The following is a 66183-nucleotide window of genomic DNA, read 5'->3' as shown; positions in this document are numbered from 1 at the left end:
TGGTATGCATAGGAGGTTTCGAAGTCCACAATTGTCCTAGGATTCAACGTCCGCACCAGCCTAAACCAACCTGGAAGTTCGTTGTAAGATGTATCCCATTCGCCATGAAGTTGACAATGACATTTTGTTTTGTCAACCAAGCTTTTTATAGGAGACTGAGGTTGTACCCATACTACGATTGTATAACTGAAATCAACACTACAACAGCTATATGAGAGTATGCTTTACCATGGGCATGATGGCTTGGCATATCACTTTAGAGTCCAAGTTAGGATGATATTGGTTGACCCCTCCAGCACACATGTGTGAGGACGTTGTATACTGTTAGTTCCCAATGTTTTTTCCTCTTCATTTTCGATACACGAACATCTAATTGCATCCGTTTTCGCGTCGGGCACAATAGCTACATATTTTTCGGTCGTTGATCGGTTGACTCTGGACTAAACAGAATTACAGATATTGTAATTTTTATAGCCATCATCGCTTCTTCTTTGCTTGAAAACTCCATGCCTAAAGATAACTCACCATATATTGATGAGTAATATCCATAGTCACCGAGATGAGGCATATCCGCAAATTCTGGCCGTACATTGCACATAATCAACTTCATACATGTGTGCAGGAGGGCAGTTTGTGCCATTCCTGGAACTTCATCATCATCGGAGTTGAATTGCGGTGATTCTGGGTGAATGAATAGTCCAGTCTCAGCACATCCGCACCAGGCACGAAGCGGTTCTTTGGTGGAGATGATGGTTCCTCCATGCTCTCCAACATTTAGGTCGAAGAACCTACTACTTGCACGCCTTCCTTGAACTGGAAGGCATATCGACATTGAGATCGAAAAGCTCGCAGTCGATGCCCCCCCTGGAGCTTGAAGTCATCGTGTCAAATGGAAACTGCACAGATGGTTGCGTCGATGACATCTCCATATGGTCAAAGAAATTTGCAGATGAATGCCTTCCACTTGAACTGGACGCGGTGTTGCCATACGGATTGTTCGTGGACCCACCTTGGTACATATGTAAGGAGTTACAGATAATGTCTCCCCATTATGGCATTAAAATCATTACACATTACTGTAGCGGGCTGTCAACTTGATCAACTGTTCAGCCAGCATAGTGGGAGCTTAAAGATTGACCCGACAGCACGCACTTGAACAAAATATGCATACATCTCAATAGCGGCGTCTAAATAATTATTTTGAGCTTCAAACCATCATTGTTCGAAAGTTCGAACGCTGTATAAGTTAATGGCAACAATGATGTTGGAAATCTGTACTGCAATGACGACATTCTTCTATTACTTCCAACATGAATCTTCCTCGAAATCTTCGTTATCAGCCTCAAGAGTTATGTTTCTCTTGAATGATATTTTAACACGCTCATTTGATACGAAAACAACGCCGGTTTTATCTTCTCGAATTTCACCATCATAATAAACAATAGCTGAAAGCCGCGTTATTCTTTGAGTTTAAAAGTGCGGCATATATATCTGCAAAAAAATAACTTAAACAAACCTAATTAAATAAATTATATAAACGAAAATATAACACAAAATTTTTTTTACACATCAACGTAAATAATTTAAATAATATAATTTTATATTATTACCTGGACCGTAAAACTATTTTGACGTATGCTCCCGCTTTTCAATTTTACAAACATAAAAATTAATTGAAAATAATTAGTATAATATTTTTCAAATAATGATAATAAACAATAAGTATAATTAAAAATTATAACAAAATTACCTTATAACGAAAAATCGCACGAACTTCTAAATCAAATATGAGAAGATTGTCAGAATTATTACTCGTTGACGGAATTGTTGTATTAATTTATAAGAGAGGAGAGATGCATGAGATGTGAGGAGAGATGCGATATTTATAAACATATAAGGCGCGGTACCGACACCGCGTTATATGTAATTATTATATAGCGCGGATCAGGGACTGCGTTAAATAATTTTGGTACGGCGTATAGCACGGCCCCTAATCCGCGCTATACCCCTACATGGCGTATAGCGCGGATCAGGGGGCGCGCTATACCCCACGTGTAACTCAGTCAGCGTATAGCGCGGTACAGGGGGCGCGTTATACTCCACGTGGCGCAAATCAGCATATAGCGCGATTCAGGGGGCGCGCTTTACTGCTACGGGTGTTAGATCGAGAAATATAATTTAACCGGTGTTAAATCGATAAATATATCAATCACTGATGATTTTTTTTTAGGAAAATCGCCTCATCTTAACTCCCTGACGTTTGCTATACCTCAACCGACTGCAACATCCAGGAAAAGTTCACTCTCTACCTCGTTTCTCCATCTCAGAGGTGGCACAAAGAAGAGGAAGTAAAAGACCTACATCAAACACAAGAAAAAAAAGGTCATGCTCTGTTTTTGTTTCTTTACGTTTTTCTCGTAAACTAAACTTCATTCTTGCGGCACTTTTTCATCCGTTGACACTGCCTTTATTGTAATGCAAGCCACCACTCAACTGGTCATTGCAGTTATAACATGCGAAGAAAGAACAAAGAAATGGAAGCCAAAAAGGGGGAAGAAAAACAAGAAAAGAGGGGAGTCTCAATGACCTCTTTAAAATCTCATTTTTATGTCATTCAATTGAATAACATCCTTCACGGTTAATCTTGGCTCCACTCCACTCACTCATCTGAATCATTCACCATTATTTTCACAATCTCCAACCAACAATTACCCATAAAGAAAATTAACCAAACAATTACCCCTAAACCCCAACACCCAAAAAAGGAAAAAAAGAAATTACCATCGATTTCATGTTTATACGGGCTGCAAAAATGTTCACTTTCGATGGCGGTAAAGCAACTCATTTATTGCTTTATAGGGTAAACATATTTCATTTCCGATAATTTTATTCGTTTTATTTTTTTTTTAATTTTATGACTGTCGGAGGTCTTCTACGGAAGTTGTTCTCAACCTAACGTTGGGGGCAGCATACTATCCTACCTCCCCTTATCCTATTACATATGAGAATAGAGTTTTATTGTTGTTGTTATTTAATGATTAAAAATGGTTAATTAAATCAGGCCATAACGCCATTCTTAACGACGGGGTCAGCAAAAAAAATGTAATGTGTAAAATTTAGTAAATAAATTAAAAAAATTAAAAATACAATAAAAATAAAAAAAAAATAAGAAAGAGAATAAAATTGAGTGAGTAAACATATACTTATTATTTCTATGAAGGGAGAAATTCGTGGCAGTACTCGACCAATCAATTCAAAAGCGAAAAAAGAAGAAGCAAATGTCACATGCCTACAGATTAAGAATTGTCCACTAGTGAATCTGGAAGATGGTTTAAATAAAAATGAGATGCACAATCTATTCTGCAATTCAAGCCAAAAAGCGATTTTAAGACTCAAATCAGGGAGATAAGATATGTTATAAAATTAGCGAAAACATTATTTATACTAATAACGGTCTAAAGAGAACAAGCTTTATTTTAGGTAGGACACATCTTTTTGTTCTCAAATTCCTTTAAAGAATTGTTCTAATTTTTTTATTTTTATTAAATTGGATTAACTAATGAAAATAATAAATATATTAAATTAATCACATTTATTTGATATTTTTATCAAAATTTTTACTGAGTTTTATTAGTACAACATTTAATAAATTACTCGTTTTACGCTATTGTTTCTAACCATCTCTCAAAGTACTCCAACACCTTGGCACATTATTAGACTTTACACATTCATTTCCATATTAATTGCCCTTCGTCTCGCAATCAAGGAAGTAGATAAAAGAAACACAGATTCTTGTTCTGAAACCAGTCTTTACTTTACTATATCAAATAGGTTTGCCTTGAATTTGATGGATGCTAAGCAAGCTCTGAGGAAGAGCCATATCATGCTATTGAACTTAAATTGGTCTTTCAGTGCTCCGAATCTCATCGGCAAAGATACTCGGGTCCATGATTAATTCAGGAACAAGGGTTCGACCTTGAAGCATGTTTACGACTTCAGACATGGTTGGTCTAAGTGCTGGGGATGAATTAGTGCACAATAAAGCTACTTTTGTCATCTTAATTGCCTCCTCTTCGTTGAATTCGGTCCCCAACCTTGGATCCACCAACTCCATTAAGTTTTTTTGTTGTAAAACAAGTGTATGGAATAGATTAAGGAGATAAAGGAACTTAAATGATCAATATAAGTTCAATGCACCTGTGAATTATAATACGTAGTATTTCTGTGATGACACCACAATATATATTATTTTACATGTATGTAAAAATATAATGCTTGGTAGTTTGTTTTGTTTAAATTCTTCTACCCAACATGCAAACTTTATATATTCGAATATGCTTCAATCTCTTGGTCTCTATCAGACCGAATGAATAAAGGATTACTGACAACAAACATAATACTAAACGAGAATCCTAAAATCAATCAACACAAAATATAAAGGTAACCATTAGATATATATTTAAATTATTATATTATAAGTATCATAAATACAATATCAATAAAAATATATTAAATGTCAAACTACTATTAAATATTTAAATGTATGAAATATAATTAAAAAATTAAATTAATTCAAAAATAAAATATTTAATAAATTTATACAACAAATAATTACATATCTAATTAAAAAAATATGATACAAGGGATTCAAATAAAGAAAACTCAAAACATAAGGGACAATATTACCCAATTTGATGGGAATTAATAAATACCTAATAAAATGGAGAGAATCACATTCCCACCGTTTTTAACAAAATTTTTTTTACTATTGATAATAATCTTTACCATTCTAGGAAAAATCTCTCCAAATCAAACATGAGAATAAGATTCGGAAAAAGATCATTACCCCTCGTAACTTTTTCTTGAACCAAAGAACCCTAAAATTCATGTATTCAAAAACCATTTCCATGGTTGAAGGGCAATTAGCGACTCTTCCCTTCTTTTTCTTACGGAATAAAACATGAAGGGAAATAATACATATAAACGTGGAAATGTGACTTAGAATCTATGTACTCAATTTAAAGTCACATCTCTACTTTATGAATTTTGTCCACTTGAATCTGACAAATAGTACATATAGAGAAAATAACCTCAGTGACCAAAAATCTAAGATAATATACGATTTTGACCAACTTTTTTTGGATTTGCGAAAATGACCAACAAAATCGCAATGCGATCTCTAATTCGCATTGCGATCTCCACTATCGCAAATTCGCGTTGCATTTTCCATTTCGCGTTGCGATTTTCCATTTCGCGTTGCGATAGTCTACAGTCGCGTTGCGATTTTCCATTTCGCGTTGCGATAGTCTACAGTCGCGTTGCGATTTTCCATTTCGCGTTGCGATAGTCTACAGTCGCGTTGCGATTTTCCATTTCGCGTTGCGATAGTCTACAGTCGCGTTGCGATTTTCCATTTCGCGTTGCGATAGTTGAAAATCGCGTTGCGATTTTTCATTTCGCGTTGCGATAGTTGAAAATCGCGTTGCGATAGTATACAGTCGCGTTGCGATCGCGATTTTCCGTTATAGTCTACAGTTGTCGTTGCGATTTTCCGTTTCCGTTCCGTTTCGCGATTTTGTTTCTTAAGAATTTTCTCTAAAAAGATAGTATCCGCGCGGACGTGTCGAAGACACGTATTACCACGACCACGACCACGACCACGACCACGACCACGACCACGACCACGACCCGACCCGACCCGACCCGACCCGACCCGAGACGAGACGGACGGCGGCGACGGCGCGCGAGAGTCCCCTTGTTCTCTATCACTCAACAATGAAGTGGGAAAGCCAAGCTTTAAATACCATTCCCAATAGTGTTTCCAATACTATGTGGGATTTGAGCATTACCAACACTTGTTCCCAATACTATGTGGGATTGAGCCTTAAATAGTGATATTATTTTTTTTAACTATCGCAACGAATTTGGAAAATCGCAACTCGACTGTAGACTATCGCAACGCGAAATGGAAAATCGCAACGCGAAATGGAAAATCGCAACGCGACTGTAGACTATCGCAACGCGAAATGGAAAATCGTAACGCGATTTTCAACTATCGCAACGCGAAATGCAACACGAATTTGCGATGATGGAGATCGCGTTGCGATTTCAACTATCGCAACGCGAAATGGAAAATCGCAACGCGATCTCCAACTATCGCAACGCGAAATGGAAAAACGCAACGCGATTTTCAACTATCGCAATGCGAAATGCAACGTGAATTGCGATAGTGGAGATCGCAATGCGAATTAGAGATCGCATTGCGATTTTGTTGGTCATTTTCGCAAATCCAAAAAAAATTGGTCAAAATCGTATATTATCTAAGATTTTTGGTCACTGAGGTTATTTTCTCTAAAATAAAATACTCATTTCGTTTAAATTAAGAGAAAGGTGACGTGAAATGTTTATTAGGTGTTAACTATAGGTGATTTGATTAAATTGATATTGTTTAATCGAATATTTATTTTTTAACATCGTTTGATATATTTTTTGAAGTGTCACCCTTTCGGCTGAGCTGACGAAAGGCGTATCCCGGGGACGCACTTTACCCAGGTTTTTGTTGAGTTGGATGCCACGTGTGGAAGGCGCATCCCGGAGATGCGCCTTCAAGGGATTCTGATGACTCGGCTGCCACGTGTGGAAGGTGCATCCCCATGAACGCTCCTTCCATTAAATGCCATAAATGCCCCCATCCGTTTTCCCCCAACTATCCTTCTTCTCCCCTATATAAACCCCCTCAACCCTCCCTCATTCTTCACACCAAAATCATATTCTCCTCTCTTATATAACTCAAATTCTCCAACTATTTGAGTTTTAATTTTTTTATTAGTGGTAAGAAATTTATTTTTATGTTAGTTTTTTTAAAAAGTTATTATATTTTATATTAATATAATTATATAAATATTATTTTTTATTAAAATAATATGTATATAATTATTATTTATTTAGAATTATTAATTATTATTTTGTGCTAATTATATTGTTTTGTCTACAGTTATAATGGAAAACGAAATGCTGATGCGATTGGATGTTGAGTATATCTCCAGACATTTTAGTGATATGGTAAATTTTTTTATAATTAATGTTAATATTTAAATTTATTTTTAATTTAAAGTTATTATGAATTTATATTAATTTTAATTTTTTATAATGGATATTATTTAGGATATTGATCGTATTTTAGAGATTTTTATTAAAAATCCACGTATACCGACACCAGAACATATTTTGCCATATTTGGCTTCTGCCGGATTCGGGTATATTGCAACAATTATTAGCGGTTGCAAACTCGAACCTGTCCTAATTTCTGCACTGATTGAGAGGTGGAGGCCCGAGACACACACTTTTCACCTTCCATGTGGAGAGGCTACAATTACATTGGAGGATGTCTCTATGCATCTGGGGCTTCCCGTCGACGGAAATATGATGTGTGGTATGGCGGATGGTGATTGGCAGTCAATGTGCATTGATTATCTTGGAGCTGATCTGCCAGAGTTTAATGGAGGTAGAATAACTTTATCTTTGTTTAAAGCTAATTTTGAGGTTTTAAATGAAAATGCTTCAGAGGATCAAGCAAAGGCATGTGCTCGGGCATATATTCTACGAATAATTGGAGGAATATTGATGCCCGAAAAATCTCGCAACCAGGTGCATTGTATGTGGTTGCTGCATCTGATCGATTTTGATGAAGCTGGAAGATATAGTTGGGGCACTGCAGTTTTGGCATTCTTTTTAGAGAAATGTGTCGGGCGACGAATTATAAGAAAACTGCTATCGGTGGATGTCTCATGCTTCTGCAATCATGGGCGTAGTTCCACATGCCTTTCTTATGCCCGATCGTGAATGAACCATACGTATTCCCTTTATTGTTGAGGTAATTTTCGAACTAAATTTTGATTTAAATATTTTTAATTAAATAGGGTGATATTTAGTTTATATTATATTTCATAGGTGATCGATGAAAAGAAAGAACCATACAAGTATACCTACTGGGTTAGAGGAAATTCGTTTACTTATTGATACGAAAGCTGGGTCTGAGGTATGTTTTTATATCTATTTAAATATTAATATTTTAATTTAAAATGCTAGATATAATTAGAATATTTTATTTATTTGAATTGTATATTTATATTTCAGTTTCAGTGGATACCTTATGCGAGTGATGAAGTGAAGGCTTGCATCCCCCCCACCTTAGTGGGTCATTAGAGGTATGGATGTCAGTTATACCTCTTATATGTTATGCTATTATTGAGTGGCATCCAGTTGATCGCGTGCTCCGTCAGTATGGTTGTACGCAATATATTCCTGGAGCACCTAGGAATTTAGACGATGTGCATAACATAGATAGACGAGGAAAGAAAGAGGTTAATTGGGTGGTGAGACACAGAGATTGAATTGCGCTTTGGGAGAACCGATATGCACTGTTGGCCCCTCGACAATATTACGCTGAAACTGGTCATATGGTTACGGATAACTATATGGACTGGTTTAATGAAAATGGGAAGCCGTTTCTACTTTCGGCGGAAGCACGAGGGGTTAGCATTCCTAGGCATCGAGAAAGACGTCAACCGTCTCAATATCATCGTCCCCCGATGCGTGGACGGAGAGAAGGCGCTACCGGTTCTGCATCAGTCCCATCACAACATCCTTATTCATCGATGCCGTAGGGGTACATGCCCAGCCCTCCACTTCATATGCCAAGCCCACCAGTTCATATGCCATCTCCGCAGGGTTACATTCCGAGCCCGCAGGGTTACATTCCTAGCCCGCCAGGTTACATTCCGAGCCCACAGGGTTACATTCCTAGCTCACCAGGTTACATGCCTAGCCCGTAGGGTTTTATACCATATGGAGGTGCATATAAGACTATGTTTAATGATCCAGCATATGGTTCATATGCATCTTATTTGGCTGGTGGTGCTTCTCCACAGACACCTCAATCTCCATCTGGATCACAGACATCGATGCCAAAGTTTCCACAGTTTTCACAGTTCCCGGGGAGCGGTGGGATTATTACTAGCACTCATCCAGGGTCGTTATTTTATACAGGCATTTCAGCCCCTTCAGCGTCATCTACACCAAATGAAGAAAATATTGATGATGATGATGATAGTGAAGATGAGGAGACTGAAGAACAAGTTCCAAGAAGAAATCCTCCACGAAATATACAACCACCGCCATGTGGAACTCATTAGAGAAGACGACATCGGTGATCCAGTTGTATTTTAATGTTATTTAAATAGTTATATTTCAGAATTTTATCTAATTTGGTTATGTTATTTAAATGTTTCATGATTGTTACATACATATTTTTAATGTTATTTTTATTCACATTTAACATTAAATGTTTGATAAATGTTTTTAAAATACAAATTATATTATTCGAAATTTAAAATAAAAATAAAAAATAATATTATTCGAAATTTAAATTTAAAATAAATTATAGTATTCAAAATTTAACATTAAATTTCAACTTAATATTCCAATTGTATTCGAAATTAAAAGTTATATTCCAATTATAGTTCACAATACTTAAATTGAAATTAAATTTATCCATACATATGATTTTATCATTAACATATATATTAAAACGTATACATTAAAATCAACTTATCACTTCACATTTATTCGTAAAAACATCTCGATGCTCATTCCATACAATTTCAATGTCACAATCAACTTATCACTTCACATTTATTCAATTTATCCATAACATTTTATCTAATTTATTCAAACTTCACATAACGTTTTAATTTAAGTTATGAACTTAAATTAATCTATATGTATAATTTTATTCTTAACTTGCTGAACTTTCAAAAGAAGTTAAAGTTTGGTTATAATTTACCTGATTTCACAATCCATCTAGTGTCCCCGAGGGACATGAGTGACATAATAGAGCAATGATAACATATTCTCTGACAAAATAATGGAAGGCGCGCCCCCGAGAACGCGCCTTCAAGTCCCCTGAGAAATAATAGGTACTGATATGAATAGTGTCCCCGAGGGACATGAGTGACATAATAGGGCAATGATAACATATTCTCTGACAAAATAATGGAAGGCGCCCCCCGGGAACGCGCCTTCAAGTCCCCTGAGAAATAATAGGTACTGATATGAATAGTGTCCCCGAGGGACATGAGTGATATAATAGGGCAATGATAACATATTCTCTGACAAAATAATGGAAGGCGCCCCCCCGGGAATGAGCCTTCATGTGAATAGTACCCCAATTATAGACACTATTATATGCAACGTATAATAAACTTTCAAAACAAACTTCAGTTCACAAGCTTTCAAAATCTCAAATTCCCAAACTCTAAATTCTCAAATTCTCTGAAAATGAGTCGCCTTTCTGTTGTTGTTTTGTATGATAGAGAAATTAAGGAAGCTGAAGACGGGGTTGTTTTTGAGTCAAATCATTATATCCCCTTAACCTTGAAGAGAAACATCACAATTGAAGAGTTAATCACAAAAATTTCGTTAAAGATTCGTGTAGCAGGCCGGAGAAGACTATATTCACTTCAGTACAGATTTCCTACTGAACTTTTCCCGCTCACGTATTGTAACACCCCTAACTCATATTCGACCCGAATACAAGTCCGATATGTCACATTGACTTTCCAAACTTTGATTCTTAAAGAAAAATCTCGGGAATTTAAAACTTTCATTAAAACAAAATACTTTAATGTACATAAAAAAGACCACTTAATACAAAATTGATCAGAGCACTCGTAATTAACCACTTATTACATACCAACACTTTATACACAACAAAATACATACTTTGTCAATTACTTCTGATCTGATTTCTTAGTAATGTTGATGTTCGTGCCACTGCTATTCTGAATCTACTTATTTCTTGGTACCTACGTGTAAATCACTTACACGCTAAGTCATAGACTTAGTGAGGCAATAAATGAATATGCAACAATATCTTCATGAATATGCATTCTTACCATTTCTTTCATGACATTTCAATATGCATATATCTATTACACAATAACATATATAATCATATCATGCATGTACAAGACTTACCTTCTTGTACCACTTTCACTTTACTTTGTATTTCAATTGCCCATGTATATTATTGAGAATAGAGGTATGTGAGTACATAGAGGTTGTGCTCTAATGTTGTCACAACAGCTCGTATCAATTTCTTCATGGGGCACCGAACCTTAGTTCAGTATTCGTTTCGAATGACTGTCATATATGTCCCGTAGGACCACTACATCCCGAAGGACTACGTCCCGAAGGACTATTATACCCTCGACTCTTGGCAAGCCAATTACACCTATAGCTCTCATATCATATACTATGGGCATTATTCTTATATTTCATATATTCATGTACTCATGTCATTTCTCTTGTGATCATGTAGTTCATGTCATTTCTCTTGTGATCATGTAGCTCATGTCATTTCTCTTGTGATCATGTAGCTCATGTCATGTTCTCATATCACATATCATATCATATGTGTATTTGAATCTATTCATATATATACATCATTTATCCAATCACATGAACATATAAATGCCTTATGCATGTATTACAATAATTATCATGTATGCATGTTCACAACTATTATACTATGAAAATCAATATAGGAATTAGACTTATCACAAGTCTTATTCCATTATACTATACATATAGTATGCACTCACCTTAGCTTTGCTTTGATTCGATTCTAATCCTTTGATAGTTCCGGAATAAGCTTACTTTTAGTATCTACATAATCACACATGGATCTATATCAGAATTATAGCTAATATACTCTAATGGTTCACTCTTTAGATTAAGATAAATGCCAATTTCCTCTTTTAGTGAAGGTATGCATCGATGCACTACTTGTGCATCGGTGCATAAAATGCATTCGATGTTTTATTATTAATGGGATGCATCGATGCACTAATTGCATTTGATCTTTTTATTTTAAAAGAGTGCATCGATGCACTACCAGTACATCGATACACCTTCAAACACTTTCTGGGTTTTAACCTTGATGCATCGATGCACTATGAATATGCATCGATGCATTCTGCCCAGAATCCTCTTTTTGAACCCAAAAATTCATTCATTTTGGATTAAATCCTTCATGTTTAATCATCTTTTTCATTATTAACTATAGTACACATCCTTAAACCAATTTATACTCATTTATTTCATCTTAAACCTCCAATTCTATCCTTCATATAAAATTCAAGAATTACATCAATAATTCAACATGTTTGAATTCCACTTTTAACACTTCATGTATCTTAACTAGATTGATGACAAGTCAAATTTAACTTTCAATTCTAGTTATAAACTCTATTCCAAGATTTCATTTAAGAACTTCCAATCTTAAATCTCTCCTAACTCCATCATCCTTTGATGTTAAGATAACTTAAGCTTTCTTTAAGCTTAGTTATCATCTAATAATCAAAACCCAATATTAAATTTAACAAGAAACTCAATAATCAGAAATCTTACCTTTGCTTTGGTTCACACGCACAAGGAAGAAAGAAGAAGAAGAGAACTCTGGAAGCCTTGGGTGTTTTCTCCCCTTTCACCCACGTATATCCTTATATCTATACTTATCATTTCTTTAATTATTTTTCCTTGCAATTACTCTATTGTCCTTCCATTTACTCTATTGTCCTTCCATTCCTTCTTCCTTTCAATTTCATCCTACACAATAATTTACATATAAATCTATATAATATTCATTCATTTTATTTTAACTACCAAATTCTGAGACTTTACAATTTAGTGACTAACCCGGTATTGAGGATGTTACAACTCTCCCCCTTAAGAAAATCCGTCCTCGAATTTTCATTATGCAAAGAGGTAGGGGTACTTAATCCTCATGTCCTCTTCACGTTCCCATGTTGCATCCTCTACTTTGTGATTCCTCAACAAGACTTTAACCAATGGAATAGTATTGTTCCTTAGTTGCTTGACTTTGTGAGATAATATTTGAACATGTTCTTCCTCATAAGTTAAATCTGATCGAACTTCAATTTCTTCAGGAGTCACAATGTGGAATGGATCAGATCGATATTTCCTAAACATTGAGACATGAAAGACATTGTGCATCTTTTCCATTTCAGGTGGCAAAATTAGCTGATATGCTACTGGTCCTACTCTCTTAGTAATATCGTAAGGTCCAATGAATCGAGGACTCAACTTTACTTTCCGTCCAAACCTCAACACTTTCTTCCACGGAGACACTTTCAAGAACACTTTATCTCTGACTTGAAATTCAATCTCTTTCCTTTTTAAATCAGCATATGATTTCTGTCTATCAGATTCAGTTTTCAGATTATTCTGAATTACTTGAACTTTTTCTTCATTATTCTGAATCAACTAAGGACCAATAACTTCTCGATCCTTAAGTTCATACCAATTCAAGGGCGTACGACATCTTCTTCCGTATAGAGCTTCATAGGGAGCCATTTTGATGCTTGACTAATAACTGTTGTTGTATGCAAATTCAGCAAGTGGTAAATACCTTTCTCACGATCCTTTGAATTCAATGAAACAAGCTCTTAGCATATCCTCCAGAATTTGAATAGTTCGCTCGGATTGACCATCGGTTTGAGGATGAAACGTTGTACTGAAATTCAACCGAGTTCCCAGTGCTCCATGTAATGACTTCCAAAACCGTGATGTGAATCTAGGATCTCGATCAGAAACTATTGAAATATGTACACCATACAAACGTATAATCTCTCTAATATACAGTTCCACATACTTATCCATGGAGAAATCAGTTCGTACCGAAATAAAATGGGCTGACTTAGTCAATCTATCTACGATCACCCAGATTGAATCCTTTTTGTTCGGAGTTAAAGGCAACCCCGTGACAAAATCCATCGTTATGTTTTCCCATTTCATTGAGGAATTGAAATTGGTTGTAACAATCATGACGGAACCTGATGCTCAGCTTTGACTTGTTGACAAGTAAAACACTTTGATACAAATTTCGTAATGTCTTTCTTCATTCCCGACCACCAATATCGACTCTTGAGATCCATATACATTTTATTCCCTCCTGGATGCATTGTCAGTAGACTACAATGAGCTTTCGTTAACAAATCATTCTTTAATTCATCATCATCTGGAATTACCAATATTTCTCGATAACACAAATTCTCATCAGACTTAATCTCATAATCCGTACCCTCTCTATTTGTTATCTGTTGGATCTTCTTTAAACACTTTTCATCTTTAGCTTGCAATTCCTTAATTCGATCTAGCCATATTGGCTTGACAGTCAATTTTGCACAAATTGCACCATCTTCTCTTAACAATAATCTAGCATCAAGAGTTCGCAACGCTACAAACGTCTTTCTACTCAAGGCATCAGCTACCACATTTGCCTTTCCGGGATGGAAATCAATCACAACATCATAGTCCTTGAGAAGTTCCACCCATCTTCTTTGTCTTAAATTCAACTCTTTCTGTGTCATCAAGTATTTTAAGCTCTTGTGATTCGTATACAAGTAGCACTTTTCACCATACAAGTAGTGACACCAGATCTTTAAAGCAAACACTATTGCCGCCATCTCTAGGTCGTGTGTTGGATAATTCTTCTCGTGCGGTTTTAGTTGTCTCGAAGCATAGGCCACCACTTTGCCTTCTTGCATTAATACGCATCCCAAACCACTATGAGACGCATCACTATACACTATAAAGTTCTTTCCATACTCAGGTTGAACTAACACTGGAGCTTCTGTACGAATCTTCTTTAACTTTTCAAAACTCTCTTGACATTCTTGAGTCCAAACAAATTTTACTTCCTTTTTCAACAGTTTAGTTAGGGGTAATGCTATGATCGAAAAGTTTTTAACGAACCTTCGATAATAACCAACTAACCCCAGAAAACTTCTAACTTCTGATACATTCTTTGGAACTCCCCACTCCAGAATAGCTTTAATCTTTTGGAGATTCACTCGAACTCCTTCTGCAGAAATTACATGTCCAAGGAATGTCACTTCATTCAACCAAAATTCACACTTAGAAAATTTAGCATAAAGCTTCTTGTCTCGTAAAATCTGTAAAACAATCTATAAGTATGAACTATGCTCTTCTTCTGACTTTGAATATATTAAAATATCATCAATAAACACCACAAAAAACTGATCCAAATAAGGTTGGAATATCATGTTCATTAGATCCATAAAAGTAGCTAGTGCATTCGTAACTCCAAACGGCATCACGATAAACTCATAGTGACCATATCTTATTCTAAACGTCGTTTTTGAAATGTCTTTCTCTTGCATCTTTAATTGATGATAACCCGAACGTAGATCAACTTTAGAGAACACTGAAGCTTCCTTTAATTGATCAAATAAATCGTCAATTCGGGGAAGTGGATACTTGTTCTTAATGGTCACTTTATTGAGCTGTCTGTAATCGATACAAAGACGCATTGATCCATCTTTCTTTTTAACAAATATAACAGGAGCTCCCCAAGGTGATACACTTGGTCTAATAAACCCTTTGTCTAGTAACTCCTGTAATTGAATCTTTAATTCTTGCAACTCTTTTGGAGCCATCCTGTATGGTGCCATTGCAATGGGCGTTGTTCCCGGTATTATCTCAATCTGGAATTCTACCTCTATATCCGGAGGTAAACTGGCAACTCTGCAGGAAATACATCGGGAAATTCTCTGACTATAGGAATTCCTTCAATCCCTTTCTCCTTGGTTCTAATATCCATCACATTAGCAATGAACCCTTGACATCCTTGTAGCAATAACTTCTTCGTCGACATTACTGAAATTATATTTGCCAATGGATTTCATCATTCACTAAATACCACCATATCTACCCTTTTTGGACTTTTCAGCGTTACTCTTTTCAATCTACAATCGACATTAGCGTAATAACGATATAACCAATCCATTCCCAGTATCACTTCAAATTCGTCGAAAGGTAATTTCATCAAATTAGCAGGAAATTGAATTCCCTAAATTTTTATGGGACACCCTCGGCTCACCAAATTTATCCGAGCACTATGCCCTAATGGGTTCGTCACTATCACTTCATTGCTAGTAGTTTCTAACAGAATGTTCAATTATTTCACTAACTTACTAATAATGTATGAAAATGTAGACCTTGTATCAATCAATACAACTACATCTTTGTCAAACAATAAAAAGGTACCTGTGATAATATCTGGGTCATTACAATCCTCATTGGTCTTGAGGTTGTACACTCGAGCAGTGGAGTGTATCTCCTGTTGAGCATAGGATTCCGATTGGCTTCTTCCTCTTCCTCTACCTCTTCCTCTCTGGCCTGCAGAAATAGATCTCTCTGGTTGTGTAGCTTCACTGGTTAACATTGGACAATCTCGAACAAAATGCCTAGCGTCCCCACATCTAAAGCAAACTCTAGAAATCATCTGACATATCCCTGAATGATTCTTTCCACAATATGAGCATTGTATGGCTTGACTCTGATTAGATCTCCCAGCTCCAGATCCCACTGGCTGAGTTTATCTACCTCTTATCTGATTTGATCCTCTAGCGGAGGATACCACTGACTCTGGTCTAACTTGGGGTCGAAAACCAGTATCTCTGCCCCTTTTCGATGGTGCAGAACTCGAAGAGGCACATGTTCTTTTGACTATCTGAGCTCTCGAATTTTCAAACCTCTCGTTCTGAGCTCTTTCCAGAGCCTTGGCACGGTTGAATACCTCTTGAAACGAGGATACATTCAAGACAATTAACGTTTCCTTTAACCGATGACGTAACCCCTCTACAAACCACTCACAAGTATCATTCTCCGTAGGAATTAACTCGGCAGCAAAGCGGCTCAACTTATTGAATTCACACTCGTACTCATATACAGTGTGATTTCATTGCTTCAAATTCATGAACTCTTGCTTCATTTGACGAACAAATTGATCTCCAATGTACTTATGCTTGAATTCTTCTAAAAATAATGACCAAGTTACATAGGCATTAGATATCCTCAATGTAAGATTGGTCCACCAGATCCTTGCATATCCTCTCAACAAGGAAATTACTCCATCCAGCTTCTCAGCATCGGAATAATGAAATCCCGTAAGCATGACCTTCACGTCATTAAGCCAAAGGTCCGCAGTAACAGGACCTTCATCGGCTTCCCCTCTAAACTCTGGAGCTCCTAATCCCTTCAACTCTTTCGCAATATTCATTTTTGGAGTTGAAGTAACAGGAGGTTGGAAACGCGTCAATACCGCGTATAACATTCTAAAGAATACATCTTGATCATTTACAGGCATTCCAGAGGATGTCTGTTCTTCACTCTGCCTGGCCAGGGCAGGTGAATTATTACTTTCAGCGGGTCTATCATCTCCCGCTTCATTCCTAGAACTACCTCGTCCGAACATCTATAAAAATACAACCATATAGTTCTATTAGCAAAACAACATACTTACTATTCCATCAGATCAGAAGTTTCTACTATTTTGTTGGTATGTATACATTATCAGACACTCTAGACTCTGGTTTATGCCAAGAATCGACTAAACCGTAGCTCTGATACCATTAAATGGAACACCCCTAACTCATATTCGACCCAAATACAAGTCCGAGATATCACATTGACTTTTCAAACTTTGATTCTTAAAGAAAAATCTCGGGAATTTAAAACTTTTATTAAAACAAAATACTTTAATATACATAAAAAGACCACTTAATACAAAATTGATCAGAGCACTCGTAATTAACCACTTATTACATACCAACACTTTATACACAACAAAATACATACTTTGTCAATTACTTCTGATCTGATTTTTTAGTAATGTTGCTGTCCGTGCCACTGCTATTCTGAATCTTCTTATTTCTTGGTACATACGTGTAAATCACTTACACGCTAAGTCATAGACTTAGTGAGGCAATAAAAGAATATGCAACAATATCTTCATGAACATGCATTCTTACCATTTCCTTCATGACATTTCAATATGCATGTATCTATTACACAATAACATATATAATAATATTATGCATGTACAAGACTTACCTTCTTATACCACTTTCACTTTACTTTGTATTTCAATTGCCCATGTATATTATTGAGAATAGAGGTATGTGAGTACATAGATGTTGTGCACTAATGCTGTCACCACAGCTCATATCAATTCCCTCATGGGGCACAGAACCTTAGTTCAGTATTCGTCCCGAAGGACTGTCATATATGTCCCGTAGGACCACTAGATCCCAAAGAACTACGCCCCGAAGGACTATTATACCCTCGACTCTTGGCATGCCAATTACACCTATAGCTCTCATATCATATACTATGGGAATTATTCTTATATTTCATATGTTCATGTACTCATGTCATTTATCTTGTGATCATGTAGTTCATGTCATTTCTCTTGTGATCATGTAGCTCATTTCATTTCTCTTGTGTTCATGTAGCTCATGTCATGTTCTCATATCACATATCATATCACATGTGTATTTGAATCTATTCATATATATACATCATTTATCAAATCACATGAACATATATATGTCTTATGCATGTATTACAATAATTATCATGTATGCATGTTCACAACTATTGTACTATGAAAATCAATATAGGAATTAGACTTATCACAAGTCTTATTCCATTATACTATACATATAGTATGCACTCACCTTAGCTTTACTTTGATTCGATTCTAATCATTTGATCGTTCCAGAATAAGCTTACTTTTAGTATCTACATAATCACACATGGATCTATATCAGTATTATAGCTAATATACTCTAATGGTTCACTCTTTAGATTAAGATAAATGCCAATTTCCTCTTTTAATGAAGGTATGCATTCGATGTTTTATTATTAATGGGATGCATCGATGCATGCATTATGCATCGATGCACTAGTTGCATCCGATCTTTTTATTTTAAAAGAGTGCATCGATGCACTACCAGTGCATCGATACACCTTCAAACACTTTCTGGGTTTTAACCTTGATGCATCGATGCACTATGAATATGCATCGATACACTCTGTCCAGAATCCTCTTTTTGAACCCAAAAATTCATTCATTTTGGATTAAATCCTTAATGTTTATTCCTCTTTTTCATTCTTAACTATAGTACACATCCTTAAACCAATTTATACTCATTTATTTCATCTTAAACCTCCAATTCTATCCTTCATATGAAATTCAAAATTACATCAATAATTCAACATGTTTGAATTCCACTTTTAACACTTCGTATATCTTAACTAGATTGATGACAAGTCAAATTTAACTTTCAATTCTAGTTATGAACTCTATTTCAAGATTTCATTTAAGAACTTCCAATCTTAAATCTCTCCTAACTCCATCATCCTTTGATGTTAAGATAACTTAAGCTTTCTTTAAGCTTAGTTATCATATGATAATCAAAACCCAATATTAAATTTAATAAGAAACTCAATAATCAGAAATCTTACCTTTGCTTTGGTTCACACGCAAAAGGAAGAAAGAAGAATAAGAAAACTCTGTAAGCCTTGGGTGTTTTCTCCCCTTCCACCCACGTGTATCCTTATATCTATACTTATCATTTCTTTAATTATTTTTCCTTGCAATTACTCTATTGTCCTTCCATTCATTCTTCCTTTCAATTCCATCCTACACAATAATTTACATATAAATCTTTATACTATTCATTCATTTTATTTTAACTACCAAATTATGAGACTTTACAATTTAGTCACTTACCCGGTATTGAGGATGTTATACATATACATCATTTCAGCTTTCAAACGATGATGATGTTTCTATGATGGTTGATGCTCATATGGGGAGTTCACAATCTCTTATTGAAATGTATGCCACTTTTATTGAGGTTCGTGCTTCTCGTGGTCTCTCATATTCCTCTCACTTTGGCATTGCATATCAAGTTGATTAAGTTGATAGCCCGACACAACTGATCTGTAATGATTTCACATCATTAATTGCTGATCCAACGCCAGATGCCATGCCATCAAGTTCAATAGGAAGGCATTCATCTGTAACTGCTTATGATCTCAACCCACGTGGCTTCACCAATAATCCATATGCCAACATCTCTTCTACTTCAAGGGGCAGACATTCATCTGCCAATGTTTTCGACTTACATATAGAAATGCCAACGAGACGGTAGTCTATTCACATCCCACATGATACAATGGCCTCAAGTTCAAGGAGAAGACAGGCAAGCGGGAACTTATTTGACCTCAACATTGGATTATCGGAGGAACCCTCATCTCTACCAGAAGAACCTCTTTGGGAGCCAGGTGCAGATGGTACTGAAATGGGATTATTTGTTGAACTTGACTCACCACAGTTTAACGTACATTCTGATGATGACGTTCCGATAAATACAACACCAGCCGAACTTCCTGCACATATGTATGAGGCTGATTATGATGCAATGTATGAGCATGAATTTCCAGATCTTCCTGATGTTGGCAACTATGGACTTCAATCATCAGTCAATGACGGTAATTTATATATTGGAATGGAGTTCGCATCGAAGGAGGAAGCAATGATGGCAATAAAGAGTTACAATATTCGTAACTCAGTTCAGTCCCGAGTTGATCGATCTAACACGGAGAAATATGTCTGCTACTGCGTCCAACGTGACAACGGATGTCAATGGATGGTCCGTGTTTCAAATAGGAAGAGGAAGAGGAAGAACAACTTATGGGAACTAACCAGATACAACGGTCCTCATACATGTTGTGCAAGAGGTATAAACCAGGATCATCCCAACTTGGACTCCAACATTATTTGCCAAGCAATCATGCCCATTGTGAAGCAAAGCTCTCATATAGCTGTTGCAGTGTTGATTTCTGCTATACAGTCACAATATGGGTACACTGTCTCATATAAAAAAGCGTGGTTGGCAAAACAGAATGCCATTTGCAAACTTCATGGCTAATGGGATTCCTCTTACAACGAGCTGCCCAGTTGGTTTCATGTTGTGCAAAGACTCAATCCCGGGACAATTGTTGAGTTCGAAACTCAACATCATTACGTGAATGATCGAATGGTTCACGATCGCTGCCAATTTTATCGTGGCTTTTGGACTTACCCTCAGTGTATTAATGCAGTCAAGCACTGTAAACCAGTTGTCCAAATTGATGGTACTTTCTTGTATGGGAAATACAAGCAAGTTTTATTATTGCCTGTGGTCCAAGATGGAAACCGTAATATTCTTCCTGTTGCGTTTGCCCTCGTTCAAGGATAAGACACTGAGTCTTGGGCTTTTTTCCTTAAAAATTTACGTTTACATGTTGTCACCAGGGAACGAGTATGCATTATTTCAGACCGAGGAGCCGGGATAAAAGCAGCAATGGACTCTTTGGGTACAATGTATAGACCTCCACATGTTCAACATCGTTATTGTGTCCGTCATATTGCTGCAAACTATTACGGAAAATAAAAGAATAACGATGAACGTCAATTAGTCGTGTGGATGGGTATGTTACTTTTTCCCAATTTTTCTATCAATTTCTTATTACTTATTTATACTTCATATTAACTATTGCATATTCCTAATGGCTTAGGTTACGAACTCTTACCTCAAAGGTTTGAGTCGATTCTACAAGAGTTGTTTGGCAAAAATAAGAAGGGGTGCGAGTACATTATGGACATCAGCAAAGAAATGTGGACAAATGCATATGACGGGGGGTATCGCTATGGTCATATGACAACAAACTTGGCTGAAGCAATAAATTCAACCTTAAAGGGGGCGCGTCATTTACCAGTCACGGTGTTGGTTAAAATGACTTATTTTCGTTTGGGTCAACTCTTTGCAAAGCTCGGAAGACAAGCTCTTACTTGGATGCAAAACGACCATATTTACCACCCAAGACTAGTAGCTGATTTACAGAAAAAAGTGGTTGCATCAAATGGGATGTTAGTTACAAATTTTTCTCGCACCCGTGAATTGTTTCGTGTAACCGAAATGCCACGTCCGCTGCAAGGGATTGAAGCTAACTCTTTCAGAGTTAATCTACAAGAGAGGTGGTACGATTGTGGTTTCTTTCAAGCACTCAAATATACATGCTCTCATGTCATTGCAGCTTGCTCACATTCGCATTTGGACTACAAAAATTATGTTGATCCCGTATACCAACTTTCACAAGTATTCAAGGTATATGAATTTGAGTTTCCGCCTTTAGGAAACGAAAGAGACTCAAATGAGATTCAAACTTGGCTTACAATTGTACCAGATCCATTGCTATTGAGGGACTCAGGTAGTCCAAAATCTACTAGAATACATTGTGATATGGATATTCGGGAGAAGTCAACAGAACAAAAATGATGTGGGCATTGTAGAAACATCGGGCACAATAAAAAAATGTACAGCTCTGTTATCATCATATAACCGTTAACTCTTATGTAATTAATATTGTATTTAAATGAATGTTTTTGTTTCTAATAATTTAATGTTATTGCATTTTATATAATTTGTCAATGTATGTACACCTAAATAATTTTTTTTAACTTTTAAATACATAAATATTTTCAATATATTTATTTACTATAATAATTAATATTATTAGTTATAATTTTTTTAAAATATTATAATAATTCCACCTTCTAAGTAGAGAAAAATATTAAATTAAACAAATTAAAAGTTATTAAAAAATTTATGTATACGATGACACATTTCATGTTCTGATTGGAGGATTAAATTTATTAAATTAAATTTTCAATAAGACTAAATTCATAAAATATGTAAGTCTTGAAGATTAAATGTGTAATTATACTAATTTATTAACTTATGCATCAATATTTTCGTTAAATATTGATAAGAGATGACTAGATTGATAACATTTAAATAATTAACTGATAAAATTAATAGATCGATAATCAAAATCAAAAATAATAATATAACCATATGTGTAATATTATAATTTCATACATTTTTCCTATAACTACAATAAAATCAAAACTAGTTTTCATATATTGTTCTATCATATTAATGTAGATAATTCACTCCACCTTTAACACACATTAACAAAATACATTTGATAATTCTTACATTATAATCGAAACACTTTACATAATATATTACTAATTTATAATAATAATAAAAATAAAATATTTATTATTAAACAAAATACCAGCGTGGCAACCGAGTCATCAGAATACCGTGAAGGCGCGTCCCCGGGGATGCGCCTTCCACACGTGGCATCCAACTCAGCGAAAACCCGGGTAAAGCGCGTCTCCGGGGATGCGCCTTTCACCAACTCAGCCGAAAGGGTGCCACTTCGAAAAATATATATCAAACGGTGCTAAAAAGGTAAATATTCGATTAAACAGTGTGAATTTGATCAAATCGCCTTAACTATGTAGGCCTCTTTCCTCAAGTTGCTCAAAGCTTTTAGTCATGTCTACTTCAATAGGTCAAATGATCCAAATTTTGACTTAATTTGATCTTAATTTGACTAAAAGTAATTTAATATTTTTAAATAAATGAATATAATAAAAACTCAAACGTGAAAAAATGTTTATGAATATTTATTCATTAAATCAAGTTCAATATATTTATTAATGATTGATAATATTTTTATTTTTTAAAAAGAAAAATCGAGTCTCATTAAAAAAATCCTTCTTAACCCAATTAAAACAGCTCCATCCGGACAGCAGAAGAAAAGAAGAGTGATCCAAATTTTATTCATTCAAACCATCACAACAACAACAATAGTTATGGGGAACGAACAAGACCAAAAACAATGTCATAAACAACCTATAAACCCGGGGATTAAACAAGAAAATGAGAGAACCTGAAAAGGGGAAAGCAATATAAGGACGAGGGCGAGATCATGTGCACCCTTTAGCTACCGAGAAAGTGAACCATTACCAGCAGGCCACCAAAAGGAAAGATTGAATCACGCCACCCAAATATGAAGCGTAGAACGCGTCTAATGAACGAGGAAGAGGAACAATTCAACGTCAACGATCCATAAAATGCCAGACCACTTGGAGAATGCTACAGAAAACTAACCTCAACAAATCGAAGTGATTCAAATAATACAGATAATATTTTTATTAAAATTTATCTTATAATTATTATTTTATTAAAAGTTGTCTTATTAATAAAAATTTTAAAAAATAAAAATGAGATTTAGGGAATTCAAACCCAATATTACTAAGATAATGTAAATGTGCATACCACTAAATTAAATTTAGGGTAGACTTTTAGAGACTTACATTTTGGTTATCCTATTTTTAAAATTTATAATACAGTCACTAAACTTTTGATTCGTTTTCAATGTAGTACCTGATATTATCTCTCATCAGTTTCATCGATGTGACACATTACTGTCATTTTCAACTTAATAATATATCCTTTTTAACCCATTTCAACACCCTAAAAATTTTTCCTCACTCAAAATTGATTAAAAACCCTAAAAATCAAATTTAGGATATTCAGCTTAAAACCAATTAACCCACTTCGCTGACATGTGTCCTCCCACTACTGCCATCCCTTCCCTTTTCCTACCCGAATCTGATCAGTGATCACAAGCCCACACAAAATTACGTAAACACTCTCAAAGCTACGAATACTGATATATGTTTCAGGCGAGAAGTTATTTGTTCAATCTTACAGGTAAATATATATAAAAAAAGAGTCTAATTCGTGTGCTTGTTTCATTCATGATCTATTAGTTTTCTTATCTGTTTCAGTTTGCCTGCAAATTCGATCCTTTTATATTGTATCTTGATGTCAATTATCTCGATCGGTTCTTATCAAGCCGAGCAATGTCGGCAAAGTCTTCTTAGCCTCGTTAGTGCTATTGGTTAACGCCATTTGCTGCAAATGCAATACTAACAAAGATGATTGTCAGCTTTTATGTTAGCTGCAGCAAGCTAAGGCATAAGTTTTACGACTTATTGCTAGCAATTGTTGATCGAACAAAGGGAATAAGAGAAAGAAAATTTGATTTTTAACGTTTTCAATTAATTTTGGGTGAGAAAATTTTTTAGGATGCTGAGATGGGTTAAAAGGATATTTTATTATGCTGAAAATAATAATAACGTGCCACGTTAGATAAAACTAACGGGAGGTAACATCAGAGAGCTTACTAAAAATAAACTAAAAGTTTGGTGATTGCATTACAAGTTTTAAAAGTTGAGTGACTAAAATGTAAGCGTCATAAAAGTACAGGGGCTATTTATGTAATTTATCCTTAAATTTAATATTTAGTTATGATTGATAATATTTCATAATAGGGATAGATTGAATGAGTAGTTAGAGTAGTCATCCCTATGAAATTTTCAAATTATTTTATTTTTTTAGAATTTTTGTTGTGTATTTACTATTGATAATATATTTTTGGCCCTTTAAATTTTATTAAATTCGTTCTCTTCAAAAATTTATAAATTCGTCCCTTAAATAAAATATTGTTTGTCACTATATATAAATTAAAATGTAATTAATAAATTATTAATAATATAATATTATTTTTTATTTCTGTTGTAATGAGGTAATAAAACTAAACTGGGACTAATTTATAATAGTACATTCTTCTTGTATTCATGCAGCTACTATTCCTGGGGGTCGTATGGAGTCATATAAGTCACTTGGAAGTTGGAAGTGACCATTGTGTTCCTTTCTCTTTATTATTTTCAATAAATTATTATTTAATATTTTATTATAGTTTACTAATGATTTTTAATAATAAAATAATATTATTTACTTTTATTTTTTTATTGTCCTCCCAGTTTTTAAGACTTGTCTTGACTTATCCGGATCGACCCACGTCGCACACTTAATTTTGGAGGGTGAGTCTCAGCAGAATTTTTTTGCATACATAAGGACTCAAACTCGAAACTTGCTTAAATTATATCAAGGTACTTACCACTTGAACCAATCTCGTTAGTAATATTAGTTACTTATTGATTAGAGGTGTTCAATCGGTCAAATTGATTAATGGAACGGCCAAAAATCATTAACAAAACGTTTTTTACCTTTAATTGTTGAACAAATCGATTTTTTCAAAAAAAAAAATTAACTACACCAAAAACAATTCAGTCAATTCGGCTGGTTAACCTACCTAAATAACAGAAAATTTAAATTATATATTAAATATTTAATATTTCAGTCAATTAAATTAATTTGGTCCTTTAATTCAGTTAAAATTAAAATTTACACGCTCTTAAAGTTAAGTAATATAAATAATATATTAAATATTTAAAATTTTAAATTAATTTGATTAATTAATTAATTTCAAACTAAATTAACTAATAATCTAATTTAAAAAAATATTAATCATTAACCAACGTAACATAAAATTAAACCGATTAATTAATCGAAAAATTCTGGTTCGACCGGTTTAATCGGTTTTAACCGATGAACACACCTAAAAATAGTCTGTATATTGATTAAATATATTCAAGTCCTATCCGTACTTGACAAAATTTGTCCAATTGTCATAAACGATCTGACAAATAGTTAATGCAAAATGTTGGAAGCCAGTTATGGTATTAATCATGTAGGTGAGTAGGTCCTCAAAGTTCTTAATTTGTTAGGTGAACAAATAATTTATTAAACGGAATTGATTTAATTATTCTTTTATTGATTTCATATAAACGGTTTATCCAATTTTGATATTGTTTAAAAACTTAACTAGACGGATTAAATATTCTTTTTAAACAATAATTGATTTTGATATCGGCTTGTCACTCGAGAAGCAATTAATGCTAGTAAGATCGATCCATGCAGAGAAAAATTCATAAGAAAAAACAAAAAAACATCATAGGTCCCTATATTTTTATAAAAAAACTAATATGACCCTAATATTATTTTTCTCTCAATGTAATCCTCCAACTCACTCAATGTGACCCTTTGACCAATTTTTTTTGTCGTTGACCGTTATAGTATTACGTGTGAATTTGCGATGCTGATGTGGCAGTCCATGAAACTGACTTGGTAATCCACGATGTTAATGTAGCAATCAATCTAGGGGTGTTCAAAACTCAGCACCCGATTTTCTGGGTAGTAAATTTCCCAGCCCGTGACCCAACCCATTAAGTCCGGATACCTGGTAGTCGGGTACCTGTAAAATTCAGGTACCTGTATTTTTGGGTCTCAGGTACCCGGTTCATCTATTTTTTTTATTTTTTATTTAATTTTTAAAAAAACTCACATAGAAAATACATAAAAGTTTATCATGCACAATCCCTACATAAAATTTAGTGATTTGAATTTAGTTTTAAGGATAAATATTTGGATATATATTAAAGTTTATTTCCAAAATAAAAAATTAAAGTTATTAATATCGATAGTGATTTTTTTCAAAACTCATATTGAAAAATTAATAAAAACTTTTTGTAAAATTTAAAACTTAAAAGTACATAATACAAATCTAAGAAAAATTGGGGATTTAAATTTAATTTTAAGGTAAAATATTAAGGAACCTAAAATAAAATATAATTTAAACTATATATATATATATATATATTAATATTACCGGGTTGGGTACCCTACTATAAAAAAAATTCAGTCCAGACTTGGCCCAACTACTTGGGAAAAATCATGGGTCAAATATTTTTTTTAGAAAATTACCCGGTTTTTTAGGTTTGGGTCGGCGGGTCGACGAGCCAGGTTAACCGGGTCGGGTAATTTTAAACACCCCTAAATTCATCTATCATGTTTGAGTTACCAATTTAGTCAATCTATCATGTAATCTCCCACGTTAATCTGCCACACTGGACTGTTATGTCAGCCAGAGTTTCAAATTACGGACCGAAAATGCGATAGCAGCCGTGATATTGCGGTAGCGCCGCCGTCCGAAACCGGTTTTCATGATTTTTGCAGTGGGTAACGAATTCACACCAATAACGGTCCATCATTGCCGCAATTTAACGTTTAACGATAAATAATATCGATAACGGGATGATATCCCCGTTATTCAACAGTGACTTCAAAAAAAAAAAGAACAAGTAGAAGCAGGGGAGGCCAAAGAGAAATAGATGTACACAATTGACCAAACTTCAGTCGTGGCCCGTGAGAAAATAAACGATTAAAGAGTGGAGGCCAAAGAGGAAACAGGGGAAGGGAAGAGGAGTCAAAAATCAGAGAAAAATGAAAGTATGAAACTATTACACTGGAGCGATTGCTTCCTCCATTTTACGTGGATTGGAAAACTCATAGAATAAAAGAGAATTTTTCTTTAATATAACGATCTGGTGAAACCCATTTGATCTATTTGTTTGGGGGAAGGAAAAGAATATGGTGGGATGAAGCAGTGGGAAAATGAGGTAGGAGATGGCTAGAGAATGCAGAGGATTGAATTGTAGTGGTTCGGGTCACTTAACTTCCTATTCTTTTGATTAGGGTAAACTACATAAATCGTCACTTAACTTTCTATTATCTCCTATTTTCTCACTGAACTTTAAAATTTTGCAATTTACTCATTAAACTTTCAGATTGCTACTATTTTAGTCACTCCTTAACATTATAATATAATTATTATGTTTTAGGGTAAATTGTACAAAATTTTAAAAAAATCACGACCGCGACACCTGTAGTGACTGTGATGGTATCCGTTATATCCGCAACCGCGATAAACGCAATACGACCGAAAATGCGACCGCGAACGCTATTTAAATCACTGATGTCAGCATCGTGAACTATCACATCAACACCATAATGGTCAACGATGGAAAAAACGTTGGTAAAAGGGTTACATTGGATTTATTTTCTGAGTTGGAGTGTCACATTGAGAGAAAAATAATACAAAGATCACTTTGATTTTTTTCAAAAGTACAAGGACTTGTTATGACTTTTTGCCAACAAAAAATCCAATAGACTGATTGGCAGGTGGCAGATAGGCGAAAGCCGCTAGCCGTTAATTCGTGACACCTTTTGAAGTTGTGGATACTAAGGATTCGTTTGGTTGAATAAAAAAATTGAAAAAGAATTTTATTTTATTGTATAATTAGAGAATGATTTCTAAAAAATAAAAAAATGAGAGAAAAATGAAAACATAAAAGAATATTTTCATAAAAAATATTTTCATTATTTTCATTAAAAGTATTTTAAAATTTTAAAAAATATCGGATCAAGATTTTTAACTTAACTTGCTCATGTTTAAACCATTCTAACAATAATTTTTTTATTTATTGGTATCTGAAATCTCAAAAATTTTATAAAAAAAATCAATATGATCCTTAAAATTTTTTACAATCAATGTGGTCTTTAAACTTATTTTTTTAATAATTTAATTTATAATATTTTTAAATTTATTGTATTAAATATCTTGATAATTAATTATATTTTAAATTTTAAATTTAAATGATGCCTTACTTAAAAAAACTAGATAAGTTCTCAAACTTTTTTTTAAATAAAATCAATTAGGCCTTCAAATTTAGTTAAAAAATAATTAAACTCGTCTATCACATCATCATCTATTATGTACTATCACAACAACATCATGAACTGTCATATTAGATTATCATGAATTGCTTGTCCAGCTCAGTTGGTAGAGTGCAAGGCTCTTAACCTTGTGGTTGTGGGATCGAGTCCCACAGTGGGCAATTTCATAACCGGAGGTCTCCCACGGAAGCTGCTCTCAACCTGGCATTGAGGGCAGCCTACTATCTTACTTTCCCTTTATCCCATTACATATGAGAATAGGGTCAGCTAAAAAAGTAAGTTTTGTGAACTGTCATGCAAGCGTTATGATAGTTTGTTTCTATTAGTTAAAGGATTAAAAATATTTTTTTCTCAATTTAAGGATCACATTTGGTGCAAAAAAGTTTAAGAGATAATAGTTTTCTTTTTACAAAAAATTGAGAACCTTACATGCAACTAAATATATATATATATTTTTTATTTTGGGCTTAATATAAAAATAAGTGTCGAAACGATACTCAAAGTTAACTTTTGATGTCTAAAGAAATTTTCATTAAAAATAGGCGCCTAACATTTTTTCTGTTACACTTTTAAGTGTCTATCATTAAAAAAATTAAGTGACATTGTCACATTTTTTCTTTGAATTTTTTTATTTAAAAACAAATTTTTAAAATATGGACGTAATACATATCACTTATCATTTTTTAATGGTAGACACCTAAAAGTGTAACAGATAAAATATTAAACAACTATTTTTAACGAAAAAAATCTTTAGACACCAAAAATTAACTTTAGTATAGTTTGAACACTTATTTTTACATTAAGCCTTTTTTTTAATGATACTTTCATATTCTCTTGTTTATAACAATATTTTTATGCATTTTTTAATTTAATCGATGTCTATTATGCATTAATATTATATTATTATTATAAACTAAAATAATTTTTATGTTGTGATTTTTTTTATTAATTTCATTGTTTTGTATTTGTATAAATCACATGCTAAATTTATGTAATGAATTTTTTTAATAATTATTCTTTAATTTAATTATTTAATAATTATTTATTCATTTATATTTTAAAAATTAGATATTAAATATATTTTCGCTATTTTTTTAAATTCAAAATTTTATTTATATTAATCAAACATGCTTTTTAACTTTAAAAAATTGAAAATGAATATTACTTTTTAAAAATAAAAATAAAAAGATATTTTTATAATCGAACGAACCCTATGGGTTCTATGCCCCAATCATCCGAGACTCCAACAATCAGTGGAATCCCTAAACCGTGGTCTATAGTTCAATAGAGATAATTTGTACATAAAATCACTTAATTATAAATTCAATGATAAGATATTTTCAAAATATAAGTAATTCAGATAATTAAAATATTATTATAAATAAATGTTCTGAGGCAAGGCTAGCGGAAATACATGCTCTTACTGCCGGTCTTCAGTAGGCTAGGGACAACGATTGCATGCTGTGGTTATTGTCAGCAAGGTGCAACAGATTGGGGGTGACATCTTGCCTTTAGTGTTCAGTTTATTTCACATAATTGTAACAAGGTTGCTTATAAGTTTAGCAACATGGGCTCTTCATTCGGGGTATTTTATAATTTTTTATTCGTTTTATCGTGAGATAATTATTACTGTTGTATCAAATGATATTGTTCCTCTATAATACAATTTCTTTGGATACTTTTTCCCGTTTAGGATTTAGAAAGGGTTTTAATGAGATCCAATTTAAAAAAAAAAAACAATGTAACTTTTTAATATTTAACCTCATTTCGTCTCATTGACTTTTCATTTCTTTTTCTATTTAATTTTCTTTGGGCTGAACAAAAGTTATATTTTTATCACAGATTAATTGTAATAATACAATTATCTGTAGAAAAACATCTTTGTTCACAATAAATCACGCCTTTATTCTCCATAAACATATAATAAGATTAAAGGTAAATTATACGTTTAGTATATAAACTATTGGTTTTAGTACCTAAATTTTTATTTTTTTAAAATTATACCTAAAGTTTAGTTTTTATTTCATTTTAGTATCCCATTCAAAATTTAACGTTAAGCTTTAAAAAAATTAAAAGTTTTTAGGTACTAAACGAACCAAAACTGATAGTTTAGATACTAAATGTGTTAAGTTTTTAACAATGAGGTACTAAAATGAAACAAAAACTAAACGTTAGACATGATTTTGAAAGTTTAGGTACTAAACAGACCAAAACTGATAGTTTAGGTACTATATGCGTAATTTACCATAATATTAAAGATTCATCATTAAAGAGATCCAAAACTAAAACCTGTATGAAGGAAAAGTATCAATAACAATGGAAGTTATTCTGTAGTTGAAACCTTCATTTGAGTATGCAAATTTGTCGCTACTAAAACATTCCAAAGAGATCGAATCGTAGGAGGCAGAAAACATGAGGATGCATTCACACACCCACACTAGATTTAAAAATAAAAAATTCCACTCACATTCGATCTAATTTGAATTTAGGAAAGGCCACAACTGATCCGAAATTCAATCTGATTTTTAGGTTAAAAATTGTACATGATCCGATCCGGCCTAAATATATATAATCCATTTTCATTACATAAAATTGGACTCTAATTGAAAATTATAAAAGTTTTATTGTAATTATCTCTAAATATATAAAAATATAATTATAATATTATGTCAAGTCAGATTAAGTTAATTTTTTTGTCATAAATCTGAACTTAAATTTTCAAAATATAAATTTACCTGACCGAATCAAATTAGGTATGAATTTATTTGATCGAGATAAAATTGTCATCACTACTCAAACCTATGTTCATGGGTTTTAAAAGGAATTATGTCGAGTTTAAAAATAGTAAAATTAATATTAAATATAAATTAAATATGAATACATAATTAATAAATATTAATTATAATATTTATATTAAATTTTCAAATATCATCAAATAAAAATTGCTATATCGATTAAATTTTTTTCTTGACCGGTTTTGTTGACTGTGCTAGAGCTCAACCGGTCGTCTGAAAAAGGGGAAAAAAAAAGGGAGTAAATGTCACTTTGAATGACATCGCATATCATCATACTCCACATGCATGTCCAAATATATTACCCTTAGTCTGACAATCAAGAAAGAGTGTAAAGGAAGTTCAGATTTTTTTAAACATTTTTATTGAAGCCAATCTTTACACTACTATAAGAGCAATCAAGTTTGCTTTGAGTTTGATGGATGTTAAACAAGCGTTGAGGAAGAGCCATACCATGTTGTTGAACTTGAATCTGATGAGGCAGTAACCATGGTGGTTTCGCTACTCTTCCAGGATTTCATTCGGTTGAATTCGTCTTTCAGTGATCCGAACCTCGAATCATCGGCAAAGATACTCGGGTCCATGATTAATTCAGGAACAAGGGTTCGACCTTCAAACATGTTTACAACTTCAGACATGGTTGGTCTAAGTGCAGGGGATGAATTAGTGCACAATAAAGCTACTTTTGTCATCCTAATTGCCTCCTCTTCGTTGAATTCGGTCCCCAACCTTGGATCCACCAACTCCATTAAGTTTCCCCTCTGTTGTAAAACAAGTGCCTGGAAAAGGAGATAAAGGAACTTAAATGATCAATATAAGTTCAAGCACCTGTGAATTATAATACATAGATATTTCTGTGATGACATTATCACATTATAACTTGAATTGTATCTTACCCGATCTTGAAGGCATACATAATCCTCTTCGGGTCGATATTTTGCATTGTTCTTTCCAGCAACAATTTCTAATGCAACAATCCCGAAACTGTAAACATCTGCCTTGTAGGTGAGATAGCCCCATAATGCATATTCTGGTGCCATGTATCCTCTGCGAAAATAGGAGAACAAAGCACAACATACTCATGCATATCAACTTTGTTCATGTTTACATAAACAAGGTTGTAGGCTTTGATCTCATTTTCAATGCTATAGTTGAAAGCACTGATGCTTCATGCAATTTGCAGGAATTTCAGTTTCAAGAATCTATGTTCCTTTTTCTATTATGGTAGCAAGTTGAGAAATCATGTATTTCTTAACACTAATACTGAAACAAAAAGCAAACAAGCAGTATAGTTTTATTCGATTCAAACTAAATATGCTGAATTGAAAGAAATGTAGTGATGCTCAGCATATGAAAAACATAGGGAAAGTGGTAGCTCACATAGTCCCAGCAACTCTGGTGCTAATGTGGGTGTTTTCCTCCTCATCGAACTTGGCCAAACCGAAGTCGGAGATTTTCGCATTGAAATCACTATCTAGTAGCACGTTGGTAGTTTTGATGTCTCTATGTACAATTTTTAAACTTGATTCCTCGTGCAGGAAAGCAAGACCTTTCGCTATTCCAAGACAGATTTTCTGCCGAGTAGGCCAGTCCAATAGCTGGCTTTCTTTGGGAGCTATTCGTTGACACAGGCAAAATCCATTGAAATTCATCATATAGTTATCCATACATGGAGCTGAGATGAAATGATCAGAGAAGGAATACTTGCTTTCTATGGCTCCAATCACAAAAACATTGAATGAAGAATGAAAGAGATTTAGGACATTAAACTTACCGAATAAAGCGTGTGCGAGGCTATTATTTTCCATGTATTCATATACCAACAACAGCTGAGTTCCCTCAACACAACATCCATACAACCTAACAACATTAGGGTGTTGCAACCCTGAAATCATGGCTAGTTCATTCAGAAATTCCCTATCTCCTTGCCTTGATTTCGAAGAAAGTTTTTTAATTGCAATTAGGGTACCATCAAGCAATACACCCTACAGCAGAAGTATAAAATAAATTTTTGTTATATATTTCATCAAACAATATTGTACACCTAAACATTAGGAAATAAATTAAATGTAAAGAGAAAGCATGTGCTATAGGTACCTTGTAGACAGCTCCAAAACCACCTTCTCCAATTTTATATGTAGAATCAAAATTGTTTGTAGCAGCTTTCATTTGTCCAAAGGTAAAAAAGCCAGTCTGTAGATCTAACCCCCTCAATACTTGGAAAATATCGGGGTGGAACCAATTGAATTAAACATTCTGGTGCACTTGTTCAGATAGATCATCCTAGATAAATCATTTAAAAGTATAAATTTGCAGATTGAAGTTTATTAGAATACCTTGTTCTCTTAATGGCTTTCGTCGAAAATAGCCTTTCCACCATAAAATGCCTAAGATTATGAAAATCAGGCACAGAAAACAAACAACAGCTCCCACTATGAACTTCATATTCTTATTCCAGCCACAGCGAACCGGAGGCTTGAAATCTACCAACAAAAGGGATAAAATGGTACAAACGGTTATTCTAAAACTTCCATCTCCTGAAGTAACACTGCGTGTGCATATGCCAGTGAAAACTTATCCAGCAATTGAGGTACTTAAGAAGGTAGCAGACGCTTAAAGTTCCCCGTTCAGTAATTTTAAGCGCATAAAGTAACACTCCATTATTGCTTCATATCATGTACATGTCAATCCACTTCAAGAATTAAAAAATATCACAATTAAGAGTAGAAGTTCCCAAATTTATCCAGGAGGTTAAGCAAAGCACAAAAGAAGAGTGAATGGCTCTTTAACCACAGATCTTACCGGAGTCTACTGAGATAGCTGATATCAAAGGACCATATGTTCCTCTTCTTGGGGTTGCAGCAGTCCCCTTCCCAGCCCAGTGAAAGCGTATTGTCAAAGTTTTGTTCAGGACAACCGTTTTAAATTGCCTTACAACCGCTTTATCGACACCCTGTGCCTCATTTTTAACATTGAAATCCTTCAATTCCAGCTTCTCCTGCAATGAACTTATTCAATCAAACCAGTTTCAGTATCATGCAAATTACACTACATATAAAATATGACTGAATACCTGGATATAAACATCAAATATCCTCCTACCAAGACTTTGATAGGATCTATTGTCTCTGATAACTATCTCGGCAAAGTGAAGCGTAACCGTATAACTTCCATTTGCTAAGCAACGAAAGTAATACGTGAGAGAAAGAGGAGAGAGGCGTGCTCTTTCATATAAATTCGAGTTGTTAGTTCGGAGAATAGAAACATTCTTTGCTATAAAGTCCCTTGAAGTAACAGTGATATCCCAGAAAAGCCCAGTGCTACTTGTTTCCCAAGTCTCTTTGAGTGGAAAAAATTTTGCTGCACCTCCCGAGTCTTCATCCGCCTCATAGTCGACCCCATTAATAGTTGTTGCTCCTCCACCGCAATTTATATTTACCGAATACCAATCTAGAAAGAATGATTTAATACATGCCAGTTGATTAGGATAAAACCTTACTGTAAAACCTGTTTTCAGAGCCTAGAGGTTTGCATTTTAATGCAAAGGAATTACCTTTTGAACAAGGAAAGTTCTTCAGGCATTTATCTAGTCCTCTTTATTAGTTTAGTACGACAAAGAAGCACCAGACGTGTTAAAGAGTGATTAAAAGGGCAAGAAAAGAAACAACAAAAAACGTGGTAACTTTTTTGCTCAGTAAGATAGAAACTTACAAGTTTTTGCCTCCCGAGAAGCTTTTGAACAAATTTCTGATGAAGCAATAGACCAATCAGTTTAATATTTCAAAACTTCTTACAAAGAGTCGGAAAAATAATACACAGCATTGGAAACCAAGTTAAGAGGAAGTTTTTCCTACAGATTTTCCCGACAAGAAGGCGACTCTGGGCTTTCAGAAAAATTATTATAAGAAAGATCCATCTGACTGCAAAAAAAAAATATAATAGATTATAAATGACTAGACTAAAAACATGACGGTACTTTACTTTTTATTACAACTAACAATATTAGTACTGGTATAACGTAGGACATGTTTCCAGGAATGGTACTCTGAGCAACTACAAAATGGATAATTGGGTTAGATTTTGCATTGTTTGAATAGGTAGTTTTGAGGTATATCCTTCAGACTGTCAAAGAAGAAAAATCCTTAAGTGACTGTAAATAACTTATCAGATCCAGCAGAAATCATTCAATGAATGTTATTTGAAGTGTCAGTCAACCCTATGCAGAAGATAAACAGATACTCACGTGTCACGAGAAGAAAAAAGAGAGAATGATAGTTGACATACTAGCGGCTATCTCGAGAACTTATCCAATCCGGAATACTCCCAGTAAGCGAGTTGTGTGTCAGGAACCTAATCAGTAAGCAATACTCCACACTTAGGCACTTCTATTAGAACCAAATTGAAAGGTTAGAACTGGACCGCAAAGTAAAATTTCATAAGATGTAGAACTTATTTAAGTATATTAATGCATGCAGGTTCCTGGTTCAGAAGTAGTAAAAATATCAGCAAGCTAATTTTATTTTTGATGTCATCCATGAGTTTCCAAAATGTGCACTGTTGAGAATCAAATAAACAAATGAAAATGTTCCATATTACCGCAAGGATAAAAAAGTCCAATAACCTTATAACTTTTATTAACTACTTATTTTCCCCCTATAAATATGGAATAATGCCAAAAATAGCCCCCAACGTTTACCAAAATGGTCATTTTGACCCCTATTCTTTTTTTGGAGCATTTTGGCCCCCAAAATTTCACTTTGAGACAAAAAGCTCCCTCTATAGATGAAAACCATTAGTTAACACACGACTAACACTCCAAAATATGAGCCTTTTTTAACCTAAAATGAAACATTGAGGGCTTCATGAAAGAAAAAAAAAAGAATAAGGGACAAAATGATTATTCTGTCAAATATTAGGTACCTTTTTGCCCTAAAATGAAACGTTGGGGAAAATGCTCCAAAAAATAGATTAGGGGGCAAAATGACCATTTTCGCAAACGTTGGGGGGGCTAATTTCGGCATTATGCCAATAAATATACCTATGATTAAAGGACCAGAAAAACTACTTTGAGTATTATTTCAAGAACATACTATGCATAGTGTTCTTCATATTGGTTAGTCTAGGTTTGGATGAGTACACCTAAAGAATTCACAGTACTTACATGTATTGCCATTTTGTAAGGCTTTCAGAATCTGAAACGTTACCTTCCAATTTGTTAAAGCTGAGATCTCTGAGAAAAGTGGACAAATCAGTTTTATCATAGCTATACAAATATGAATGTTGAAATGATAAGTTAATAGAAATCTGAAATCCAGAAAATATATAGATAAGTACATTTATGGAAGATTGAAGTATGTTGCTTTCTAAGAAGAAGAAGAAGATTTAATTATGACAAATTTATTAAAACCCACAAGAAAAGAATGAAAACGGTATGCCGAGTACTGAAATAAATACTGAAAATTAAGATGAGTCGAGAACAGCAGAATTACAAAATTTGCAGTTGTGAAAATTCCCATATGTAATCTGGGATTGGTCCAGCTATGTTGCAGCTACGTAACATCCTGCAATATGAGCCCCCATCATCTGAGAACAATTATAACAAAAGACGATTAATATGGTATTGAAGAATTTTTCAAGCATGGGAATGACTTACAATCTGTACATGTTTTTCATGTTTTTTAAGTTCGGAAACTTTGAACCCTCTCCAGGTAAGTCACTGATCCTTCTGAATTATATTTCACCATAAAGAATTGTTAAAAAGAGAAAAGGCCCCTAAGCAATCATTTTAGTATCTAAATTGGAATGATCCCAAAAAAATAGCATCTAAATTGGACCGTACTGAAGTTAAGTTAAATCATTAATAGAAATGAATGGCTACAAAATCTAAAGGGACTAATTCAAACTCACAGTTCCGTTAAATTACTCAAGAGAGCTAAGCTTGAAGGAATTGGCCCTTCGAAACCACTAGCTTGAATCTCTCTGTTGGCAAAAGAATCCAAATTTAAGAAGTAACCATCACCAAAACTTTCAATGAAGTACTATAGAGAAGTACTGGAGACAGGAAGATGCTTACAACTTCTCAAGTTGCTTCCAACTATGAAAAATGTTGGGTATCTTTCCAATGAAATTGTTACTGCTAATCCTACTGCATAAACCTCACATAAAAGAAGGGGTACTAAATAAATCTAGCCTAATTAACACTATAATTCTATATAGTGCAGAAAATACTTACAGTTCTTTTAGATTGGACAGATTAGCAAGTGACAAGGGAAACTTTCCGGTGAGATAGTTAGCATTAAGAGTACTATATTCAAGAAAGAGGCAAGGTCAGGCAAATTATACTATACTAAATATTAAAGAGAGAAGCGGACTGATAGATCATGCATGGAAGTAGACTAATAGGGAAAAGAAAGCCCGACAGGTTTTCCAGGTTAACCAATTTCCCAAACTCAGGAGGAATAGTTCCAGAAAACATGTTGTTCTCGACGCTCCTGAAAATATAATTGTAATAAGAAACATTTTCTACCCTTTAAGGAAAAGAAAAGAGATAAAACTAAAGAAAACATAAGCAACCGAGGCATACAGATATTTTAGAGTTGTTATGTTTCCCAAAGAGCCTGGGATAGACCCTGATAAACGGTTCATAGAAACTGTCCTGAAATGTAATAATTCCTATCAGTTAAATGAAACTGAAAGTAAGCTTCTTCTAAACAGGGTAAACGTGACATGAAGTGCACTTGTGACTTACATAATCTCCAACTTCAGAACACCCCATTCATGTGGGATTGCACCGTGAAGATAGTTGTAATGGAGTACTCTAAAAGCAACAGAAAAAAGTTTTAAAATGGATAGAAGCTTATTTGCTAGTTAAAGAGTATGTAACCTTCTTCTTACAATGTTTTAATATATGATAGATTGACAAGTGAGCGTGGAAGAACACCATCGAGATCCTGCCCGCCAAGATAGCTGTTCATGTGAATACAAATATTTTAGAAGCATGTCCAATTCAAAATTTCCAAATAGTTAGGTGAGAGATTTTAGTAGCAGAAAAAAGATAGATTGTCTATGGTTAAGAAATTAGAATAAGAATCAATTTTCTTATGACCAGTAAGGACTTACATGCCATCGATATGACATTCACCATTGGAGAAGGAGCAATTGCAGGTGACGGTACTGTTTTTAATGGTTTGAGGCATATTTGGCAGCGGCGGCGGAGTAAACCAGCTTGACTTACTGTTGCAAGGGTTCTCACTAAAATTCCAATCCTTCTTTCCAAGATCTGCCGCTATCTCGCGAAGAGCTTTTACTGCAAATCCAGAAAGAAAGAAAAAACAACAAATTGAGAAGCCAATGGAGGAAGCTGAGTGGCGTTCAAACACATTTAAAAGAAAATAAGTGCGATAATCTCTTGGGTGAGTTCTTAAGTACCATTAACACAAATGAACCGAATTAGTTAAGAAACAATATTAAAAAAAACAGAGAAATGGAAGAAAGTAAACTTCTAAAACATAAGCAGGAACATTTCAACAGTGCTCATCTTTAACACGAACTGAAGCAATAAAGGAATTGCAAATCTGTACTTACTTTCATAACGAGGAGGATAAGGTGGCTCAACTTGGGCTTCAACTTGGTAAGATTCCATGAAAATGAACACCAAGACTGTAAGAATTATGGACCCAAAGAGAATTTTCACGGTTGAAGGACAGTTAACAACTCTTCCCATCCTTTTCTTAGTGAAATGCAGCAATCTTCTTTCGCCTATACTTATTTTCTCATCAAAATTTAGCTATGGATGCAGCCTATCCATGGATCTTTAACTTACCAACTTTTGAAGTGTGTGAGAAAAATATTGCAACTTTTTTTTATAAGAATTACACTAAAGAATTGCAAGCATAACGTAAATATAAACAAAATTATAATTAGTATATTTTCTTATAATCAGATATAAAAATTAATCATATAGATCACACAAGATTAAATAAAGAAAATATTAAAAAAATTAACTAAAAAGTTTGAATAAAATAAAGATACGAATAAATCTAACTGCATCAGTAAACGAATCACAAAAGGAATGAAACTACTGAAGGTCACCGACAAATCGTAAATCAGACTCAAGCGACTTGAAAAAACTATCTATGAATGCAAACACGTATCCAAATCAATACGATGTCCAAAACAGAGAATATTATCATGATAACAAATAAGCGCATATTGATATGACGATGTTAAATCTAATCATGAAAAAAAATAAACAAAGACAATAGAAAAAACTGTAAACTATCAAAAGATAAAAAAATATACTACAAAATAAAATAAATTCATAATTATTTTTATTAAAAAATTTTAAAAAAATAATGTGATGGTGACAAAAAAAAAAGAAAAAAAAAGATGAGTGTCATTTTCACACAAATAGAGTAAATGGGCTGATCAATTATATCTCTGATCAAAATTTTGATTTTCAAATTCGAGTGGAGTTAAAATTTTAAATTTTCAAGTTACTCATAAAAATAAAAAATTTGACCCAGTATTTTGACGATTTAACCCATGATTTAATTATTTCTTCAATTCCTTCTTTATTTTAAGTCTATTATTTATCAAATTTGAACTATATATTCCTAAACTATAGTAGAATACATGTGTACTTTTAATTCTTCTTTTTGATAACAATTTTTTTATTTTTTAATTTAGTTCTTCAATTTTTTATAATCTTCTTATTTATTAAATTCGTCATTTATTTTAAGTCATTTTTATCAAATTTAAGCTACATGCTTTTAAACCATATTAGAGTATATGTGTACTTTTAATTCCTATTTTTTGATAACAATTTTTTTATTTTTAATTTAGTCTTTCAATTTTTTATAATCTCTTTATTCTTTCAATTTGTGATTTATTTTAAGTCATTTTTTTACCAAATTTGAACCACATGCTCATATACCACAATAAAATACGTATGTAACTTTAATTGTTATTTTTTTTAACTAAAGATATATTATATTTTTATTTAGTTCCTAAATTTTGCATTTTAATCAATTTGGTATTTTGACTATGATTGTTTGCAATTTTTTTCTCATCGATATTTTATCCTCAAAATATTTTTTTAAAATATAGTATTATTGAATATATCTCATAATTTTAGATTGTATTTGATATATTAAATAACATTATAATATAAAATAAATAATATATATATATATTATGGTTAGATAAAATCAAAATATTTGCAACAAATTATTGTCATTATACTATAAATAATTATAATAAAATCAGCACAGAAACTTAAATAACTTTACTCGAAAAAAATTTCAAGTTAAGTTTGAGTTGTAAAATAAGACTCGTCAGCTTGAATAACTCAAAAAATTTTGACTCAACTCGATCGAATGCTCACTCTTACTCTGAACAATGATACGCATGATCATGAAAAATATTTTTTTATATTTTAATAATTCTGGTAAAGACACTAAATAGGAGCATTTTTTTTTGAAAAAAGCTGGTTTTTTGCATAGTAAAAGGTGCCTAAAAGCACTTTTGGTTTTTGACCCTCGAAGCGATTATGATTTATGAGGACACAGAGTCCATAGAACGGGCCGACAGCCGAGGATAAGCTTTATTTTTTTTTAAATGAGGACCACAAGTCCTCAACTTCAGCTTGAAATAATTTATTTCTGGCACCAACGAAAATTCCAAAATAGAATGAAAATCGGAATCTTCAACTTCGATTCTTTTAGCAAATAAATAATACAGTACAAACATTCATTGTTATATCATACATTCATAAGCCCTTACCATTTGATATATACTAAAGATCCACCACCACCTTTATTTTATGTTCTGGACCAACCTCTAAGTAACAAAAATCAAGATAAGCCAAGGAGTGTTGGTATAGATGATTGAGATTCGAAAATTTGAGCTTCTAAAGTCAAGTTCGAATCCTACCACTATTACTCTCAGTAGACAATCTGTAAATTCTTATATAAATCTCAATTTAATCTTAGAAGTATACCCTGCCCTGGAATGGAGGAGCCACTTCTGATCTAAACTTATTGTAACAAGAAAAAAACCCTATACATCTTTGTGCACTTCTATAATCAATCGGGTGTATTAAATACGATGAGTAGATACTGCAGATCTCTAGGCTTTAAACCTTGGACCCCTCGTTGGTTTCATGGATTCCATGAGCTGAAGCGGATGAAGATTCAAACTGAGATCCTGTAGATGTCGAAGTGTGAACCTGACTTCCGGCAAAACTCTGACTATGAGTAGAGCTACGGTGGTCTCTTATGGCTTTAAACCTCAAATCTTCATTGTAACTACTCGCGTTAGGGACGATATCGGGAATGGTAATGGTTCCTTCCAGCATTCCCACCACATCAGACATTGACGGCCTCAGGGAGGGCGTAACATTGGTGCATAAGAGAGCCACTTTAATCATCCTTTCTGCTTCTGACTTGTTATAGTCGGATATCAGCTTATCATCCACCAACTCCAATAGCTTTCCACTTTGTTGTAAATGACAGGCCTGCAAAGGACATAAATCACATGCATGAAATTCTCAAGAGCCTTAAAGGACAGAGCTGATAAAACCAAGGAGCGGTCGGATAGTGGCCGTTATATTGCGGTCGCGAAGACATATGATACCACTATCACGGAAAATAGAATCCGTTATATCTACAACCTAAATAAACACAATGTGAACGAAAACGCGGCCGCAACTGCAATTTAAATCCATGGATAAAACCAAAAGAAACAAAGGCAGTCATAGAAAAGGTATACAAACAGAAACATAGGGCTGAAACGTACAACATAGGAAGTACTAAATAAAGACCAAAGGAGATGGAAATGCATGTATAAAAACGGAATAAATCAGCGATTACCCAATCTAGAAGGCAAGTGTGTTCGCCCGTTGGTCCATAATTCATATTGTGCTTGCCACTAACAAGCTCCAATGCCACAATTCCGAAGCTGTAAACATCTGCCTTGTAGGTCAAATAACCCCACAGTGCATACTCTGGTGCAATATATCCTCTGCATTTTTAACTTTTGCAATGTAAATTTACATTTAAAGGTCAAAGGATGCTTTTTTCAGCTAAGACAACATTGTTAGATAGCAGTTGGCTTACATTGTTCCGGCAATTCGTGTGCTGATGTGAGTTTTGTCGTCATCACTAAGCTTGGCTAATCCGAAGTCAGATATTTTAGGATTTAGGTCTCTGTCGAGCAGAACATTGGTACCTTTGATGTCTCTGTGGACAATTTTCAGTCTAGACTCTTCATGGAGAAACGCTAAGCCTCTAGCTATTCCGACACAAATCTTTTGCCTAGTAGGCCAGTCCAGATGTATTCGGGAGTTTTCCGGACCTTAAGACAATCATCCCATAAAATTTCCAAGAGTTACAACCTTTTCTACACGTTTCCATACAATGAAATCAAGTTGGGAAAATTGTGCATTGAACTTACCGAACAAAGCCCGAGAAAGGCTGTTATTTTCCAAGTACTCATACACTAGCAATAGTTGATTCCCTTCTATACAGCATCCGTAAAGTTTCACAAGATTGGGGTGCTGCAAACATGAAATCATGCCCATCTCATTCAAGAATTCACGATTTCCCTGACTCGACTTTGAAAGAGTTGCTTGACTGCGATTATTGTTCCATCACCTAGCTGACCCTGTCATCGATCATGAAATTCAGCAGAACTCTAAAAGCAAAATTTCATATGAAAACAGATTTCATTTGACTTGTTTTAGCTTGTATACCTTGTATACGGGTCCAAATCCACCTTCACCAATCTTGTTTCCAGAATCAAAGTTGCTAGTCGCTGCCCTTATCTGCTTTAAGGAGAAAGAAACTGTTTGCGGATCCAGTCCCTTGAGGTCTGTAGAAGACATGTAAGAATGCGTTAAACAAGTTCCTAATCCATTACATATAGGTTTGTTTGTTTTCTGGAAAAAGAGAAAGTAAAAGGCCCCCAATTAGTCCAACATGTTCTTGGACGTTAACAAGTGAACATTCATAAAAGTTATTTTCATATACGAGATAGTATAAAGGAAAAGTTTTTGGCCTCAATTTTTCCAAAGCATTGACTTCTACTACTGAAACAGACCAAACCTTGTTCTCTATGGCTCTTGGCTTTAAAATAGCATCTCCAGAAGAGAATCCCAGATGCCAATAATACGAGAAATGATCCTATGACACCAATGACAATCGGCAGAGTCTTCGTTTTCTTCTCCTCATGCTTGGGCTTGAAATCTGGAAAAAGTAATCGGCTCATATATTGTAAAGGAGGGTGTAGATGAGGATGAGAAAGGACATGAAGAAGATCACATACTGGGATCAACTGAGATGGCTGATATGAGGGGGCCATGGACTCCTCGATAAGGAATTGCTTGAGTACCTTTTCCGGCCCAGTAAAAGCGAATCTCTAGTTCACCATTTGTTACATTGGCATTATAGTGTTTCGTTACCGGAGTAAGAATCCCACCAGCTTCTGCTTCTATATTGAAGTTTTCTTCCACCAGCTGATCCTGCAACATGAAAATTCGGTCACTCTTATTTACCTAGCAGCCAATGGAGACAGAATGGTGTGTCGGTAACTTATATGCCAGCCAAGCAATTCACTGGACAAACACCACTGCGGAAGGAGTTAGTTTCACAATCATGATTAATTACCTGAATATAAATGTTGAAAATCCGCCTCCCAAGTGTTCCATATCTCGTGTTATTGGTGATTTCGATCTCTGCAAAGTGTAATTTCACTGAATAGCTCCCATTCTCTAAACAATATCGATAATAAGTAACTGAAAGTGGAGATAGTCGTGCTGTAGCAAACAACTGGTTAGACATGTTTGCTGTCTGCTTAACATAACGCGACGCAGCATTAAGTTCATCATTGTCATCCCTGAAGTCTCCAGTGCTACTAAAACCCCAGTTATCGCCACTCTCATATAATGTTGAGGCACCACCTAAACCAGATTTCGCATCTCCCACATACATTGTCCCATTCACTCTAACATCAATATTTCCACCGCAATTGATATACATAGAATGCCAGTCTGCCAGAGACAAGACAACTATTTTAGCTTCAAAGAAAGAAGCAGAAAATATTCTATCAAGACAAAAGCAAAAGTCAAGAAGCTAACCGGTAAAGTACCTTTTTCGTTTAGCAGCTTGCAAACTATAATATACATATAAACTTTATGCTAACCATTTACAAGTTAGTATATTAATGTAAATCTTTGATGCTTGAAAGAACATTTACAAAAAAGAAAAAGAAAAAAAAAAGCAACAACTCTGGATGCGTGGACTTCAAGGTACGTATTGTAATTAGACTGAAAGCAAATGTAATAATGTACTTACATTTCTGACATTTGAAATCACTCCTGCATGGAATAACTCCCCTTTCACTGATGAGTCGTGAAAAAAGGAAAACAACAAAAATAAAGGACAAATTAGCAATCAAATGAATGTTATGTAGTATCATTATTCTACAAATATTATTTTCATATAGAAAACATGGAAATGAAATTTTAAAGCTCACATCCATCTACCCCAACCCAGATGGTGCCCAAGAAAATAGATGGAGATCATGCTAAACTGATCTTCTCCGTTCTCAATGTGTATTGACAGTCAATTTTTGTGGCTTTTGATAACCTAAGATAATTAAATCAAGAACTTACCCGTACTCTGTTGAAGAACTGCGGAACAAATTCACGTTGTCCCTATTTAAAAAGCAAAATGCTGTAGAAGTGAGTAACCCTACATCTCAAGGAAGCACACATGAAGAATAAGCTTCTACTGAACTCAAAGAAAAGAAAGAACTGACAATCTTCGTAAACAAGCAGGTTGATTAGGGCTTGGCCATGTGAAGTTATTGTAGGAAAGATCCCTGAACACAAGATAGAAATAGAACTGTTTTCTCAGAAATCTCTGCATGCTAAGAATTCACATGAGTGCACGCACACAGATATTCCTAGTTAAATATAAGAATCAGATAGTCCAAACAGAATACACATACAAGGCGACTCCTGTCTGCAAGATCGAGTCTGGTATATTTCCACTGAGATTGTTGCCCGTAAGATAGCTGATATCAATCATATCAATCAGTTTTATAGGCCTATTGCGGTTAGATATAGAATGTTGCTACAATGCTTGCATGATTTCTATAGAACAAATAAAAAAGAACTTACAGGAATCTTAAATCTTTAGGGAGAAAGGCTCTAACAACTTCCCCATTCAACCAGTTAAAACTGAGGTCTCTGTCCAAATTTACAAATAATGTCTTAGGTTTTTTTTATGGTGCTAAAAGATCAGCTGATAGCAATCATTCAATAAAACAACAAGAACTTATACAAAGGAACAAAAATTTAATCTAAATGATTAAGAATTCTGTAAGATTAAAGTTAAAACATAAATGAGAATATGGTAATTTGGGCCATGAACATGTATGTAATAGCAGCATAGAGATCTACCATTTACAGTCTTCTTATTTTTCTCCTCCATAAAAAATCATAAAACTTCTGAAAATCAAAATGTTTGAAAAATAAAAAATAAATAAAAATAAAGCAGTTTACTGTTTTCTTTAACTGAAGAATCATGTTTTACACTTACAAAATACGTAATTGACTCATTTGCCAGATTTGTTGTGGAATTTGCCCAACAATGTTGCAATTCTTCAATACTCTACAATTTCCAAGATCAGCCATATCAGATAAAATGATAAAGAAAACTAATACCATATGTTTCATAAATATAAGATAGGCAGCAAACGTACATCCGATTGATTGATGTCATGTTCCAAAGATCGGGAAAACGCTGAGTTGTTCCGTTTATATCACTGATTATCCTGCAAGCAAGCAACACCATTACAAACAAAAAGTTCGGAAACAATTAATTTATTAACAAGTTCTTGTCCACAATCTTCTTCTTAGAACCTTTCAGTACTTACAGTGTTCTTAAGTTTTCCAGAGCTGAGATGGATGAAGGAATGGGACCTGCAAGTCCAGTCGCCTGCATTTCTCTGCTTTGATTTAATTAAAGCAAAAATAATCAGTTCCATAGAAAAAAGTTCTCAAATCTCAGAAACTTTAAAGACTCTCAAAAACCATTTCCAAAGTTGAAGATCTTACAGTCTTGTGAGTTTCTTCCAGTTCTGAATGAAAACCGGTATGCTCCCATTAAAGTTGTTGTCATTTATCCGACTGCATTTTATAAATAAGAACTTTTACAACTTAAGTTTCTAACAAGCTTTTTCTGACATCCTACTAGTTAACAAGAAAACGTTACAAGTCTGTTAAGTTTTCCAGTTCCGCAAGTTGAACTGGCAAATTTCCGGCTAGTTTGTTCGAAGACAATCTTCTGCAATGAAAAATATAAACTTTCGTCACTCAAAACTACTCTACTTTTTCCCCGTTTTCAAATGTATAGTTCAGGAAAATTAGAAATTTATAGAAATGAAATTCCTTACAAAGTTCCCAGGTTAACTAACTTTCCGATCTCTGGAGGGACTTGTCCTGAAAATTGATTCGCTTCGAGGTCTCTGTTATGTACATGCATTGAAATTACATGAAATAAGTGCAACTTCTCTTACCAATTTAAAACATTTGCATTCTTCATTGACCAGGAAACCTGGATAATTATTGTCCTCGGGAGAGTGAAAAGCATATAATGTCACTAGCTTGGCACAAAACTAAGATTGCCTTAAAAAGAACATCGACATTTAGACGTCCATGTCCAGTAAATTAAAGTGCTTCAAAACTTACAAGTATCTAAGACTGGTAATGTTCCCCAAATAAGTTGGAATACTCCCAGATAGTCGATTTCCAAATAAGGAACTGGAATAAGATCTCTTGATCAGCCCCAAAAGAGAATAACTCATTTTTCTCTTCACACAAAGATTGATCATATACAAAGGAGACGACAACTTACATGAATTCAAATTGCATTGAAGCCCATTCAGGAGGGATTGTCCCACTGAGATAGTTATATGCAAAATCACTGCATACCCAATAGGCTTAAGCTTAAACGCATTTAATAAACAAGATAAGGAGAGACCTGAGAAAGAGAGCCGGAGATACTTACACCGTTTTGAGATATGGAAGATTTACAATTTCAGATGGAAGTAGTCCAGGTAAACTCTGAAGCTTGAATACTCTAAAAGTCCAAAACAAACCCCAAATATCAAGCCATTTTAAGTACTTCTTTATCGTGGTTCTTTTTATTTTTCTGGGAAACTTACATGTGAGTGACGTGACAGGTTCCGTTTTGGCAAGTGCAGGTAATGCTTTTCTCGGCACGCATGTCCACCATGTTCACTTGCTCGGAGATATTGCAACTGCCGGCATCGAAACTCCAGCCGTTACTTCCCATTGTTTTGGTGACTTGATTCAGAGCATTCACTGGTAAAATCACAAATCAAACAACAAGAACATTTGTATTACCACATGAAATCCAATAACAGAGCAATCAAAAAATAACTTAATCCCTGATTCGTCAGATAATCCCGTATTACAAAAAAGAAGGTAAATAAAGTTACCCTCATCTTGGGGTAACGTAGCGGCATCAAGCCCGTGTGTGCTTAACCAAACGGAAGAAAGGAGAGCTGATAGCAGAAATGCGATGGGCTTAGGGTAAAACATGTTTGAAACAAAGGAAAAACATCCAATCTTCTCAGCAACCAATCCTGTCTCTTTCTTATCTCTTGACTTGTTCAGTGTTCATACGAAAGCACAAACAGAACAAGAAACTTGTTTTAGGACTAATGGAACAAGTAGGAATTGGGGAAGGAAGTAGTCAAATACTTTGAAAGCTAGAAGGCGAAAACCACCAACGCTCCAGGTTGAAATCACGACGTTTCTGTGTAGAGTTACCATATGATAACGGGATTTTTTTGGGAGGACGTGTCGCAATTAGCATGCTTTTGAATTTTGTTAAATTCCGTTTTTGTCCCTTGCAAATTTTCAACACGCTCGTTTGAAGATGAGTCCGAAAGCACATATGCTTCTACAATTATACACAGAAAGTACCGCATGTTTCTACAATTATACACAGAAGTAACGCATGTTTCTACACTACAATTATATAAATATCAACGTGATTAATTTTTAAAGGAAGTTTGATTAGGCCATAATTAGGCAATTTTTCTTGTTAAGAACTGCTGCGACTTGGGAAAGACGTGAAGCAAAATGGAAATTTCAAAGAACATTGATTAGTCAATGAATCAGGGATACCAGACACATTACTTTTGAGATTTGACAATTTTACATGCTTTTAGTCGGAAAGTTCGCCCATGTGCATGTATGTAACCATAAAAAGGGGGGAAAATGGGTTGGCAGCTAGCATCAGTAAAAAAAAATTACAGCAGGTTTAAGTTAATAACACGTGTTTCAATGACAGCTTAGAGTCATCATTAAACCAGAAATCTAAATATCGTTTCCATCCTGGACAAGGTAAGTGACTAGAAATATTTTTTAAGATAAATATATATTAATAATATATATATTTTTAATAAATTTAACTTAAATAAAATTTTAAGACAAACATTAATAATAAAATAAATAGTTAATATAAAAAATCGATTTCCAAAATAAATATATACCCACCCGGCCTAAGCCAGACGCACCGGACACCCTGGGCCATGCCCAAGGTATTTGATAAATACACAAATATGAAACAAAGAACAAAGTTGTTGTCGGCAAGATCAAAAGACAAGAAGAAAATAAAAAGAAGGGTAAAGTACTTGAGGAAAAGTTACAAAACAATCAACTAGTTATTCATATATTTTAAACTCGTCATTTTCAGTTAAAAATTTAATGGTTGTCTAAATTAAATATTAACATGTTAATTGAGATATGATAAAATTTGATCATAGAATCGTTTGAGTTGTATTATAGCCATTTTAGATTTTAGGATAAGATTTTATCATATCTTAGTCGGTAAGTTAACGTTCAATACTGAGAGTCGTCAACTTTTTAACGAAAAATGATGAATTTAAAATATATGAATAGTTGAATTATCATTTTGTAATTTTTATTAGTTATCGGACTCAACAAAATAACCAGTTAAGGGATCATTTTGCAATTTCTGATATTCGAGGAACTCAACAAAACAATACCTTATATTTGAGGGACCATTTGTATACTTTAGCCTAAAAAGAAATGCACATGTGAGCTTCACTACGTACGATCCTACAAGATCTTTTTTTTGTGCGTGTGTGTTACGAACTGGTTTGAATTAGATATCGTTAAAATAATGGATATTCTTAAGTTTAAACATTAAACAGATTCTTGAGCTATCCAAAATAAACATTTGAATCATATAACGAGGGTGAGGGAGAAAATTTCATTCAAGGTTCATTGAAGAAACATAACCCTAAAGATCAGAGGGGGGAAATTCAATAAAGTTAATCGCATTCGGGGCTCTCAAATTATTTCTCTAGACAGCAAAACAAGGCAGCCTATCTCAGACAGGGTCAAGGTCTCGTCTAATGAAAGCAAGCTGTAAGCAGTTCAATTAACTGCCCATCTTTTGTGGTTCATATCACCACACCTCAAGTAACCGTGCAATTCCACTCTCCATTTAGGAGATGTGCATGGACGTGTGGGAAGTTACTTTAAATAATGGGCAGCTTTTTTAATGATTTTTGATGGCAAAACCAAACTATAAATACCCATTAGCACAAGGTCCCTAAGCATCAATTCATTCAAAGCATTTTTCACATTTAGAGAGTTGGAAATCAGTATACTATCTAGTGAGGTTTTGAGTGCTTAGAAGATCCTTGTTGGGTCTAGTTTGTGTAGCCACGTTCGAAGTGTTCGATGGTGGTTCTTGGCGGTTCACGGTGGTCTGACGTAATTGACGGTGGTGCATTCAATTCTCGGATTTCGACATACGATGTAGGCAATGGCTGGAGATATTTATAACGATCTCTTTTCCGTTGCGTTTATGCTCAATGTAGATGAAAGCATGTCTAACATGTATGAAAACATGTCTTACATTTGGTATCTGAGCATGGTCAAATCTCTGTCTTGTCTGATTTTTGAAAGTTTACATATTTCTCGAATTTTGATGCCATGATTTTTAAAATTGGAGAAAAATTGTGTTGCAAACTTAGTTACTAAAATCGTTGGATTTTATTAAGAAGATATTTCTAAAATTAATTATGTTTATAATAATTATATAATTTTTTAGAAAAATTGTATTAATTTTATGTGCCTAAATTATAATTAAATGTATGAAAATTATATGGTTGTTAATAACATACATTTTAATTGCATGAAACTTAAGTATTATTGCTTAAAGTATTTAGCAATAAAACCTTATATTAAATGTCTAGATATCTAAATAATTTTATTTAATTAGAGAATTAGTCACAACAACTTTGATTAAATAAAATTATTTATTATGGTAATGATCTCATTAAGACTATAAAAATAAGATATTGCATGATGAATTAGCAACATTTTTAAATAAAGTTTAGGGTTAATATTTGGCTAAGTGATTTACATAATTTTATTTAGTTAAAGACTAGCCACAACATCTTTAGTTAAATAAAATTACTAAAGTTAAAAATCACATACATAAAACTTAGATATTAAATCCTATTACATAATTTACTAAAGTAAAATTATTAAATGCCTTGCATAGTTATCCACAGGAATTATGAAAGTGGGTTTAATAATTTTATCAAAGGGATATAAATTAATTATATCATAATATGAATCTAATCGAATTAAAAATTTAGCCCACGAGTAATTTTTATGTCACTAGATTCATTGTTTACATAATTTGCATTGGTAAATTATGATTTATGTTTGCCTCAAATTTTTGATTAAGTATATGTAACACCCTCAACCCGGATCCGAGTCCGATGTGTCACATTGACTTTTCAAAACATTTACTTGTATAAAATAGTGAGTAATTTAAAATTTTTATAACATATAACTTATTCAAAATGTTTACAACACTATTCAGAGCTTATACAATATATTATTGAATGCATGCCAACTAAAACTTTATATATTAAAATACATATTATTCATCTTTCTTCTGATCTAACCTTCGATAAGGAGAACTGGCCTGTCTTGCTCCACATTGCTCTTTACTCTTCTCACTTCTGTAACCTACGTGTGAAACAATCACACGCTAAGTCTATGACTTAGTGAGATATTACATTTATAAAAGAACTCTAATTATTTAAACATGCAGGAGCACATCATCTCATGATATCATACCAAAACATTTTAACATTACATACAATGTAATATACACATATACATATCTCACACTATTTCCGTTACTAACCTTATTCCACTATCCATATTCTTATCATTTATGTCTTATAATCATATGCTCGTATGTCTATTCTTTTAAGCCACATATGATTCATTTAACCAAACAATACACACATCATCATATAATCATATAATGCAATTCATATTACAAAAGCATATACTTTACATGTAATATATATATATATATTTATTGTTATCTCTTTGTTAGCCCATGTACATATGTGAGAACTGTAGATATGTGAGTCTATTGAGGTTGTGCACTATGCTGTCACCACAGCTCGTATGGGGTCCCACTAGGGGATATGAAATTTGTCCCGAAAGACCTATCCAGAGGTCATAAAGAACCTCGGCAACTGTCCATAGGTCCCGAAGAACCTAAGTAAACTGTCCATATGTTCCTTAGAGCATAGGTATAGTTTCCATATGTCTCGAAAGACATAGGTAATTCTGTCCATATATTCCGTAAAACATAGGTAAACCCTCGACTCTTGGCATGCCAACTATACCTATCGCTCTTGTATAATATATCATGGGCATTTTCACTTATATCATTCCACATATACACTCTCATATCACATGTCATATAAGTTCATAGCTTCTTTCATATATACATGTAGTCACATAGTTTCTTTTCACGTAGTTCATGTAAATTCTCATATGATTTCATATTCATACTTCACATGGCCCATATCACTTTGCATGGTCTCACATATATTTTCTATATAACTCATATCATATGATTCATATCTTAATCTTCTTTCATCGTATATATCATCTATGTTCATTCACTTAATATCTTATGTTATCATTTAGGGCAACCCTACTTAGTTTATCTCACTTTTCATTTATTCACTTAAATCTAATTAATATAATTGATACCTTATCATCATACCATTACCTATACCCGTTGCATATGAAATCACATATAACACATATGACTATATTCAGGCATAAATAATAATCATATCACCCTTATTAACATTCATAAAATCATGTAATCAAATATTGGAAGTAGACTCATCGCGAGTCTTTTCCACACACATCATATACTAATGCATATGCACTCACCTTGGCCTCACTAAGTTTCAATCCACTTTTATGCTTTCCTCTCTTTCGATCGAATCTTAACTTGATAATCATTCTGGAACTTGTTCGTTCTCGATATCTATATAATCATACTGTTGAGTTAATCGAATGCCGAAATTGGCCAAGAGGGGGGTGAATTGGCAATAAAAATTTTGTGGAAGCTTTTGCAGAAAATTGAAAGTAATTGCACAGCAATTTACAGTGGTTCGACTTTCTCAAACAAAGTCTACGTCCACTACCTTAGCTATCCACACTAAGGATTTTCCAACAAATTCACTAATTTGTTCTTTCTTTTGAGGCCAAAGAGATAACCTTACAATTCCCTCAAGAGTATACCCCAACTCTTGAGAACACTCTTTTCTCAAAGAGAAGATTACAAATTTGCAAACTTATAAGAAAACCTCACAAGGTAAGATGTTTGCACAATTCTAGAATAAAGAAAAGAACACTCAAAGATGAATACAATTGAGCACAAAAAGTGTTCTTGAAAGCAAAATGAATATTGAATGAAAATAGGCTTGAAATGCTCAAACTTGAGGTTTGATGCTTTCTCTTTGATTCTCTCTTGATTCTAGTTGCTTGATGTTTCTTGTTATTGAACAATGGCTTCTAAGCTTGCTTAAATACACCTTGGATCACTTCTGAACGTTGGGGATGATTAGAGAAGATATTATAGCCGTTTTAGTGTGAAAACATTTAATAAAACAGCTTGGTGTGTGGGGGGAATCGGTTCCCCCTTGAAGGGAATCGGTTCCTAAGTGTAAAATTCAAATATTTCGACCGTTGTACAAGGGGGAATCGGTACCCCCTTGGGGGGGATCGGTTCCCTCTGAGCATACTGGAATTCTTGGAACAAAACTGTTTAGGGGGGAATTGGTTCCTCCTATGGGGGAATCGGTTCCCTCCGAGCATTCTGGAAATCTCGGAGCCAAACCATTCAGGGGGGAATCGGTTCCTCCTATGGGGGGAATCGATTCCCTCTGAGCAATCTGGAATTTTTGGCTTTGAATTGGTTCGAAATACTTTGTAAAATTATTTTGAAATTGTTTTATGATTAAACCTTAATTTTACACTTAAGTAAGGATTAAAAATGATTTTTGAAATATTTGGAGTAATGTTTTGATATTCGAATAGTTATATCGAATATACTTAGAAAATCATTTGGAAAATCTTAAAATCCATTTAACTTAATTTGTTATATCGAAATATCAAAATGTTTCAACACATACATTGATACATATCAGTATCCAATTGATATATTCTAATATATCATTTCTTAGACTAAAAGAAAGATATAATTCTATTTTCCCTTGAAGTGCATCGATACATTCTACAGTGTATCGATGCATTCTTTAACATGTGCATCGATGCACTACCCATGCATCGATACACAAATCACCTTCGATGTTTTTATTTTAAGGGGGTGCATCGATGCACTAATTGCATTCGATGTTCATTTATTTGAGAGTCCATCGATATACATTGAAGATGTATCGATGCATTCTTTAACATGTGCATCGATGCACTACCCATGCATCGATATACAAATCACCTTCGATGTTTTCATTTTAAGGGGGTGGATCAATGCACTCCTTATGCATCGATGCACTCCTTATGCATCGATACACTAATTGCATTTGATGTTCATTTATTTGAGAGTGCATCGATACACATTAAAGATGCATCGATGCACACAACCCATAAATTCCATTTTTGAGCCCGAAAATTCTTACTTTGTCATCAAATTCTACTTATTAACCCCTCTTTATACCATAAAACTTATTTATACATATGTAAACCTTCTTATAACATTATAACACTTCACTATCCCTCATAATTCACCATAATTCTTGAATTAAAGAATTTTATCAAATTTTCCATGTGTTCTTAATTCAATTCTATCACCTCTAACTTCTTAATTAACTATTTGGCAAGTCAAATTTAACCCCCAACTTCAATTACTAACTCTTTTCCAAGATTTCAATTTGAAACCTCTTATTTTCAATCTCTCATAACTTGATAATCTTTGAGTTTTAATCCATCTTAAGCTTTCATTAATCTTTTCTATCACTCTAAGAATCAAAACCAACTTTAAAACAAAAGAATTAATCACTTGGAACCAACTTACCTTTTCCATGGAGCTTACGAGAAGAGAAGAAGAAGAAGGTTGAACCAAAGTCTCCAGACTTTTCTATTTTCTTTCCTCCATTTCCACATGACATCTCCTACATAAAGGAGAAATAAAAATCTTTCTTATGAAATTACTATGATACCCTTCAAAATTTCCACAATTACCATTTAATATAACACTGAAATTTTTCTATTCAAGTCCTTGAACTTTTAACTTGTTTTAAAATTAAACATAAAACTTTCAAAATTCACGTTTTAGTCACTAGCCCTGTTTTAGGATGTTACAATATGTATGTTCATTATTTCTTGCAGTTTTAAAACCCGTGAATATGTCTGATAATAGAGTTTATATCATTGAATTAACCAGTGAGAACTTTAAGATCTATAAGGAAAGTATTCTTCTTCAATTAGGGTGTTTGGATATTGATTATTCCATAAGGAAATCTGAGCCACATATCAGTGAAACCAGCACTCAAGTTGATCTTGCTCTATGTGAAAAGTAAAATAGGTCTAATCGCCTCTACATTAAGAGTGAGGTTCCTACTGATTTTCGTGGCTCAATTGAGCATTGTGAGAATGAATAATAACTATTAATGGGTATTGAAAATCAGTTCAAAATTTCTCAAAAATCCTTGGCTAGTACCTTGATTATGAGATTCACATCCATGAGGCTCACAACTGTGAAAGGTGTATGTGATCACATCAATAAGATGGGAGACTTAGCAGCTCGACTTAGAGCATTTGAGGTTGAAATGCCTGACTCTTTCCTGGTGCACTTTATATTTAATACTCTTCCACCTTAGTATATGCCATTTAAGATCTTCTATAACACATAAGGATAAATGGTCTATTGATGAACTTTTGACCATGTGTGATCAAGATGAGGGTAGACTCATGCTGAAGATGGGAGAGAGTACACTAAGGTGGTGTTTGTTTTCACTGTGCAAGCTCTTCAAACCACTTATGTATGCGTCGCGCAGACTACGCGCATACATTAGGCTTCGCAGACTGTTTGTTTTTTAGAAGACAGAAGCTCTTCAAACGTCTGCGCGAGCTCTTCTTGGTGCAGACTTGGTTTTATGTCTTTAAAGGTCTTCAAACCTCTTTAAGAACAATTATAAAATATAGTTATTTATTAAAATAATTTTAAATAATTTAATAAGGTTATTTATTTTAAAATAATTTATTATAAAATAATTTATTTTAAAATAATTTATTATAAATAATTTATTATAAATAATTTATTATAAAATAATTTATTTTAAAATAATTTATTATAAAATATGGATTGATTTATTTTAAAATAATTTATTTAAAATAATTTATTAGTATGGATTGATTTATTTTAAAATATAGATTGATTTATTATTGTAGTTGTATGGATTGATTTATTTTAAATAATTTATTAGTATGGATTGATTTATTTTAAATAATTTATTAGTATGGATTGGTTTTTTTTTTAAATAATTTATTTGTATGGATTGATTTATTTTAAAATATGGATTGATTTATTATTGTAGTTGTATGTATTGATTTAATTTATTATTATGGATTGATTTATTTTAAAATATGGATTGATTTATTATTGTAGTTGTATGGATTGATTTATTTTAAATAATTTATTAGTATGGATTGATTTATTTTAAAATATGGATTGATTTATTATTGTAGTTGTATAGATTGATTTATTTTAAATAATTTATTAGTATGGATTGATTTATTTTAAAATATGGATTGATTTATTTTAAATAATTTATTAGTATGAATTGATTTATTTTAAATAATTTATTTGTATGGATTGATTTATTTTAAAATATGGATTGATTTATTATTGTAGTTGTATGGATTGATTTATTTTAAATAATTTATTAGTATGAATTGATTTATTTTAAAATATGGATTGATTTATTTTAAATAATTTATTATTGTAGTTGTATGGATTATTTAAATTTCAGTATTGTAAAACTAAAATTATTTAAATCTCAGTATTGCAAAACTCTTTTAAGTTTAAAAAATTAGTTTATTTATATTCCAGTTTATTTTAGCAGTCTGCAGATGTTAAAAAACAAACAGTCTTCTTCTTGCAGACTGCAGACTTTTGGTCCACCTCTTCTGCTGCAGATGCCTGCAGATGTGGTCCGCAGACTGCAGACCTTTTACCTCTGCAAAAACAAACACCACCTAACAGTTACTTAAGGAAAAAAATCAGTCTAAGCCAAGCCAAAGGGGAAGGTTAAAATCCAACCTCAAGCTTACATTAAGAAAGAGTCCAAGTGTTTCTTTTGTAAACAGAAAGGACACCTAAGGATGACTGTGTCAAGTTCAAGAGATGGCTTCAGAAGAAAGGTAAATCAATCTCACTTGTTTGCTTTGAGTCAAATATGGTTGATATAAATTATAACACATGGTGTATTGACTATGGTTCTACAATTCATGTCTCAAATTACTTACAGAAATTAAGAAACCTGAGGGAACCAGTAGGAGGTGAACGATACATCTATTTAAGAAATAAGATGCAGTCGCATGTAAAAGGTATTGGGACCTGCGAATTAGTGCTTAGTAATGGCTTTGTTTTAATTTTAGAAAAGACTTTTGATATTCCAAGTTTTTCTATAAATTTAATTTTTGTTTCAAGACTTGCACCATTGGGTTATTGTTTTAATTTTTCAAACAATAAATTCAGTTTGTTTTATAAATTAGAAATTGTTGGAAATAGAATTTTATCCGATGGTCTTTACTCTTTAAATTTACAAAATAATGCCACTCATAATATTATGCACACTAAACCTAGTTATAAACATTGTGGTATAAATAAAGATTATTATATTTTATCGCACCAAAGATTACGACACATCTTCATTGAAAGGATAAAGAGATCAGTAAATGATGGGGTACTTAGTTCCTTAGATGTTTCTGATTTCGACACTTGTTTAGATTGCATTCAGAGTAAGCAAACTAACAAGTCAAAGAAAAGTGCCAAGGGGGGTCCGACCATATTGGAAATCATCCATTCTGATATCTGTTACCTAGATATGGATGTACAAGGTCAGAAATACTTCATTACTTTTATTGATGATTACTTACGATACATATATCTTTATATGCTTTACCATAAGAGTAAAACATGAGAAGCCTTTAAGGTTTTCAAGGCTGAAGTAGAGAAATAATGTGGTAAGTAAATTAAGATCATGAGAATTGATAGAGGTGGTGAGTATTATGGTAGATACACCGAACATGGATAAGCACCTGGTCTATTTTCTAAGTTTTTTCAAGATAACACTATAGTTGCCCAATACACCATGCCAAGATCACCTAGTCAAAATGGTGTTGTGGAAAGAAGAAATCAAAATTTAATAGATATGGTGCGAAGTATGCTTAGTAGCTCTAAGCTACCTAAGTCTTTATAAAGCTCTCAAAACGGTTGTGTATATATTAAACCGAGTTCCAACCAAGACCATCCCAAGGAAGCCTTTTGAGTTGTTCAAAGGTTGAAAATCGAGTTTGCAACATATACGCGTATGAGGATGCCCGTCTGAAGTAGGAATTTATAATCCACAAAAAAATAAATGGATCTAAGGACCATTAGTGCATATTTCATTGTATATGCCGAAAGGTTCAAAGGATACAATTTTTATTGTCCATCACATAACACTAGAATTGTAGAATCAAGAAATGTAAAATTTCTTGAGTATGACTCAATAAGTGGGAGCGATCTACCTCAGGACTCAGTTCATGTAGATCAATCTTTCACTTAAAGTGAGAGATTGGTTATCATACAAAGTACCCCTAAAGTAAAATCTAGTGTTGAGAAACCAATCAATGAAATTCCACAAGCTGCTGAAAATATTCCAGTAGATCAAATTGTTCAAAAAATTCCAGAAATTATTGAACAACTTGTTGAACAACATGATCCACAAGAAAATGTTGATTCAATATTAAGGAGATCTACTAGATAAAGGAAATCGACAATTTCTAGTGACTACATTGTGCATCTACAAGAGTCTGACTTTAATGTCGGAACTGAAAATGATCCTAAGTCATTTTCACAAGTCGTAATAATGGTATAATACTGTGGAAGATGAGATGAATTCCATGAAAGGCAACGATGTTTGGGATCTTGTACCGTTGCTCGATGGTGTAAAAGCCATTGAATGTAAATGGGTTTTGAAAACAAAAAAGAGACTCAATGGGTAACATTGAAAGATATAAAGCAAGACTTGTTACGAAGGGATTCACTTAGCGTGAAAGAATCAATTACACTGAAACTTTTAGTCCAATATTTAAGAAAGATTCCTTACACATCCTGTTAGCATTAGTAGGTCATTTTGACCTTGAGTTACAGTAAATGGATTCTTAATTGTGGCTTAGAGGGAGAGATATACATGAAACAACATGAAGGATTCTCCTATAGTGATGGTGAACACTTGGTATGCAGGTTGAAAAAGTCAATATATATACACTAATCACATCCCTTGTTAATTGTTATGCAACTTTATGTTATTATATGTTTGAAAAAAACAAATTTAGGTTAAATTATGGTTGAAACTAATAATATATTTGGATGGATTTGAGGATGAAATTGGAATATTCAGAAGATTGAGGAGTAGTTTAAAAAGAGAGTCATAATTTAGGGATAGAATTAGAATATGTAAAAATTTAAAGACTAATCTAAAATAAAAATTATAATTTAAGAATGAAATTAAAATATTCAAAAATTCAAAAATGGATTTAAAATTATAGTTTAGAGTAACTCTTTAAAGAATTGGGCAGCACCATGGAAATCTTACGTCGGGACTAGAGATCACGTGAAAAAGAAGCTAGTGAAAACAATGAAAACGGCAATACCACTCGAGGGCGAAAGTTCATGAAGGTTTCAGTGAAACAGTGTTTCAGGGGAACAAAACCCGCTTACCTCCGTCTCCATTAAGAAAGCAAAGAAGAACAGATACAGCTACCTAGCGCCACGTCATCTCTCTCTCTCTCTCTCTCTCTTTATTTTACAAAACAAAAGAAAGAAAAATGCCAATCGCCCCGTGTTATTTCTGCTTTATTTCAAAAAATTTAGGGATCGATCAACCTAAATTCTCTCCATTTCCATTATCGGTTCCAAATTTGTTTTGAGTACAAAGAAAAGAAAATCGAATTGCGAAATGAATATCTTCAGATTTGCAGGTGACATGACCCATTTGATTAGCATCTTAGTGCTTCTCCTCAAAATCTACGTTACCAAATCTTGCTCGGGTAACTTTTCCGCTACTCCATTTTCCGTTTGGTTCCCGGGAAACCGCCAAGTATTCGAGCTCTTTTTTAACTGTCATTTTAGTTTTCTTTCCCCTCCTGTAATCTCTCATTTTACTCGCTAACGAACGGAAATTAATTTATTATTATTCTTAGCCTCCTATTAACTGAATTTATTGAGTTATTGTTTACTAATTTTATATATGCTCGTTTCATTAACAATATATTGAAAAATGTAGAAGATACAGAGATTCCTATTTTCTGTGCTCGGGTATTTGAATTTGCTTGTTCATTTTTAGGTGTTTCGCTGAAGACGCAGGAGCTATATGCTCTGGTGTTTTTGACCCGCTACTTGGATCTATTCACGGTTTTTATATCTGTGTACAACACCATCATGAAGCTGGTCTTTATTGCCAGCTCTCTCGCCATTGTTTGGTGTATGAGAATGCACCGAGTCGTGAGGCGTTCCTATGACAGGGATCTCGATACCTTCCGTCATTACTTCCTCATATTGGCTAGCTTCATCTTGGCTCTTTTGGTACATGAGAAGTTCACAGTTCAGGAGGTGACTTCGTTGAATTCTTTAATGCTTTAGAGAGCTTTATTATATGAATGTGAATATTGAGCATTCGGTACTAGTTTACACTACCATTCAGTAATGCTACCTTTTTAGAGTTAGTTTCTAATTAGGTAACTTCTCTAGTTGTAATTATGCAAGCTGCAAGCAAAGCAAACACAATTATAGAAGCTGCAAGTAAAGCAAACGGCCTGAATGCTGAGATAAAACCATAATAAATTTGTTCTTTCTGCATTTTGTTGGTCCTGATTCTCCTTATTTATTATGATGAAACAAGCACCTTTTGTTTAATCAGCAATGCTTGGTTTTGGGATGACAGATATGTTGATTTTTTGCTTATACACCCCTAACATAAGTGTTTCATTGTTGGTGGTTCTTTGGAACTTGGTAGAAATATCACCTTTACTGTGGACAAGAACCCATTTGTATTAGTAATTTCTTTGGGTGCATGCATTGGATCGTTCATCTTACTGTGGCATATTATCTTTGTCTGTAAATGTTTATCTCGAGGTGCTAGCTTCTAAGTTGATTTTGCACTTTCTGAGATAATTACTGGATATTTTATCCCAAAAAGATCCCTCCTGTCCTGTCTTATAACTATGAACTTCATAGGTATATCTTCATCATACCAGGCAATTTCTCTGCTCCTCTTGAATTCCTAACTGCAATAAGATTTGCTGATAAGTTTTGTTTTGTTTACCTTTCCTTAATTTATTCATTGAAGATCTTCTGGGCATTTTCAATCTACTTGGAGGCTCTTGCCATTCTTCCACAGTTAGTTTTGTTACGACGAAGTGGAAATGTGGATAATTTAACTGGGCAATATGTCTTCTTTATAGGGTATGTCTAGTTTTTCATTCATAGACTATCTGCACAAGACGACTTTGTCTTTTTTCTAAGCAAGTAATTTATCAAAAATTAATGGGGTACATCAGATGTAATTAAAGCCTCTCAAACAGAAAACAAAGTGACAAAAATAGATTACCCCCCCCCCCCCCAATAAACAGCTAGCTGAATTCAATTGACATCGATCCATCTAAGGTAACCAGAAAACAAGACACCAAATAACCACGTCAGTCAACAGATAAACAAAAATATCATGTTCTGGGCCTTCAACCCTATAATTGACTAGTATCTTTCTGCCTTTCCCTTTTGTAGTTTTCATCAATAGAGTAGAAAATATTTGTAAATCTCCTGTCTGATTCATGCTGTTTCATTAATGATGTGAGAGAAACTATTAGGTTACTTAGAGAACTTTCTTATATCAACAGCTGCACTGTCTATTGTAGGGGTTCTTCTGGAATTCAGAACTAATTAGATGTCATGTTGATTCTTCCATTGTGTTTTATATTTATACTCCACTCTAATTTTCAGAAACTTAAACATAGCAATCATAATGAAGCTCAACTAGTTGTTTCCATGACATTTGATAGAACTTTTAGAACTAATTCAAGTGTCTGTTCCATATTTGCATGTTCATTCCTTAATCTGTGACCCCAAACCTTGCTGCTTCCCCCGTCCTATGTTGTTATTGTTGGTTTCTGTATACCTTGTTGAATGACACTGACATATTACCTTAAACATTCTAGTTGCATGTACAATATGTATTTCCAGTAGATGAACTGTTTACTGTTCCTGTATCGTATTAGACAAGAAATAGTTTCCATGCACGTACACGGATGTTTTAGAGTTGAATATCCATTTAAAGTTGCTCAAGCATATGCTCCATTTTGCCTTTACCTCTGTGTGTGTACAACATTTGGATTAATAGTGAGTTAGGCTTGAAGATTCCCAAAGTTGCCTTTGTTCAACCCCTTGGACGTTTTTAAATTTGATAATGCAATGACATTACATCAAATAGCTATGTCGGGTATTAATCAAATAAATTTGAATTTGCAGGGCTTATCGTGCTTTCTACATTCTGAACTGGATCTATCGCTATTTCACAGAGCAACATTTTAGTTGATGGATAGGTGAGAGGCTATGGGCAATGCTACTCTGGTGCTTGCTTAGTTCTACATATTGATAATCTGACGGGTGAATATTTTGTTGGTTTTAAGCTTGCGTCTCTGGTATGGTCCAAACGGCATTGTATGCAGATTTCTTCTACTATTATTTCATCAGGTAATGTATTGCCCATTTTCAAAAGATGCATATACTCACAATGTTAGCATGTGTGAAAGCCGTGTTTTTTATTGGCAGTTGGAAAAACAATGCAAAACTGCAGCTGCCAGCTTGAGCCGAGCAATGCTAGTGTTTGAAGGCATCGGATGCATTTCCCTTATTAGAAAAAGGTTTGTGCATGTTTTTGTTTATAGTTGGATTGAGAAGAAGAGCGAGTAGGATACATGATTATATAGTTCTTTCTTACCTTCATTAAACAAGTAAGAGGCCATGATTGTGGCAGTTTCATCCGATTTTCCCATTAATTTTTTACTTGGGTAACATTCTAAATCCCATGCTCATGTATAAACTGAATGATTTTCAATTCATTTGATTCATGTCTCTAAAACACGGGAATGCTAAAAAAATCCATACACTGGAGATGCATGGTTAAACAAAAATTATAATAAATTGAGACTGATAGGGGTTTCTTAATGTTGGTTGAGTTGAAAAGAATCTACACGAGATATATTGTTTGGTTTAACGAGGATAAGAAGTTTAACATTTAATCTAGATTGAACAATGGAGTCGTATAATTAACAATGTAATGTGTTTGTGTTCTATTAAGAAAAAACAATGTACACATTATCAAATAATAATAATAAAAAATTAAATTTTTTGAGATCTTTTTAAATTTTAAATTTTAAATTTTTAATATACGATAACTTATATTATTCGACTTTTACATATTCAAAGATACAAAAAAAAAGTATTATTTTTATATATCTGTTATATAATATATAACAAGATCAATTTACACTACTTCAAACTAATAAGTTTTACACTAATTTATAGTCATTAGATTTAAATAAATAGTTTAAATTTAATTAAAATTTATAACTCACAGCAAAACAATATATTTCTTTACCTTAATCACAAATCCTAAACCTTAAACTCAAAATTCCAAACCTTAAAATCCATACTCTAAACCCCAAATCCTAAGTCTTAAAGTCTCAATTTTGGACCTCAAAACTATAAACTCTAAACATTAAAATCTAAACTTTAAACCCTAAACCCTAAATCCCAACTCTAAAAAAATATTGTTTTACTATGAGTTAAAAAATATTAATTTATAAATTATAAATTTTAATTAAATCTAAAAAAATTATATATTTAAATCTAATAACCATAAATTGGTATAAACTTATTAATTTTAGGGTAAACTACGTCAAATACTACTCATCTTTAAGCTCGGGCTCGAAAATGTCACTGACGTTTCAATTTTGCCAATTTTAGCACGGACGTTTATGTTTCACTGCAATTTTGCCACTCCGCCGTTAATCCGTTAACGGGACGATGACATGACATCTTTGTTCTGTGACGACGATGATATGACTCTCTCATCAAAATGATGTCGTTTTGTTGATGAAAAAAATATTTTTCATGCGATTCGAACCGTAGACCTTTAGAATCTAAAACTAAATACCCAACCACTAAACTAACTTAAAAACTTAGTATAATCTTAAAAAATATTTTTAATGAGATTCGAACCATAGACTTTTAGAATCAAACCTAGGGACTGTCCCCACAACCCATTGGACAGACGGAGCCGGAAGCTGCTCCATCATCGACCATGCAAATTATCCCAAGGAGTGATTCTGTATTTCTGATTAAAACTATGGAAGTGAGATTGCAGCAAAGACTGAAAATTTGTAAAGAAATTGAGAATTAAAACTTGCCCAGAATTTGGAGTTGGAGTGTAAGAGGCTACGAAAGCTGCCAACCCTTTTAATTCTGGTGATCTTAACACTTGTGGTACTATTGCTTTCTTCTTCGGTGCTGCATTCACTGTCTCTATCACCAGAAGATGGGAAGACATAGCTATTCCTCTGCTAGCCTTGAAGGTCCTTCTTCTCAAAGAACCAAGAAAACCTTTTGCTTTGTACGTTCCTCTCTTGCTAAGAACCATGGAGCCAAGGTGCACCCTCTCGGGACTACTACTGCCACCACGAAAGGATCCGTAACACGCACTTCCCATTCTGAAAGAAGAAGATGACTGAAATCTATCACCTTCCAAGGCTGGGGTATTCCTGGCATCGTGTAGCAATATGGGAGGCAGTTCCAGGCACTTTTGAGCCAAGTCATCGGGGTTAGAGAAAATGGTGAGTGTGGTACAAGGTTTAGGCTTTCCCGGTTCCTCTTCCCAGCGAAACGGAACCGAGGCTGAGGCGTGTAATAGTGGAGTATTTAGTTTTTTTAAGATTATACTGAGTTTTTAAGTTAGTTTAGTGGTTGGGTATTTAGTTTTGTATTCTAAAGGTCTACGGTTTGAATTATATGAAAAAAAATATTTCATCAATAAAACAACGTCGTTTTGAGCTTTTAGAGCATCAAAACGGTCGTGTCAAAACGACGTCGTTTTGACGAGGGAGTCATGTCATTGCCATCACGGAACAAAGATACCATGTCATTGTCCCGTTAACGGATTAATGGTGGAGTGACAAAATTGCAGTGAAACATAAACGTCTGTATTAAAATTGAACAAAATTAAAACGTCAGTGACATTTTCAAGCCCGAAATTAAAAATAAATAGTATTTGACATAGTTTACCTTTAATTTTATATAGGTAAT

General features: G+C 33.6%; 2 protein-coding genes and 1 pseudogene across 3 annotated transcripts; 1 reads left to right on the top strand and 2 right to left on the bottom strand.

Annotated features, from left to right (window-relative positions):
• Positions 1-32416: 32416 nt before the first annotated feature.
• On the bottom strand, positions 32417-48960 carry LOC120193104. The gene is given in 49 exon segments (XM_039195711.1): positions 32417-32913; positions 33031-33181; positions 33515-33749; positions 33909-34119; positions 34232-34350; positions 34471-34617; positions 34937-35132; positions 35208-35584; positions 35688-35728; positions 35846-35881; positions 35989-36054; positions 36419-36484; positions 37296-37364; positions 37624-37695; positions 37788-37859; positions 38042-38113; positions 38208-38279; positions 38367-38438; positions 38554-38625; positions 38718-38789; positions 38883-38951; positions 39029-39100; positions 39254-39440; positions 39719-39920; positions 42273-42650; positions 43006-43156; positions 43252-43489; positions 43589-43756; positions 43759-43798; positions 43887-44005; positions 44239-44379; positions 44459-44654; positions 44800-45182; positions 45487-45541; positions 45809-45848; positions 45953-46015; positions 46145-46210; positions 46317-46385; positions 46738-46809; positions 46901-46972; positions 47075-47146; positions 47256-47327; positions 47413-47484; positions 47594-47665; positions 47889-47960; positions 48055-48123; positions 48208-48279; positions 48365-48524; positions 48662-48960. Coding segments are annotated over 49 exon segments (6117 nt in total). The 5' UTR covers positions 48765-48960; the 3' UTR covers positions 32417-32559.
• Positions 48961-60686: 11726 nt separating this feature from the next.
• Positions 60687-63736, top strand: LOC120193116 (ER lumen protein-retaining receptor A-like). Of its 2 annotated transcripts, XM_039195718.1 has the most exons (6): positions 60692-60875; positions 61172-61437; positions 62174-62289; positions 63349-63422; positions 63510-63573; positions 63652-63736. In XM_039195718.1, the coding sequence occupies exons 1-4, from the start codon at positions 60785-60787 to the stop codon at positions 63413-63415; spliced, it is 540 nt and encodes a 179-aa protein (XP_039051649.1). In that variant the 5' UTR covers positions 60692-60784; the 3' UTR covers positions 63416-63422; positions 63510-63573; positions 63652-63736. The 2 variants fall into 2 exon arrangements, with proteins under 2 accessions (XP_039051655.1, XP_039051649.1); XM_039195724.1 differs by lacking the exons at positions 63349-63422; positions 63510-63573; positions 63652-63736 and adding exons at positions 62621-62723; positions 62909-63166 and having other exon boundaries at positions 60687-60875; positions 62174-62293.
• A 1492-nt stretch (positions 63737-65228) lies between these two features.
• LOC120193094 lies at positions 65229-66023 on the bottom strand (annotated as a pseudogene).
• Between the last annotated feature and the right edge of the window lie 160 nt (positions 66024-66183).

The sequence above is a fragment of the Hibiscus syriacus genome, unplaced genomic scaffold (genome assembly GCF_006381635.1).
Source record: "Hibiscus syriacus cultivar Baekdansim isolate YM2019G1 unplaced genomic scaffold, ASM638163v2 tig00004323_pilon, whole genome shotgun sequence".
In the NCBI taxonomy this organism is placed as follows: Eukaryota; Viridiplantae; Streptophyta; class Magnoliopsida; order Malvales; family Malvaceae; genus Hibiscus; species Hibiscus syriacus.
This window is presented reverse-complemented; position numbering and strand designations above follow the sequence as displayed.

Bases quoted from the DNA above. Each gene is read 5' to 3' on its own strand.
- LOC120193116 (XM_039195718.1), top strand. From the start codon at position 60,785: ATGAATATCTTCAGATTTGCAGGTGACATGACCCATTTGATTAGCATC. The intron at 61,438-62,173 runs GTGACTTCGTTG...TATTCATTGAAG, and splicing joins AGAAGTTCACAGTTCAGGAG to ATCTTCTGGGCATTTTCAAT. The intron at 62,290-63,348 runs GTATGTCTAGTT...TTGAATTTGCAG, and splicing joins CAATATGTCTTCTTTATAGG to GGCTTATCGTGCTTTCTACA.